The following is a 72,089-nucleotide window of genomic DNA, read 5'->3' on the forward strand; positions in this document are numbered from 1 at the left end:
AGATTTTCAAAAAGAGGTTCAACAAGAGTAACAGGAAATTCCTTATAGATTATTCGTTGCACTCTATTTATGTTGGTAGTTAAAACAGCCTCTTCTGGTAAAAAGAAGTCTACGAGGAGCTGTAAATATTTACGGCTTACCTCTATATTAAGCTTTTGCCACTTCACAAGCAATTCAGGATATTCCCGTCCTTGACTGGGCATATTAAAGACTCGTAACCCACGAGGAATAATTTTCTTATCCAGACAAAACTGGAAATGAATTCTCTGTGCCTGAAGATGTTTTAATTTTAAAAAGTCCTTCTCCATCTCCTCAAACAGCTTATGCAGCCTCTCCATGTCGTCAGTCGTATTAGTGACATCATCAATAGCAGACAAGCTCTCAAAATGTAGCGTGGCAAATTCAGAGTCCACGAGATATTGTTTAAACCTTTTCTGAAGCACGCTGTTCCCTTGGTCTTCACCTCTCGGGGTATAATCTAATTCTATGTCAGCCATAGCAAAAAGAAGTCTGTAATATAATGTAACTCGCTCCGGATAACAGTGGTAGAAAAAATTGAAATAACACAAGGAAAATACACCACCGTTGAATCTGGTAAATGCAACTGTCCCAATAAGTAATAAATAAAGCACTCAGAAATATGAGGGATGTTGCGAAGCTTAAACAGTCTCAGAAATGAACCTGTCACAAAATGCAAGCGATCCACAAATGTTAAGACTCCACAGATTTATTGTTCCAGAAACAAACTTTGGATAAGCGCTTTCACTACAAATAGCTTCATCAGATCCTTTTCATAGTAACTAAAGCAGGACGTTACACATATATAGTAAATAAACCAATTAAAACAATTAAACAATTAACATCATTATAATTAAAGAAAAGTATTGTATTTAAAGTGATATGTTTAAAAAAGCGCATAAATTTATCCTAGGCACTTTTAAAAATATTACATAGAATAATTTAACAAACTTGATGAAAACTATACTTATAAAATATATGTATAGTAACTATACAAAAATATATATGCTAAAACAATTGTACTCAGTAGGTACAATGTATAGATATGCATGTCTATGTATTGCATATATGCATATAGTCTTATATGTATTATGCATGCAAACTTAGATATTACTATATTATGTATAAGGCATGAAAGTCATTTCACATTCCTCCGCTGTCTTAATTTGGGTTTTATGGAGGCTATTTCATTGAGCCCAGACCCTTTATCAGCTCTTAACATAACTATCCATTCACTTTCCTTACTTTCTGTGAGGTTCCTGATATCTCCACCCCTATTACTGGGAGTCACAACCTCAAGAATTCTAAACAAAAAACTGTGTGATTCCCCAAATAATGTTATGTGCTTGGTCAATGCATTGTGGCTCGATCTTTTCCTGATGTGATATAAATGCTCACGTATCCTGTCTCTGAAGGTACGATTCGTCTTACCCACATAAAAAGACAGGCATACCTGGCATACTGCTAAATACACCACACTGATGCTCATACAATCAGCATCTGCATTGGTTCTAAATATAGTTTTTAAATCAGGGTGAAAAAAAGTTGTATTAGTGTCTATGAAGGAGCAGAAATTACAGTGGCCACAAGGCTTAGTACGTCCATATCCCCTAGCTCCAATTTCAGATTTAGTGGAACATAATATTCTCTTCAAGTTCTTCTTATTCCTGAATTGCTGATTGTATGAGCATCAATGTGGTGTATTTAGCAGTATGCCAGGTATGCCTGTCTTTTTATGTGGGTAAGACGAATTGTACCTTCAGAGACAGGATACGTGAGCATTTATATCACATCAGGAAAAGATCGAGCCACAATGCATTGGCCAAGCACATAACATTATTTGGGGAATCACACAGTTTTTTGTTTAGAATTCTTGAGGTTGTGACTCCCAGTAATAGGGGTGGAGATATCAGGAACCTCACAGAAAGTAAGGAAAGTGAATGGATAGTTATGTTAAGAGCTGATAAAGGGTCTGGGCTCAATGAAATAGCCTCCATAAAACCCAAATTAAGACAGAGGAGGAATGTGAAATGACTTTCATGCCTTATACATAATATAGTAATATCTAAGTTTGCATGCATAATACATAAAAGACTATATGCATATATGTAATACTTAGACATGCATATCTATACATTGTACCTACTGAGCACAATTGTTTTAGCATATATATTTTTGTATAGTTACTATACATATATTTTATAAGTATAGTTTTCATCAAGTTTGTTAAATTATTCTATGTAATATTTTTAAAAGTGCCTAGGATAAATTTATGCGCTTTTTTAAACATATCACTTTAAATCCAATACTTTTGTTTAATTATAATGATGTTAATTGTTTAATTGTTTTAATTGGTTTATTTGCTATATATGTGTAAGGTCCTGCTTTAGTTACTATGAAAAGGATCTGATGAAGCTATTTGTAGTGAAAGCGTTTATCCAAAGTTTGTTTCTGGAACAATAAATCTGTGGAGTCTTAACATTTGTGGATCGCTTGCATTTTGTGACAGGTTCATTTCTGAGACTGTTTAAGCTCGATTCGCAACATCCCTCATATTTCTGAGTGCTTTATTTATTACTTATTGGGACAGTTGCGTTTACCAGATTCAACGGTGGTGTATTTTCCTTGTGTTATTTCAATTTTTTCTACCACTGTTATCCGGAGCAAGTTACATTATATTACAGACTTCTTTTTGCTATGGCTGACATAGAATTAGATTATACCCCGAGAGGTGAAGACCAAGGGAACAGCGTGCTTCAGAAAAGGTTTAAACAATATCTCATGGACTCTGAATTTGCCACGCTACATTTTGAGAGCTTGTCTGCTATTGATGATGTCACTAATACGACTGACTACATGGAGAGGCTGCATAAGCTGTTTGAGGAGATGGAGAAGGACTTTTTAAAATTAAAACGTCTTCAGGCACAGAGAATTCATTTCCAGTTTTGTCTGGATAAGAAAATTATTCCTCGTGGGTTACGAGTCTTTAATATGCCCAGTCAAGGACGGGAATATCCTGAATTGCTTGTGAAGTGGCAAAAGCTTAATATAGAGGTAAGCCGTAAATATTTACAGCTCCTCGTAGACTTCTTTTTACCAGAAGAGGCTGTTTTATCTACCAACATAAATAGAGTGCAACGAATAATCTATAAGGAATTTCCTGTTACTCTTGTTGAACCTCTTTTTGAAAATCTTCTGGATGGCATTTCTGCCTTTGAGCGTAAACTTTTACAACAAAAGAGACACAAAGCTGTCAGAGACATTAACGATTTTAAATTAGGTCACGTTTTCATGTGGCCTAGAAATGGACAAAATATGTTGAATATTGACACTAAGAATGTTAATGAAACTGTTGTTGAAAGGCTACCTGTTCCACGACAGGTTGATAGAAATACTAGATTTGAAGAGGTTTCAACTACCTCTAGTGATGATATAATCAATGATAGTATGCATAACAGTGTTGTTACTCTAGCATCGAATCCTGAGCAATTACATTTGAATCAGGCTAGACAGAGTCCAGTACCTGATAAGTCTATAGGGAATGAGCTCAGTAAGAGCAATTCTGCTCAGTCAGCTTGTTTAAATACAGATTCTACTGGCGTTATACATTTGATGCATCCCTGTATGGAATCCAATAGTAATTTATATCCTGAGATACAGATAATTAAAAGCAAACCTGACATAACTAAACAAGGCTCTGAGACAGTAGTCAGACCAAAAACAATGAAAGGTCACCCAGATAAATTGAATAACACTGATATTTCTTTTCCCCTCCCAATTCGATTAGAGAAGGGACCACGGAGAATGCGGTCCATGAGCAGGGGGAGGCAGAAGAGGAAATACTCAGTGGAACCACAACCCCATCACACTCTAAAGAAAATGTGGAACAGCAATAATTAGTTTATAATCTATCTAGTGTTACGCTGACTTCAGATGATATTAATTTATTGAGTAAAGGACTTAACTTTATACCTAGGAGCAGGAGTAGACTGGCTGACACTGTTATAGATTTAAAAATATTCTGTAGGAATGTAATGTTGAAGTATTTGCATAAAGGAGAGAATAATGGGACAGATAACACAAGAGAGTTTCCTTTTAAAAACCTAAGTGATTTTGTACCCATACAACACCCACTCATAGAGGCATTCTCGAAATTAAAAGAGGATGAGATACATAAATATCATGGTAATGGTAACACCAAAAATGGGGCTAGAATGAAGGACAATCTGACATACAAGGAAAGAATTAGTCTCATGAAACTACAGAATGATACAACCATCACCATCAGACCAGCCGACAAGGGTGGTCGAGTAGTTGTGATGGACACTGAGAGTTATAAGACGTCTATGGAGTGCATGCTTAATGACATCTATTATGAACCCATTTCTACAGAGGCAGTACAGGATATAATTAGATACATCAAGGATACTTTACTTGATATCCATAAGAGCAGACTAATAGATAAAGATCTATATGATTATCTAGTCATTAAAATACCTGTGATTCCCATTATAAATGGTCTACCTAAAATACACAAGGATGCTCATAACCCACCCATGAGACCAATAGTTTCAGGCCGTGGGTGGGTTACTGAGCATTTATCTGTTTATACGGAGAAATATCTAAGAAGGGTATTGAACAACAATAAATTTGTATTAAAAGACTCAAAACAGTTTCTAGTTGAGTTATATGAGAACATCAAGCAATTTGACAGCACTGATACATTTTTGTTTGCCACCTTTGATGTACAATCATTATTTACGGTTATTCCCAACAACCTAGGACTTGCTTATATAACTGATTATTTAAAAGAACACAGTGATTATACCACAGTATCCATAGACCTTATAGTTCATTTCTTAGAACTTGTTTTGGAGAATAATTTATTTATGTTCAAGGATGTCACATATAGACAACTAGATGGCATAGCAATGGGCACGCCTTGTGCCAATAGCTACGCCAATATGGTTTAGCCCATTGGGAAAAACATGTTCTCTTTTCTGAAACCCTCTTTAGAAAGCATGTTGTTTTTTATCGATGTTTTGTTGATGATTTGTTTATTCTTTGGAATGGGAGTATAGATGAACTAGAATCAATGTTCCTTGTAATGAATAACTTGACAAATTGCTTCAAATTCACAATGCAATTTTCTACTCATAAAATAGAATTTTTGGATATATTTGTGGAGAGACTAGCTAATGGTTTTATAAATACTGGTGTATACTGCAAAGCTTGTTACAGTAATTCTTTACTCCTGAGATCGAGTATGCACCCACCTTTTGTTTTCAAGAATGTTATGAAAGGTCAAGCGATCAGAGCTTCCAGGTTAAATCCCACTGATGAAGGTTTTATGTCAGAAATGGATGACCTGAAGGGAAGGTTGATAGATAGAGGATACCATACAAATGAAATAATGGTACATTTGGCAGAAGCCAATGAATTACGTTCATCTATAGCTACACCTTATTTTGGACCCCATAGTATTAATGGGATAACTAAAGAGAATAACTTTGATAGATATGTCAAATTTACAACACCCTTCTGTTCAGATTATCTTGAAATAAGGGGGATTATCACAAAACATTGGGATATCCTGCAGGTTGATAGTGACCTGAAAGAGATAGTGGGTGATAGGCCATGTTTTTTATTCAGGAATAAGAAGAACTTGAAGAGAATATTATGTTCCACTAAATCTGAAATTGGAGCTAGGGGATATGGACGTACAAAGCCTTGTGGCCATTGTAATTTCTGCTCCTTCATAGACACTAATACAACTTTTTTTCACCCTGATTTAAAAACTATATTTAGAACCAATGCAGATGCTGATTGTATGAGCATCAATGTGGTGTATTTAGCAGTATGCCAGGTATGCCTGTCTTTTTATGTGGGTAAGACGAATCGTACCTTCAGAGACAGGATACGTGAGCATTTATATCACATCAGGAAAAGATCGAGCCACTATGCATTGGCCAAGCACATAACATTATTTGGGGAATCACACAGTTTTTTGTTTAGAATTCTTGAGGTTGTGACTCCCAGTAATAGGGGTGAAGATATCAGGAACCTCACAGAAAGTAAGGAAAGTGAATTAGAAGTTATGTCCTCACCATAACGTTCCATCTGAGTAGGTGACTTAATTCGGATGCAACCTGTGGGTATCGGATCCGATCTCGGATCCGAGCCGGCAATTCAAAAGCTTAGGCTCCGAGCTCCTAGCTCCTCCCTCTTACCCATAACCCCTTGCCAAGCCCTGACTGACCTCAGATTGAGTTTGCCTCAAAATACTGACCACAGTATACTAAAACAGCATAAATACTCGCTCTATAAAGGTCAGGGGATGGAGGAGTTAGATCCGAATGAAGTCACCTACTCAGATGGAACGTTATGGTGAGTACATAACTTCTAAATCTGAAGTAGGCAGACTTCATTGTCTGCAACCTGTGGGACAGAGTCCCTAGCTACCTGAATCTTGGGCGTCATGGAAGGATGTTCGAGCACCGCTGAGCCAAAGGATGCTCTTCCTCTAGAAACAACATCCACCTTGTAATGAGAAATAAAAGTATGAGGTGAGGCCCAAGTAGCTGCCGCAGATATCATCCAACGAAACACGGGACTTAAAGGCGCTGACGAGAAACTGCCCTAGTAGAATGAGCCGTAACCCTCTGAGGAGCAGGTCTGCCTGAAGTGTCATATGCCTGCAGAATGCAATTAGCAATCCATTTAGATAGAGTGACTTTAGACACTGCTTTACCCAGAGCAAATTTAGCAAAGGAGACGAACAGCTGATCTGATTTCCTGTGGCCAGCTGTCCTGTTAATATAAAACGTAATTGTCTATGAACATCCAATGAATGCAATTTGTATTCTCCTTTGTTTGAATACTTGGGAAAAAGACAGGCAGATTGATTGACTGGTTAATATTGGATTCAGAAGAGACCTTGGAAGAAAAGATGGATTGGTCCTGAGGCACACCCTATCAGGGAAGAAAGAAAGATAAGGCGGTTTGACACATAGAGCCTGAAGCTCAGACACCCTTCTGGCTGAAGTGATAGCTACCAGAAAGGCAGTCTTCCAGGAAAGGTATTTTAAATCAGCAGAAGCTGCAGGCTCGAAGGGAGGAGCAGTAAGGGCCTGCAGGACTAAAGACAAGTCCAAGGCGGTACAACCTCCTTGACTGGAGGCCTTAACAAAAACTCCTTTGAGAAAAGTTTTGCATAATTTCGCTGTCATAAGGGAGCTGTGTCATGACCAATGTGATAATGCGAGATAGCCAATTGTACCTTAATCGTGGAAGAACTAGCCCCTTGATGAAGTAGGTTCGTTAGAAAATCCAGCACCGCAGAGATAGGTGCAGAAAAGGATCCACAGTTCTCTGTCCTGCCCATATAGAGAACCTCTTCCATTTACTCCGATAAACCTGTCTGGTGGAAGGTTTATGAGCAGCCACCAAAATGGCCTTGACCGGTGAAGAGATACCGAGTCCTAATTAAGGTTGGAATTGGAGCAGCCAAGCTGTCAACTTTAGGGTCCAGATTGGGAACTGGCATTCCCAGAGGGTGAGAGATGAGATCCGAAATTGGATCCAGAATCCATGGTGGATTGATTTTGTGAGACCATACAAAGGGGAACCAAGGTTGTCGAGGCCAGAATGGGGCAATGAGAATCATTCTGCTCCCCAAACTGTTGGCTTTCTGCAGAAGCCTCTGCATCAGAGGAAGTGGAGGGTAGGCATAAAGGAGACCGAGGCCAAGCATGCACCAGAGCATCCTCGAACTCCCTGGTGGGGAAGCAGAGCGAAGAAATTGTCGCATTTGGCGTTTGAGGGAGAAGCAAAAGATCGCAACAGGGTTGCCCCCAACGGCAAAAATCTTCTTCGCTACTTGAAGATTGAGGGACCACTGGAGAAAGGATGGTGCGACTGAGCTTGTCCGCAAGGATGTTGGACTTTCGGAATGTGCTACCAGAAAGCGTTTGGTGGAAATTGCCCATTCCCAGACTCTCATGGCCTCTCGACAAAGGGGTAAGACCTGGTTCCTCCCTGCTTGTTGATATACCAGACTACGGACATGTTGTCTGTCTGAATCGCAATAGTCCCTGAAGGAAGAACGTGGTGAAGTGCTTGCAACGCTAGGAGCACCGCCTCATTTCCAGGACATTTATATGCAATGACGTCTCTGTGGGATTCCACGTGCCTTGGACAATTTTTCCCGCAGAATGCCCCCACCCGAGGCAAGAAGCGTCCGTGGTCACTGTGGCTCGGGAAATGCAGCAAAAGGTCTCCTGCCAGGAGCTCCGGAGAAAGAAGCCACCACAGAAGGGAGTCCCTGCACGCCTGCTGACCGCAATAGGGCGTTTAGAGACGAACAAAGAGGAGACCACTGAACTTGAAGGGTCCATTGAAGAACCCGCATGCGAAACGGGCATGAATTAGAAGCGGGATAGCTGCCGCCATAGAACCTAGGGCCCTCAGGACCGAAGCTGCAGTTGGAGATGGTTGCAGGATTGCTGTCACATGACACCTCAGGCTGACGATATGGTCTGGGGTGAGGAAGGCTCGCATTGATCTGGTGTCTAGTCTTCCTCCTATGAAATCTATAATTTGAGTTGGATTCAGAAAAGATTTCTCCCAGTTGATCGTGATGCCCAGCCTTGGTGCTAGTTGAAGGAAGTAATCCCTGGCTGAGCACAGAAGATGCCTTGATGATGCCGTCAGGAGCCAGTCGTCCAGGTACGGAAAGACCTGTAATCCCTGGAGCCTCAGGTGGGCCGCTACCACCGCTAACACCTTGGTAAACACCCTCGGGGCTGAGGTGAGACCAAAGGGGAGGACCCTGAACTGATAATGACTGGCTCCCAGCCGGAAGCGAAGAAACCTCCTGGATCGTCTGTCCATCCGAATGTGGTAGTACGCATCCTTGAGGTCTATGGAACACATCCAGTCATTCTCCATCAAAAGGGGGAGTATAGATTGCAGGGTGACCATCCGGAACTTTTGCTTGGTTACAGACAGGTTCAACAGGGAAAGGTCTAAAATTGGTCTTAAGTCCCCCGTCTTCTTTGGCACCAAAAAGAACCTGGAGTAAAACCCTAATCCGCTTGATCTGGGGACGACGCGCTGGATGGCTCTTTTTCTAGCAGCTGCTCGATTGATAGCTGCCGCCTCCTTTGGTCGGGTGGAACATCTGGGAGGCTGCGAGATTTGGGAATCTTGATTAGGGTATTGAATATCCTCTGGATATAAGTCAAGCACCCAACTGTCTGTTGTTATGGACTCCCAAGAAGTCAGGTGCATCGAAACCGCCCCGACTGCCTCCAGAGACGGACAGCCGGGCAACCCTTCAGGGCTGCTGCGTGGGTCTCTCAGAGAAGGGTTCTCTGGACCCAAAATTGCCAGGAGCCCCTGCCTCTGGCACGACGACCTCCCGTCCTCCTCTGCCACGGAAGGACTGGTTATCCGAGCAGGTTGGGACTGCTGCGACTTCGGAACCACATCTTCTTCTGTCCCTTTTGGTTCTTAGAGAAGGACCTCTGGGGAGCTGAGAAGCGGACTCGACGGCAGACAGCGTCTTCCGTCCTTTTCGCTCTGGACTAATGTCTCGCGAACAGTCTTGCCAAACAAGGCAGAACCATCGAAAGGGGCATTCAAGGTCGCCTTGAAGGGCTCAGCAAAATCACAATGGCGGAGCCAGGCCTGTCGCCTCATGACAAGGCCTGCTCCGGCTCTAGCTCCCTCAGTAGCATGAGACAGCAGCCATAGATGTATTGGATACAGATCTGAGAGTGGCCATTCGGTGGAGTAAACCTGCTTATCCTCACTGAGATGGACTCGGGGAGATGCAGCGTATTCTTTAATCAGATCTCGCTGCATCCTAATGACGCCATGTAGTTCAGCTCTCAAGGAGAAGGTCGCTGAACTAAAACTTGCTTCCCAATGCGATCCATCGAACGGGACTCCTTGCCCGGAGGATGGACGGAGGGACTCTCCTGGGCCAATTCCTCTTCGTGGCTGCAGCCATCATCATGGCATCTACTGGGGACCCTTACTCCAGTGGGTGCGGTCTGATGGAGGAGAAAGAATGCGGTCCGGCGCTTAGGATAGGCTCAATGGTGTCCGGATCCTTCCACGCCTGATAGATATAAGATCTACCAGGGGTCAGCAGGAGGGACACCCAAGAGGTAGAAGGCCCTCGAATGCCTCCAAGAACACAGACTCGTCCAAGAAGCCTTGGGGCAGACCACCCCCTGATCCTTAACATCTCCATGATGTCTCCAAATGAGACGTCCTCAGGGGTGACCTAGGGAGCCTTCCCCTTCATCCAAGTCCGTGTCTTCAGTGACGGACTCAGGGAGTCCATGTGCCTCCTCTTGCACTTGCCCCGAGGTACTTCATCGGGGCTGTCCGAGGAGTACTCTTCAGCAGATGGATGTTCCAAGGGAACCACTTGGGACATCGAGGCGGGCTGTCCCTGGGACCGGCTGGTGGGGCCTGGCCCAACTGCAATGGAGTGCGGATGGAGCCGTGGCAGGGACCGGGGTCCGGATGTCCTCGACAGTGCCCTTTCCATAACGTTGAAAGCCGAGGGGAGCCAGCTTCTAAGCCCGAGCCGACCCACCGGATCCGGCGACGGATCGGAGTCGGAGCGAAACCGTCGGATCCGAGACCAGTGTGCTCCGACCTGGACGGAGCCGAAGACACACCAGCTCCTCGGATCTGAGGCTCGCCTCGGCTCCGAGGTCGGGTCCGGCATCCAAGCACTCAAGGGATGGACGGATCCGAGGTGCGCCGACCTATCGGATCCGACCCACCCCGGATCCAAATCTGCACGCGCCGATAGCTCGAACCCGTGGTATGGGTCGGAGAAGGAGCTAAGGGGAAAAAGGGGTTAGCCCCTCCGGTTGGGGGGCTAGGAGCACTCCCATTTGCATTTGGGCCTGGATGAATTTCCTCATCATCCGGTCCATATCAGCTTCATAGAAAGGTCGATCTAGAGGAGGCCACCAAGCGGACCTAGAGAGCCATCTCGGTGACCTCCTGGAAGGGCTAGCCTCCTCCTCGGGTCCAGGAGAGAACCGAGGGGAGTGGAGCCGAGGAGGAGGAAGCTAGAAGGCACAGGGAAGCAGATGGAGGAGCCGAACTGGAAGCTGCCTCCTCTTGTGGTGCTTCTCCTGTGCCTCTCCTTCTGTCTCCTAGAAGAATCCTTCCCTCCGGCAACTTTAAGGGAGGTTGAGTCCCAGCCGGAGGGAGAACTCACAGCAACAGGTTGCTGACTGGAGGGCAGAGGCGAAGCAGTATCTGGGGTAAAAGACCCGCCAGCACCAACCGACCTCCGCCCTTAAAGCCGGGGTTGAACCCTGCACAAATGGTACAACCAGAAGACAGGTGTTCAACCCCAAGATGACACAGTGTGGCCATCTGCTGGGGACAGCTTATGGCCACACTCGGTATTCAAAACAGCCTTAGGGCTTCAGACATTACACCTAAGGCCTAAACACACACACACACAAACAAACTACGAAAACCCGAGAAAAATTAACTAAAGAGGGAGGAAAGCCTTAACCACACACAACTCTAACTATATTAATAACCAAAATAGAGAATTTCAAAAATTTTCCTGTCAGAAAAACTACACTTATCTCAAACCACGCCAGGAGCTCTAGAATTCCATTGCTTCTTGAAAAGCGGCAAACGAAATCTGGGTTAAGAGGGAGGAGCTAGGAGCTCGGAGCCTAAGCTTTTGAATTGCCGGCTCGGATCCGAGATCGGATCCGATACCCACAGGTTGCAGACGAATGAAGTCTGCCTACTTCAGATTGGATAGTTATGTTAAGAGCTGATAAAGGGTCTGGGCTCAATGAAATAGCCTCCATATAACCCAAATAAAGACAGCGGAGGAATGTGAAATGACTTTCATGCCTTATACATAATATAGTAACATCTAAGTTTGCATGCATAATACATATAAGACTATATGCATATATGTAATACTTAGACATGCATATCTATACATTGTACCTACTGAGTACAATTGTTTTAGCATATATATTTTTGTATAGTTACTATAGATATATTTTATAAGTATAGTTTTTATCAAGTTTGTTAAATTATTCTATGTAATATTTTTAAAAGTGCCTAGGATAAATTTATGCGCTTTTTTAAACATATCACTTTAAATACAATACATTTCTTTAATTATAATGATGTTAATTGTTTAATTGTTTTAATTGGTTTATTTGCTATATATGTATAAGATCCTGCTTTAGTTACTATGAAAAGGATCTGATGAAGCTATTTGTAGTGAAAGCGCTTATCCAAAGTTTGTTTCTGGAACAATAAATCTGTGGAGTCTTAACATTTGTGGATCACTTGCATTTTGTGACAGGTTCATTTCTGAGACTGTTTAAGCTCACTTCGCAACATCCCTCATATTTCTGAGTGCTTTATTTATTACTTATTGGGCAGTTGCGTTTACCAGATTCAACGGTGGTGTATTTTCCTTGTGTTATTTCAATAAAAACCTATGTTTTAGTACTAATTTTTGAAAAATAATAAAAGACCTATATTCACAAATCCTCTGATATACTTTTGGATTTGTATTTCCAAAAATTAGATTAAATTGCCTGTCAGAATAAAAATGTTATAAGCAGAGCTAATGTTCAGTGCTGCTTGCAGTCTGGTGTCTTGGCTACGCCCCGAATATGTTTTTTTTACAATGTTCTGTTATATATATTGCAACATGCTGATTATGGAGAATGTATGTGTGTTTTTAAATGTATACATAGAATGTATACCACAGAATAGAATGCAGGATTATTTACACAAAGCAATTGGCTGTATAGCAATATTTTATTTGTAGCTGATGTGGTATATAAGGGGGATGTCAAAGCAGCAAACAGGAGATTAATTCCTCACCAAGAGATTTGTTTAAAGGAAGACTTTGGAAGTGTGGAATGAGAATCATTTCAGGGCTAATCTGTGGATTGAACCTGTGAAAGGACCTGGATATAATGGAAGATACAGTATATTTTGGTTTGATTCTGCCAGGCCAAACAAGGTTATAAATTGCTTTAATTTATTAAAATAAACCTGTATTTGTATATAGCCCTGCCACCGGTGTCTCCATGGACTTAAACTGTTGGGATATGCGTAGCAGCTGGTCAGAGACTTGACGGTTCCTTGCAGTACCTTTGCCAAGTCAAATCAAATTTTGACCTACAAATTCCTTATAGCACCAGGACTGTTGCTTTCATGTCATAACTAAAGAGTGACAGCAACCAAGGAGGAATTATTAAGAAAAAACAGAATTACTGGCAGGGACAGTACACAAACAGGTGCAACTACAGAAACAGCTAGTTGTGATGGCCAACAAAGCTGACAATCCATTGGCAGTGCTACCTATGTAGAAACTAAGCAGTAGTGATGGTCTTGACTCCACTGTGTTACAGCCAAGGTAGTAAGCTGTACTGTATTTGTAGAAGAAAGAGAAGTTCAAGGCCTACTAGATTCAAGAGTCAGGGTTTGTCTTGTCAAGCATATCCTATTATGTTAGCATAAAATTAGTAAGAACCAAAAAGTGGATAAAATATGCATTATTGGTGACAGATGGGAGTGCCCTCTTACACACGTAGAAATTCAGACAATTCTTGAGAAACTGCTGCATTCTGTGGCTGCAACCCCTGATTCTACTCATGATGTAACATTAGGAAAACGTTATCAATTTTGCTATCAGAAGCATATCCCAATGACAGGGCAATAGAAAACTAAAACTGTAAGAGATGCTGGTAGAGGAACTGATAGGAAACATTGAAGTAAGAACCATTTCAAAACAGAAGTATACACAGAAACTTACAAGAGTTAGCACAGAAAAAGAGAGGGTAAAAGTAGAGAAAGAAAGGCGGTTGAGTGAGTTTCATCTGAAGAGAGTACAGAAAGTAACAAAAGTAGGAGAATGCTTAAAAGTAACAAACAGGCTAATACACTCAAGTGTACCAGCCTTTGATAGCAATTTAGTCGAAAACAAAGCATTTACTGCATTTTTTTCTGTCTGTTTGCAAAAAACAAAAAACAAAAAATATTTCTCCTTTCCTAAACTTTCCTAGCTAGTTGTTCCAGTGATCAGATTTTGCTGATCCCTGGGCTTTGTATTTGGTTTCTGTGTTCCTCCATTTTCTTGTGTGGCCAGAGGTAGTTTCTTTACTCACCAGTGGGAGTGGGGAGTACTGAGCTGCTTGTTTGTCCTCAGAGGAGTGGTTAGAAGCAGCAACTAGTAATTTGTCGGCCATTTTGGGTCATTTCCTGTTTTTCCAGCCCCTGCTATAAAGCACGTTAGCGCTTTAGCAATTTAGAGCGAGCTGCTACCGTTGCACACTAGGGCAGCACCGGTTAATCAGATTTAAACTATTAGGGCTACCTAAAGTCCACTCTTCAAATTTTCCCTTAAAACTACCTTCCTCAAAGTATACTACTGTTCTATTTAGTGTATCCTACAACTATAATTTATCTCTACTTGACTCCCAAGTAGACTATTCTCTATCTGTATAGCGAAGCACTTGCTCCTATTTAGTGTATCCTACAACTATAATTTATCTCTACTTGACTCCCAAGTAGACTATTCTCTATCTGTATGCACTTGCTCCTATTTAGTGTATCCTACAACTATAATTTATCTCTACTTGACTCCCAAGTAGACTATTCTCTATCTGTATAGCGAAGCACTTGCTCCTACAGTACTTATCACCTCGATACAGCACTCTTGTTATAGAAAGTACCCCAAAAAAGCAAACCCCATTTCTCGGTCACCCACATCCCCCAGAACCTTTTCTTAAGTTTTTCTGTCTATTCCTTCTAGCATGTCGAGGGATCAGTTGCTAATGTCCTCTCCTGCTCAGCTGGTGAACCTGGGAATATTGAGGCAATGTTACAATTGCCTCATGTACACAGACAACCCTCTCCTCCTCCCACAAAACACAAATACATGCGAGAGATGCAACTATACGGCCAAACTGGAGGCTGGGCTCTCTCAACATAGGACTGGCATGACCAGACAGGAGGAGAAGGTAACCACACACACTATAGACCCAGTCTCACATAATACCATCACAACCTCAAATCATACACATAAACACACAAAGACATACTCTGAGGCTCTGATCAAAAATCTACCAAAACAGCAGAGGCCACCAAAGCAGACACCCAAACAACTACCACCTCAGAACACAACACCTGCAACACATAGACCACACAGTCAGAGTGTCAAGCAGTCACAGCCCTTAAGGCCAAACACAATGCCAGACACACTAGTCATTGGTGACTCCATAGTCAGACACACTGGCGTCCCGCTCACCAGACTGAGTAAGGAGAAGGTCACAGTAAGCTGCCTGTCGGGTGCTAGAATCCGCCACATAACGCATGCACTCAGGTCTCTCAACAGCAGGTACAAGTACGACTCAATCATTGTCCACGCTGGTGTTAACGACCTGAGACGTACCTCCTTGGACTACATGAAAAGAGACATAGAGGAGCTCTCTGATTATGTAGCCCAAGCAGGTATGACCCTGACCTTGAGCAGTATCCTACCTTCACCAAGAATGATGCCACAATACAGAGATAAGATGATCAGCTTCAACAATTGGCTTAAACTCTGGTGTCATTCAAAGGGGATCCAATGTCTGTCTGCCTGGGATGACATGCTGGACAAGCCACGCTGCTTCGCAAGGGACGGCTTGCACTTGTCACCCCTAGGATTCCGGATTTTGGCAAAGGCTCTTGCCACCCCCATAGTGCCTTTTTTAGACAAGGCTCAAATTCTAAACCTACCACCTTAGAACAAAACAAAGAAAAAAAACTAAGGGTAATGCTGCTCAATGCCAGAAGTCTCAACCTCAAGATGCACGCACTCGAGGCCCTTCTCAGTATGGAGAACATCGATGTCTGTGCTGTGACAGAAACCTGGTTCAAGGCTCCTGAGAGCACCCCAGCACTATCAGGTTTTACCTCATATCATGCGTTCCGGCCCCAAAACCCAGACAATACCAAGAAAGGAGGAGGGGTATCCATATTCATCAAGGACACCCACACCTCAAGATTGGTGGCATCGCACGATGCATCAGAAACCATCCAGGTGCAATTAACCATAGGCAAGATTGCTCTGCAATTTGTAGCATGTTACAGGCCACCCTCGCAAACTCAGGAACTTCATATGGCCTTCCTGAAAACACTGGAGGGGATAAATGTATCTCCGAACACCATCATACTAGGTGACTTCAACTACCCTAATATAGACTGGGAACACTACTCAAGCCCAAACACTCTAGCACAAAAGTTCCTGGAATTCATAAACTCAAATGCCATGGAACAACTAGTCACCATCCCCACAAGAGGAGAAAACATACTTGATCTCATCATCACGAACATGGGAGCACAATGTTCAACGCCGAAGTATACCCCTCACTGGTGAGATCTGATCACAAACTAATCTCGCTGGAGGTCCTCATCCCCCCACCGAAATGAAAAAGACCACAGTAAAGAACTTCTCGAAAGCCGACTTCACACTTCTAAAGACTAGTGTGGTCTCCTTTAAGGCCCCTGAGCCAGCGGTTAACATTACTCAAACCGCTGAATCACTTACAAATGCCTTCTACCAGCACCTGCAGGGCTGCATGGATCAGGCAATCCCAAGCAAAACAAAGACTCTTTGTACCAAAGGCAAGCGTCCAGTCTGGTGGACCCCAGCCATAAACAAACTCTACAACAAAAGGAGAAAGCTACTACAAGATAGAGCAAAATCCTTAAAAGGTAAGACACCGCTGATCACTATAAGTAAAAGCTAAGAGCTCTCATAAAATCATCCAAAGCTAATTTTGAGAAAAAATAGCTAAGGACTCTAAAGACAACCATAAGGCATTCTTTAGCTATGTCAGAAACCTAGGAGGAAACTCCCAGATATGCTCAGAATTAGTTCAAAATGATGTGAAGATTACTGATCCTACAGACATTGCCAACATACTGGCTGACAGGTTCAGTGCAAACGTCTCCCCTAAAGGAGAGATATCTATACCAAATGATTGTAGCCCTCAAACATCTCTAACGCCCAGGTGAGAACTGCTCTCTCCAAGGCAAAGAACACAGCATCCATGGGACCTGATGGTGTCCCGGCTGTGTGCTCCATGAACTAAACGAGGAATTAAACCCACAGTTAGGACAGCTGTTTAATCTTAGTCTCACCTCCGGATACGCACTCCAGGAGTGGCGCAGCGACTGTGGTCCCACTCCACAAAGGCGGTGCCTCCACCGACCCTGGAAATTACCGTCCCATTAGCTTGACAAGCCTTATCTGCAAAGCCATGGAGAGGATCATAATGGATCTCATAAATAAAGACATAGGGAACTTGCAGACTTTGGATCCAACCCAGTTTGGCTTTGTCAAAGGCAGATCATGCCTTTTAAACTTGGTTGACTTATTTGAAACAGTCACCAAGGCCATTGACGAGGGAAAGGCAGTCCATACAGCCTACCTAGACCTGGCAAAGGCTTTTGATACAATACCTCACTTGGGTATCATTGAAAAACTCATCAACTTAAATGTAAACCCATACATTACAAGATGGGTTGCAAACTGGCTGAGTGACAGAACCCACAGGGTCAGAGTTGCTGGTGCCATGTCAGACTCAAAGCCTGTCACAAGTGGTGTCCCACAGGGCTCAGTCCTGGGCCCACTCTCGTTTGGCATCTACTTTTCTGAAGTACAAGCAAACACAGGAGGGTTATGGCTGACAAAGTTTGCAGATGACTGCAAACTGGGCCGTAGTTGAAAACACATCCAACACAGATATCCTTCAGAAGGGTCTCACAGAAACGGATAACTGGTGCCAGAGCCATGGCCTAAAGTTAAATGCCAAGAAATGCATAGTCATACCCTTCGGGAAAAATAAGGTTACCCCTAGCTACCATATAGGTGGCAATCCCCTGAACACAGAAGAAGTTATTAGGGACCTGGGAACCCAGGTTGACAGTAGCCTTTCATTCGACACTCATATTGCTAAAGTAGTTAGGAAGACCTTCTACATTGCCCACCTTATCATGAAGGGATTCACATCTAGATCAAGGGAAGTCATAGTCTCCCTATACTCATCACTCATCAGACCAATGATGCCCCATTCGGAATGTATCTGACCCGACACTTGCAGCAGCTGGAGAGGCCACAAAAGTTCCTCACCAAAAGGATAAAGGGTCTCAAAAATCTGTCTTATGCTGCCCGACTGAAAGAACTCCAGTTATATTCAGTTGCTTACCACTTGCTCAGAGGTGACCTATGCCTGACATACAAGGCCATGTCAAACCCAGATTTGATGAACATGCTTCATCTCAAAAATCTAGATCCTCAGAGCCACAAGGGGGAGACTTAAACCTCGACACGGTTATTAATAGGACGTGCTGGAGGGATAGATTCATCACCCAAAGACTCCCTATGCTGTGGAACAAAATCCCGGTTTATGTGAGGCAGAGCACCTCGCTGGCCTTGTTCAAGAGGAATCTTGACCAATGGATGGGAGATCGCAGATACACCCCAGGGGTTACCTCAGTGTCACTGCTCGACAGAGGCACAGCAAAATAATGGACATAGTTTCTCCAAACTAAAGGGGTGGCGTAAGCCACAAAACTATGGGCTAGGCTTATAAATGCCCTCGGGCAGATAGCCTAGTATGAACCTATGAACCTATGAACCATAGTTTTGAGTATAATTTTGTTACTGTAAAGCACAGCAAGTAAGAGAAGGCACAGTGTAAGCAAAAGTAAATCAGAAGCTGAGTTTTGTTTAGAAATACCTTGTACTGTGGACAATAAAAGAAACTGCTGTGTCACTGTCTTTTCTTGGAAGAAGCAACACCTTCTATACTGAGGCAGATTCCTGAGGGAATTAAATTTGAGTTAACAGACTTACAAGTATAAACTTTAAAAATACACAATGGGAAGATGACACTTTAAGTAGAGCAAGTGAGTACAGAGGTAATATTTTAGGAGAATAATGTGAGCAGGATGTTCCCGTTACTTCATACACCTGCTTTGAGTTAAAACGTGACTTGCTATATAGAATAAGTAAAAAAGAGAAAAAAATTCTACATCAGTTGCTAGTGTTAAAACCTTATAGGACTAATAATGAAACTAGCCCCTAATCACATGTTAAGAGTTTGCTTGGTAGAGGTCAAAACTATGGAAGTGCATTGGCCAGATTTTACTATCCCCGCATAATAAAAAAGAAGAATATATGTACTTCTTTCCAGGAATGTCAAAAAACTGAACCCCATCCTAGATTTAAAGGTCCCTTGATCCCAATACCTATCATAGAAGTATCATTTGAATGTAGTTCTAGAACATCATGGGGCCGTTAGTAAAATCCAGCAATGGATAGAAGCCCATACTAGTCATAATGGGCTATGTTACCAAATTTACACAGCCAGTGTCATTATGCCAGAGGAAAAAAAAACATTTCTACATCAGTTGGTAGTGCCAAAACATTATAGGATACTTGCCAGGGAACAAGTATATAGTTATTCTTCAGAATGGGTATCCCTAAACAAAATAGTTACTGACCAAGGCTCCCTTAATTTGAATGTTACTGCATCAGTTATGTCAGTGCTTTAATAATGTCAAGTATTTGAAAACATTTGTCTATCATCTGCAGACTGATGGGGTAGTAGGAAGATTATGAAATCACTGAAAGCCATGCTAATTAAAGTGTAATGCATGCAGATTTATCTGTTTGTAATAAGAAAAGTGCCATGAGCTTCTAATGGGTTTACCTCATTTACATTTTGGTACGGCAGGTATCCAAGAGGGCTGCTTAACACTGCTAAAGAAACTTGGGAAGAGGAAAAGAGAAGATATAAAATGTGACAGAACACTATGTTATGTTGCAAAATAGATCAAAGCTGGTAACGCCTATAGTAAGGGAACAGATGCAGAAAGATTGGAAATGCAGCAATGAGCTTATAAGAATGCCTAAGTATGAGCATTTAACCCAGAAGATTAAGTACTAGTGCCATTGTCCATCATAAAAAAAAATGTCTTCCCAGTGGGCCGGCACCATTGGAGGAGAAATAACTATGATAAACCTCAAGGAAAGAGAAAAAGAATAAAATTAGAACATCAGTGCACTGAAGGCATGGAAAGAGGTAAAGAATACTGTGAACAGCTTACAAGCTGAACATAATACAAGCAAGACGAGGGAGTTTATATCTGTTTGCAAATAGAGGAATCCTTGTCAAAAATACAAAAGCAAGAGGTGAAAGACTTTTATTAAGACATAAGGGAGTGTTCTCCAAAATGTCTGGGAGAACTAAACTAGTAGAGCATAATATAAAGACAACAGCCAGAGAAAAAAATTAGACTACAATCTTAGAGTACCAGAGTCACAGAAGTTGAAAGAATTTTATTAAGAAATAAAGGAATATTCTCAGAAATGACTGGGAGAACTAAACTAGTGGAGCATAATATAGAAACAAAACCCATAGAAAAAGATAGAATAAGATATTATAGAGTGCTAGAATGACAAAAATCAATTAGTAAAAGAGGATGAAAAAATACCCAAACTAAATCACAGTACTCACAAAGTTAGTAGAGCCACCCTGTGGTACTATTTCCTAAGCCTGATGGCAGTATCAAATTCTGCAGTGACTTTTAGATAACTGAATAACATTCCAGAGTTTGCTCACTATTGCATTCCCAGACATTATGGGTTTATTTTATTTATTTATTTATTATTTTACATTTGTTTAGGGGCGGTACTCTGATCATAACTGATCATTTGCAGGTACTGCCCAGGTGAAATAGTTCACAAAGAAGAAAAAATTAGAACAGAGAGGCAGTAAGGTGTAAATATCAAATAAACAGAACAGTAAGTAAGAATATATAACAAAAACTCTACAGTAATAATTAATAGATGTAGCAAAAAATTACAAGAAAAATGCAGTTTTTGATAGAGAATCTATAAAATGCTAGATGCTTGAGAACACTAGACATAACAAAGACAACAGTCTTTCACTAAATATTGAACAACTGTATTGTTGCAACACCATACAAAAAAAGTTCTAGCAAATTATTAACTGCTATACTGTAAAGTATAATATTCCCATCATGTCTTTTACCATTGTATAAAAAAATTTCACTGTATCTATGTTTTTATGTATTATTTATTATGTTGGAGCTTTTCTCCCTTGGTCTCCGCTGAAAATGGATTCTGCCCAGTTGGACTTTCCTGGTAAACAAATGTAAAATAAATAAATAACAAAGAAATACAGACAGAAAGCACCTCCACCTTCTGTTAGAGGCAAAGCAGCTCTTGTTACCCCTGATGGTCTATTTCAGTGCACAGAGTTAACATCTTCAGACTGGGCCCAGCCTCCTTTCATAGGCTGATTGATAAAGTATTGAAGCTTCTCTTATAATATGCTGCTGTATATCTGGATGAAGTAGTCCTTCAGTCAGAGGACTGGAAATCTCACCTAAGGTATAGGCTGTGTCAATAGGACAGGCAGCCTTGAGTGTAAATGCATAGGGAAGTAAACTGGGTATGGTAAAAGTCAAGCACTTATGGTGCCTTATAGGAAGAGTGGTATAGAAATAACAGAGGCCTAAAAACCTGGCCTGTACCCCCTGCTAAGGCACAGGCTGAAGGCTTCCTTGGGCAAGCTGTATACTAACTGTGTGACAATTGCCTGTCCATTGGTGGATATAGCAAAGGAAAAATGATCCTATCAAGGTGAGATGTATTTTGAAGTAGATAAAGCATTTGATGAATTAAAAAACAATCCTTTTCTCTGAACCTATGTTAGTAGCTGATGAGTTTAATAAAGAGTTTACCATATATAATGAAGCATCAGAGGTCTATTTGGGGGTGGTGCTATCTAAAGATACTATGAGTTATACCTTGTGAGCTTCAGCAACAAAAAGTTGAACAATGCAGACTAACATACTCAGCAACTGAGAAAGAGTGTATCTATCTATAAGGTGTATTTCCACGCATTGAAATACTGTCTGTTATACAGGAACTGCAATTTGATAACATATAATGTGTCTTTGCAATAGGTGAGTAGGTAAACTGATAGTAATACCAAGCTGTGCCCATGGGCACCATCTGTCCAACCCTTTTAGTATGCAGTGACTTATAGAACTAGCCTCACCTACAGAAATGCTGACAGGTTTTCCAGGGCCTGAAACCCATTATTATTATTATCCAAAGCCCTCTGGTTTTGTGCTGGGATGGGTTAGTGGTGACATGTTGGTTATGGAGAATGTGACAGTTAGTGGTAACATGTTGGTTATGGAGAATGTGAGGGTTAATGGTAACATGTTGGCTATGGAGAATGTGACGGTTAGTGGTAACATATTGGTTATGGAGAATGTGAGGGTTAGTGGCAATGTGTTGGTTATGGAGAATGTGAGAGTTAGTAGTAATATGTTGGTTATGGAGTATGTGAGGGTTAATGGTAATATGTTGGTTATGGAGAATGTGATGGTTAGTGGTAACATGTTGGTTATCGAGAATGTGAGGGTTAATGGTAACATGTTGGTTATGGAAAATGTGACGGTTAGTGGTAACATATTGGTTATGGAGAATGTGAGGGTTAGTGGCAATGTGTTGGTTATGGAGAATGTGAGAGTTAGTAGTAATATGTTGGTTATGGAGTATGTGAGGGTTAATGGTAACATGTTGGTTATGGAGAATGTGACGGTTATTGGTAACATGTTGTTTACGGAGAATGTGAGGGTTATTGGCAACATGTTGGTTATGGAGAATGTGAGAGATAGTGGTAACATGTTTGTTATGGAAAATGTGAGGGTTAGTGGTAACATGTTGGTTATGGAGAATGTGAGGGTTAGTGGTAAAATGTTGGTTATGGAGAATGTGATGTGTTTTTTAATGTGTGCTTGGAATGTATACTGCATGTGTAGAGTAGGTATGTTCTTATGGCAATAATCTAGGTAAACAAGAGTTTAATTAACAATTAAGCTGATACAGAAGGAGGTTTCCCAAAAGCAGTAAGGAGGAAGTTAGTTCCTCATCTAGAGTAAGATGTTACGGAAGACTCTGGAAGTATGGAATAATAGCCCATTTGGGACAAACCTGTGGATTGTACCTATAGAAGGCCTTGCTTATTGATCTGAAAATCGGGCTTGGGACAGGCCTGTATTCTTGAACTTCTTTTTGTAGATAGCCTGCATCCTGGAAGTGCTATATGGGCTATGAAATTTAAGTGAATATAATCTAAGGTACTATGCAGTTTTGCTTGACTCTTGAAAGCCAGATGGTTTTAGTGTGCTTTAATATGTGATAACAAGTCCATATTTTCCACCAAAGTCTCTCTAGGCTAGTGTGTCTATCTATCTATCTATCTATCTATCTATCTATCTATCTATCTATCTATCTATCTATCTATCTATCTATCTTTCTATCTATCTATCTATCTATCTATCTATCTATCTATCTATCTATCTTTCTATCTATCTATCTATCTATTGTTCTATCTATCTTTCTTTCCCTATTACTAGACAGATACAGATATAAACAGATTTATCAATAGCTAGATTAGATATAGATAGCTAGATGGATATACATATAGGTATGCATACAGACATAGATGGATAGGCATAGGCAAGGTTAGATAGATAGATAGACAGACAGATAAGTATAGGGGGGAAGTTAATAAAGCCTGCAAGTTTTTTTTGCGTAGGCATCACACTGTGATGTTTACACAGATGCAAACATTTTAAGGTTCAGTAAGTGCTGCTGAGCAGCACACACACGTGCAAACATGGAAAATTCCGTGGCATGGAAATCGCCTCACAAGCAGGTGAATCTCATGCAAATGAGGGAGGTAGAGCATTCCAACAAGCAGAAAGGCATCTGTTCAAACCCCATGTCAGTGTCCTTAGTTACATGGAAAAATTCCATGTACAGGAGTGTAGACAGACAAAAGGGGGTGTAAAACTGCAGATATGTGGACATAAATTCCCTGAAAATGTAATATCACATCACTCATAAAAAAAAACTATTATCATGTATGTCAGAAAGATTAAAGGGAATAACTTAAATAATTAACTTCTTTTTTTTTTTAATAATCTTGGCATGTTTTGGCTATGAGCCGCAGTGCGCAAACATACTTTATAGAAAAATAATAAAAAAGCAATTGGAAAAAAAATGTAATACTATGTGACAGAAACGTATTACAGGACCTTGCTTGGGGTCTCTACAATGGTGTATTGCTGCTGTTGCTAATGTGATAGGGCTATGAAGCATGTAGTTTCCAGGCTGTGAGCATGGATATGTATGCAAAGGTGGAGTTACTGAATAGTAGAAAGGAGTAATCGTGCAAGTATATCACCTTCGTGTAGGCTCTTAGACCCATGTTGATGTTTACACAGGATGTAGCTGACATGGGGGGTGTCCATTGACTTCTAAGCTCTTTTACGCTCCGGTGCATGTGTGATTGCACAGTGTGCTACCTTGCTGAGCATGTCTGAAAACTGGATGTATTCAATTAGAAGTTGTGGCTTTGTTTAAGCTATGTTGTGCCCCACATCACTTTGAGCAGTGTCGCACTGAATAGGGCCATTAAATTATGTTAATTGTATTGTAGGCATGTGGAATGGATCTTAGTTGGCCAATCACACATTCTGCACTGACAGCAGAGTTGTATAAAGTATGCATACACCCTACATTCTGATTTTCCTAATACTCTGCACCATTGGAGTACAGAATTGGGAATTTTAACTGAGATAATGTTAGTGGGTGCTGCAGGTCTGCTACATCTGTATGTGCTAGATGCTGAAGTCAGTGCTGCTGGTGCTGCTGACAATAGGCCTAGGCAGAGAAGGAGAAGAGTGTTCAGGCCCAGGGTAACCTTCCAGGAGCTACATGAGCTGGAGATTGTAGAGTGCTACAGGGTGGACAGGGACATACTACAAGAACTCACTGAGCTCTGCTGCCCTCAACCCATGCCCAGAGCCAACAGAGGGGAACGCATCCCAGTGGAAACAAATATATGTGTAGCCCTTAGGATACTAGCTACAGGTACTGTCCAAAGACCATCTGGGGACATGATGGGGGTCTCACTGGCATCTGCATCCAGGGTACTACACAAAGTTTCTGGATGCCATGCTACCGCATGCCAGTGAGCACATATGATTTCGCTTCACCCCTGAGGCGAGTGCAAGCAATTTGCAACACTTCTACCATGTAGCAAACTACCCTGAGGTATTGGGTGCCATAAATTGCACTCATGTACATATCAAGGCACCACCTGGTGAGGAGGGCAGAATCAACGTCAACTGCAAGGGGTACCACTCCAACTGCCAGGTCATGTGCAATGCCCAGGGGATTATCCTGAATGTGTGTCCTGACATCCCTGGCAGTTATCACGACTCCCATATCTGGCATGCATCACAGCTGTACCAGATGTTTGCTAGGGGGGACATCCCACATGGCCATTTACTGGGGGATATTGACTACACCCTGGAACCGTGGGTGATGACACCCATCAGAAATGCACACACACCCAGAGAAGAATACCATAATGAGGCACACACACAAATTAGGAACATAATAGAGCATTTGTTTGGGCTTCTGAAGTCACGGTTCTGGTGTCTCAATATATCTGGTGGAGTCCTGAGGTACTCTCCAGCCACATGTGCACTTATGTTCACAGTATGTGCTATGCTACACAATATGATCCTACAGAAACAGCTGCAGTAGTCTCAGCACAGGGAAGGGATACACAACCCCCCCACCAGTGCCTAGGTCACACAACCACAGTCACAGGAGGACTCGGAGGAGGAATCCCTTGCTGATGTCACTGTAGGAAGACGTGGGCATGCTCAGTACACTAGGGCTTTGGCTAAGAGACAACTCATAGCACATTCACTGACAACCTAGGGACCTGGAGACTGACACCTTACTCCTACTTACATATGTATATTAAAATTGATGCCAGGCAACCCACATAATCTGTACCTATCCGTGTATTGGCTGTGTACTGCTTGCATTAGACAGAGTCAGTCCTGTACTATAGTTCTGTCAACTGCTGCATTTGTAAGGTAAGTCTGTAACCTACGCGGTACTTGTAAGGTATTGCATGTATGGATTTGCTGCATTTATGCAAGTAAATATAGTGGGCTATTTGGACAGAAGTAACATCCAAATGAGACTACAGATAACCAGTCCACTATTATGTGTTCCTTAATATTTACTAGGCCTCATGGTTGGAATATTCACTACATCAGTCAAGGGAGATGTAAAACAGTGGGACCACATGATATTTGGACTACTGTGTATCCCAGCAGAACATGTGGTGTTCTCCCACCCCCAACACAGCAGTGTTCCCATATAACTGCTGTAACAGTAACTCATCAATGGTATATCAGCAGTCTAGGCATCTCTGGGCAGAAACAAAGAAATTGATCATGCATTGAATGTCTCACTTAATTCAGGAATAACAACGTACATATCTATGCTGTTGATTGTGTGATGAATGACTCCTCTGTCTGGCAGATCGTGTGGCTCAGTGGACTAGGGGAATTAGCATGGGTGATGGTGTTGATGGTTCTAAACTGGAAGTATCCACATCTTTTGGATGTGAGGTATTATTATTTGGTCTTTTTACAGACTGTGAGTCTGTGTGTGGTGTAGCATTATTAACCTCTGTCACATATTAATTACATCAGATAGCTGGAGAATGCTGTGGACATTTTGTGTGAAGTGCAGTACTGCAGACACAGGGACAGAGTCATTGTCTGTAGCACACAAAATCCTGGACTGGAATGCAGGTATGTGTGGACTGGAGTCTGTTTATAACTACTGACAATCACAATTGGCGTGCTCATACATTGAGCACAATTCTGTTGCCCCTTGATCAAAATAACCTGTTATGTATAGATCTGTATATACATATATACATACATGTATACATATCTGTCTATCACTATCTCTCTCTCATATAGATAGTATATCTAACTCTATGTAATTACAAATAGATATAATACCTATAAATATATATATATATATATATATATATATATATATATATATATATATATATATATATATATATATATATATATATATATATATACTTTATATAAAAACATATCAGTCTCTCCCCATATATCTATATAACACACACACATACAAACACACAGATATATATATATATATATATATATATATATATATATATATATATATATATATATATATTATACATACAGCTACATTTAAATATGCATCCCTGTTATATACATAATATGTGTGTGGGTGTCTGTGTTGTCCTGCATACCCTAATAATGGTGAGTAAATCTGTACTATCACACATCTATAATGCTGCTCAAAGGATCCAAAGTAAGGGCTCACCAGTACATAATGCACTTACCTACAGACCCCTGTGCCTGCTGGATGTCACCACACATACAGCAACAGGTGAGCAGGTGTCGTAATGTATAATGTTGTCTACAAATGCATGGACAGGGCACACAGTCTTGCCCATTGAAATGCAAACAGACACATATGGCCATACTGGTAACTGTAGATACATAGGTGGGTTAAATAACAGTTATCTGACTGCTAGAATAGTAGATGCTGATAACAGTATGAAGCAATTTCACTCTGCAGGCCACAGATGCTGTTGAATACAAGTCTAGTTTGTGAAATCCACAAGTACTTTGCCTGCAATCATATATAAAGCAGACATCAGCCGTGGTGTGTGTGATAACTACTTATAGGTTCATAGGTTCATAGGATGATATTAGGCTATTGGCCCAGAGGCCCTTATAAGCCTAGCCAAGAAATTTACCCATGTTCCCCTCAAAGTCAGCACCTGTTTCCCCTGTCCAACAGGGACACAGGTGAGATCCCAGGGGTGTATTTTCTGTTTCCTATCAGTCCAGTTTTCTCTTAAAGAAGGCTAGAGAGGTACTCTGCTTGACATGGAGAGGGGGTCTATTCCACAGATGGAGGAGTCTTTGGGACACAAATCTATCCCACCAGCAAGTTCTATTAATGTTACAGACCAGGTTAAGACCTTGCATGCAGGTTGCATGGAGTTTGACTTACGGATATGTAGCAACTCCACCAAGGCTGGGCCTGAGACAGCCTTGTGTGCCAGACACAGGTCACCTCTGAGAATTCTGTATGAGAGTGAGTAGAGGGACAGGGCTTTTAGCCTATTTTTATAGGATAGGTGTTTGACACCCTGGATTTTCCTGGTCAGGAAACTCTGTGGTTTCTGTAGCTGCTGCATATGCTTGGCAAGGTACATGCCGAAGGGGGCATTGCACTTGATAATGGGTCTGATAAGGAAAGAGTACAGGAATGTTATGACCTCCTTGTTCCTGGATGAAATACCCTTATTTATGAGGTGGTCCATGTAGAAAGCCTTCTGTACAACAGAGGCAACTTGGTGGTCAAAAGTTAGGTTGCTATCAACCTAAGTGTCCAAGGCCCTCACGACTGATTGTGTGCTTAGTACATTGTTATTAATGTGATTATTAGTGGGGATGCCATTTTCCCTAAAGGGGATAATGATGTATTTCTTGCCATTGAGTTTGAGGTCATGCTTCTAGCACCAGTCATTAGTTTGGGTAAGGCCCTCTTGGAGGATGTTCACATCACTAGGGGAATTTAAGACAGTGCCCAGCTTGCAGTCATTTGCAAACTTGGTCAGCCACAGACCACTGGTTTTGGCTTACACCTCAGAAAAGTATATCCCAAATAGTAGAGGCTCCAAGACTGATTCTTGGGGTACACCTCTCATTACGGGTCTACTACTAGAGGTGGCTTCCCCTATTTTGACTGAGTGAGTTCTATCACTGAGCCAGTTAGCTATCCATCTGGTAACATATGGGTTGATGCCTAGCTTGCAGAGTTTGTCTATTATGCCTGAGTGGGGAATAGTGTCAAAGGCTTTGACTAGGTCAAGGTAGAGTGGTGTGAACCGTCTTCCCCTCGTCCATGACTTTGGTAACTGTTTTGAAGAAGTCAACCAAGTTTAACAGGCATGATCTCCCTTTGACAAAACCAAACTGTGTGGGGTCAAACATTTGGAGGTTGCAATATCCTTGTTTATAAGGTCCATGATAATGTGTTTCATGGCCTTGCAGATCAGGCTAGTTAGGCTGATGGGCCTATAATTGCCTGGGTCAATGGATGCTCCATCTTTGTGTAGAGGGATGACAGTAGCTGTCCTCCATTCAACTGGGATGAAGCTGGTGCTCAGGCTTTGGTTGAATAGGGTGCCTAATGGAGCTGAGAGCTCATGCCTGAGTTCATGTAGGATACAGCCAGGGATGTTATCGGGTCCCATGGAGACTGTATTTTTTGCCTTTCAGAGGGCATTAAAGACCTGCTGCCTAGTGATGAGGGGAGGGGTCAGGTGCCTGGGATGTTCTGGTTTATTGATGGGTGGACATGGGGGATAAGTTTCCACTGAACCTGTGATTTATAATGTGTAAAGCTAGATAGGTAGGGATTCTAATCTCACCACAGGCCCATGTGTGTGTGTGTGTGTGTGTGTGTGTGTGTGTGTGTGTGTGTGTGTGTGTGTGTGTGTGTGTGTGTGTGTGTGTGTGTGTGTGTGTTCTGACCACCAGTTCAGAGCAGATTTGGGTGTTACCTTTGAGATTGCAGACATGTGTGAAGAAGACCTTGTTATTGTCCATACTAGATGTGGCCAATTTGGATTCCAAGTTAGCCTTACAGAATTTTACTAGTGACCTTATTTGCTTGTTCAAATAAAGGAGAGATTGCTTTCAACTTGGCACCTACTCCTTCATGGTCCTGGACAGCAATTGTTTTCCTTTTATTATAGAGTTTGTTTATTGCTGCTGTAGATGATTTGGTCCTGTCAGGTACTGCTGATTCCATGCAGCTATGTAGGTACTCATATAGTTTTTTGGTGTAGGCTTGGACATTAGTGGCAGTGCTAGTTCCAACCTAAGGGACGGTGGATGTGAAGCAGCTTATACTTGCTCTGAGGAGATTGTAGCCATCTTTGGAAAAGTTTTTTTTGTTTGACCCTGACATGGGGAGGGGTCAGGGGAGATGGTGACTTAAAATTGATCGCTTTATGGTCGGATCTTACCAAGGTGGATAACACTGTAGGGGTGCTATAGTGGTTACGCAAGTTGGTTAGAACTAGGTCCAAGATATTTTCACCTCTCGTAGGGGTGTCAACCAGCTGATCCAATGCATTGGCATTGATGAAGTCGAGGAATCTCTGGGCATTCATTTTTGGGCTAGACTAGGTCTTCCACTCTATGTTTGGGTAGTTAAAGTCACCCAGGATTAGGGTAAAGGGTTGAATCTTGATGGATTCAAGTAAGTCCAGATAGGTGATCTATAGTGTGTAAGACTAGATAGGTAGGGGTTCTAATCTAACTCCAGGCCACTTGATGTGTCTGTGCATATGTATCTTTGTGCAAAACAACTGAGAATCCCTCATTCACTATCAAACTGCAATGGCTATGCACTTTTTGGCCCTGTACATTGCAGCCAGATTCCAAACTGCCCTCTTCTTCAAGGCCTGATGATGTCATCTACCTTAACACTACCAGCTGCCATTGTAATGTCAGGCTTAAGCCATGGTGCATGTGATAAGTACTTTATTCTACAGTGTGCAAGACTAAATAAATAGGTGTTCTAGTCTCACTCCGGCCACTTGGTGTATGTGTGTGTGTGTGTGTGTGTGTGTGTGTGTGTGTGTGTGTGTGTGTGTGTGTGTGTGTGTGTGTGTGTCTGTGTGTGCATGTATCCCAATGTAAAACAACTGAAAATCCTCATTGACTATCAAACTGCAATGATTATGCACTTTTTGGCCTTGTACATTGCTGCTGACTTCCAAACTACCATCTTTTACAAGGCCTGATAATGTCATCTACCTTAACAGTACCAGCTGCCACTGTAATGTCAGACTTAAGCCATGGCACGTAAGATAAACACTGTAATTTATAATGTGTATAGCTAGATAGGGAGGGATTATAATCTCAGCACAGGCCCATGTGTGTGTCTGTGTGTGTGTGTGTGTGTGTGTGTGTGTGTGTGTGTGTGTGTGTGTGTGTGTGTGTGTGTGGGTGGGTGTACCTCCATACTGCATAAATATGATCACCTCAGTAGCTTAGAAAGAGGTGGGGGTTTGCAGTATTTTTGTTGTAGCAGGTGATGTAGGCCTCCAAATGCCTGACCACAACTAGGTCTGCTAATGTCATCAAGCATAATATGTCCTAAACTGATGGTATTAGCAGACATGAGGTGTGGTGCATGAATCACATACTGTGGTCTTTAGTGTGTATCATTAAATAATTAAGTGTTCTAATCTGCATACAGCCATCTTGCACTGTGTGTTTGCCACACTGTGTCCTGTGAACAGTAATTGGAAGTGGTGCTATCCGTAATATAGCCAGGTCTGTGTGTGTGGCTGTTACAGCTTTTTAAATCAGCTTATAGGACCATAGGACATGTGAACTCCACTAGCATAATGGTCATACAGCCCTCACAGTCCTAGGCAACTTTATACCCTTATTTACATGATCAACACATATTGCCCCAGTCCAAGAGGGACACAGGCAGAAGCCCTGGGGTGAAATGATGGTCACTCAGCCAATCATACAGATGACATCTGATGAGGTGCACAGAGGTGCATTGTTTCCCATTAGCCAGGGTTCTGCATCAAAGTTGTGTTAAAATCTGCTAAACAGATCTCTCCCGCCAGCATGTATTACTAATGTCACATACTAGGTTAATGTCCTTAGAGTGGGTAATCCATGTACCATGCAACCTACAGATATGCAGCATTTCCATTCAAGCAGGGTCACACATTGCCCCGTATGTAAGACAGAGATCACCTCTGAGTAGTCTGTATGCAGCTACAGTGACAATGATTTCAGACAATCCCTTTTGAACAGATACTGAGGACATGAACTTCTCTTATGAGGGACCATACTGTTGTGTGCAATTTCCAGTAGTGCTTGGAAAGGTACATTACCAAATGGCCATTGCACTCAAATATTGGCACGCTGAGGGAAGAGTACATGGAGTATGTCAGTTACAGGTGACTGTACCCTCAGTTATGACATATGATTCCCGTCATACCACTGGAGAGACACGGTGAACTTAGGTACATTAGGAGTAAACCTGTGTGGCCAGGCCTGCATGCCCAGATCTATCACCCCTGAGTATGTACATCATATGCTGCAACTGATGTGCTACTTACCAGGTACACAGGTGTTACTGATGGAAATGATACGACATATATATTTGCATGGAGTTTATGGCCATTAGTGTGTCAACAGGCATTTGTTCATCAATACCCTCTTGTAGGATATTGACATAACTCACAGACTCCATGAGTGCTCACAGTTTGCAGGCTTCAACCAACATTGTCAGCCACAGATGTTCAGTATTCACTTGTATCATGGTTAAATGGATTCCAAGCAGTAGAGAACAAGAACTCAGCCCTGTTGTACACTGCTGTATACAGATCTGCTATTGGAGGTGATTTCCCTACGTTGAGTATGTGTGCCATTAGTAAGCCACTTAGTGACCTGTACAATGATATTACCATGAATGCCTTAGTGGGTGCTTTTGTCAATGATGCCTGAGTGGGGGATAGAGTCACATGGCTTGGCTAAGTTCAACGGGTTGTATGCCCTGATATCCCTTCACCCAGGTTCTTGGTGACTGCCTCAGACATGTCCACCTTGTTTAACAGTCATGATCTCCCTGTCAGAAATCCAAACTGTGTACAGTCAACTGTGTGTAGATCACATATATGTTTGCTGATCAGCTCCATGATGATTTGCCCCATGGGTATACAGATATGGCTACTCAGGCAATAGGTCTATAGTTCTGGTGGTCAGTGGATGCACCATCTCTGTGGAAGGGTATAAGGGTTGCAGTTGTCCAGCCAGCTGGGGTGCAGTCAATGGCTACAGTATGATTGTAAGGCATTCCCAATGGTGTTAGTAATCCTTGTCAGATCCCATGTAGGACACAGCCTGGGGTGCACGTTATCATATACAATAGATGCTGTGCATCCCTCATACAGTCACCAATTACAGCCTGCTGTGTAGATATGGAAGGTGTGGTACAGGTTGTAGGACTGTCATGTGGCACATGTAGTGGAGACAGAGGAATGAAGATGACGCAGAACTTGTGGGACAACAGGTTAGCTATGAGTACAGACCCATTATATGTGGTGTCATGACATACAAATTCAACGACAATCTGGGCCTGTCCTTTGAGGTGACACATGTAACTACACTGTGCATTGTGGTTCTGCTTTGTGTGGGTGGTTAATTTTCTCACATACTGTTTCTATACAATGTCACAACAACACTATGTGCTTTTATTTTAGCTGAGGGGGTTGTGCTTCCATTTTAGGGGGCGCACTCACCCAACTGTCACACAGCAATGTCCAACTCTTATTGTATAGCCTGCTAATAACAGTTGCCCACCAGGTAGGCTTTCTGTGCTATGAGGAGCCCATGTTCCCCCTGTCAAGTACAGCCAAGTCCTTGCAGTTGTACTGCTGCTTGCATGATGCATGGGTGTAAAGCTCTGCATACTTGCCTGTTCCATCTGAGGGGAGGTGCAGTCAAGCTATGTAAACCATCCCATAGGAGGTAATAAATTGCATTGTTGAAATATATGTCTATATTTTCTGCAGGGGGGTAGTTCTGATATTTTTAATAAGACTGATCTGTGGTCAGCTCTCACCAGGGAGGACCTCACAGTGGGGGGCTGCAGTGATCACCCAGATTGGTAAACACATGATGCAATACATTGGCTCCCCTTTTGAGGATGCCACAGTACTGCTCCAGTGCATTGTACTTAAGGGTGTGGACTAACCTTTGGGCAAGTGAGCTTCAGCACGACTAAGCAACCCAGTTAGTGGTTACTTAATGCCACCCCAAACCATGGTGTACTGATATATCTTGATAGACATAAGAACAGTCAAATAAGCACAATGGGTGTCTGAATTCATGGAGCTGTTTCTGTAGCTGGCAATGGCTTAATTAGGTGCCCTTCCAGTAGTGAATAGCACCTGCAGTGTCTCCGGGAAATCACAGTGTAACACTAAATCTGGATGTGTATCCATCCTTAGTGAATATGTATACACCACCTGCATTACATTGCATGCTGTCAGTTTGAGGTAGGAACATGTGGAAGGACATGTAGTCTGATATGGCTGTGGTGCTGTCCACAGCCTTGAACCAGTTGTCCTTGACTATACAAATGTCTGCATATTCCAAGGTGGGGACACCTTCCATAGAGCGGGGCTCAGTGTTGCCATTCCCAGCTTGTAGCAGAATAACCATGATGTTGTATGAAGATGGTGTTCTCATTGCAAGATGTTCCCTCCTGACAGTGCCTATGAGATGCACTGTGGGGGTGTCAGCAGCCTTGGCCAGTACTCAAAATCTTAGAGGTGAGAGATGAAGAGCATCTTTGCCGAAGCATGTATGTGTGTTGTGCAAGGCATCCCAGGCAGACATGTAGTAGATCCCCTTACAATGACACCACACACACTAAGGTAATTATTGACTTCCATTATTTTCTGTATGTATGGAGCCATCATCCTATGTGAAAGCTATGTGCATACACGTGAGAGATACAGACTGTCTAAACTCAGTCATGAGTCTGCATACAGGCCGGTGACGTTTGTCCCTAGTCATACACACCTGCAGGAACTTTGATGTCAACATAATACTAACTGATATTCCTTGAGCTGTGGCAATGTGTGGTATGGCATATTGTGTCAACCCACAGACATCTAACTGTGATATTTCCCATATGCAGCCTGTTCACACAGACATCAATGTGTTTCATGATGTAATCGCCTATGAATAATAGATGTGATTTTGTGTTTTGCCTCAGGTGATTGACCTGTGAGTCAGTGGTGCATGCACTATTATTGTACTGTGCTCTCAAGAGACAGACTTTTCTGAGGTGTATGTTGTTTGGGAATGACTGGTCAGGAGCAGCACACATGCAGGTGTGTCTGATGTGGGTGTGGGTGGTGCAGAAGGTGAGCTGTGCATGTTGGAAAAATGCTCATTGCCATATGTAATGACTGCTGTTTGAGACACCACGGAAGGCAGGTTTGAAATGCAGTTACATGTGTCACACATCGTGTTTGTGTGTCATAGAAGTAGAGGTGTGGGGACACTTTTCACATCTCATCAGCAGTCATTGATAGTGCCATTAGCAATACAGTCATGCGTGTGAGTACGTCACAGCATGCCATCATTAGGCAGTGTCATTACAGATGTGGAAATGCAATATTTCACCTTTATGTAGGTCCCCTAATGTTACACAGCACCTGACAGTGTACCATACAATGCTTTGCCAGTCATGTGGACCTTGAATTGTTCATAATCCTGTTGTTAGGCTTGGTCCCAATACCATACCTACAAATGTGACACTGTGCAAGTGCTGCAAAGTTAGGATCATGCTGCCACACACTTGGGGTTGACAGCCTGACATACAGTGTTTGTAGGCACTCCTTGCAGGAAGATGTGGATGCCCATGCATGTGTAGAGAACTTGTTCAACTTTGCTGACATTACGTTGGCCTTGCACACGTACATTGCCTGTCAAGCAACCAGACACCACACTGGCTGTTGTGTAACATGATGTGGGAACACAGACGTGTTTTGGGTACATAACTACACAGTATGACATACCTAGGACATGTGGCAGGTGGACATACCTTGGCCAAAGCTGGCCAGTCCACTGCAGTAGGCTTCACAGCCGTGTCATGCAGATATCCACCATTAATCTGTTGAAGGGCAGGAAGCATGACTTGCTGTGAAATTGTCACCTACAATGGATCGCAGCCACTGTGCTGCTTGTTTCAGCAAGCCTGGACATCTATGTCACTGGACATTGCACAATATATTGTGACACTGCAACTGTGCTCCTAATCACCATCCCATCACAGTTTCCCTAGTAACATACCACCAACCCTGGAACAAAAGACATAATACATGCAAAAGCCAACTGATTGCCCAGGTTGCTAATCAAGGCATCTACCTGGAGAAGGGTATGTAAAGCCTACAGAGCTTTCATGATATGGGACAACTATGTGGATGAGCAAACAGGCTGTGTTCTGATTCTCATCATGAGCTTCATAGTAATGTTTTGCATGTGATGACAGAAAAAGTATCGGAGCACGGTATACCATGTGAGAGTGGTTGCGATGAGACCAACATTAGTAGTTGCTGGGCACCAGCAATTCTGTGGACTCACCTGTTTCCACAGTCTTCACAAGGTAATTGTTTCCTTCCAGTGCACACCACTTGAGTAGTGTCCAGCTGCAGAATACCTGTGTAAAACTCCCACCTCACTTTCTCAGGGTATACATATTACACTTCCCTAAGTTGTCTGTCTGTGCTTTGTACAGACACCTTGGATGACTCTTTTTTTGGAATATGATGGAAGTAACTGCAATACTTATTTGCACAAAGGACAACTAGCATGCAGTGCCAAGCAGCATCCCCAGATCTGTCAGTCATGTGATATGAAATGCCATGAAAGTAGTTAGCATGGATACTATCAGTAACAATGTCGTACACCTACTGACACTGGACCAAACACAGTTTGTTTTACTCAAGGGCAGATCATCCTACCTACCCTAACCAGTGGACAACACTGAGTGTTACACCATGCAATGGATGACGAGAATATGAGTAACTCCACCTACCATGGCCTGACAAGGTGTTTGACAATATTAGGCCGGCAGGCCTTGCTGAAACTGTGTAGGTTATTTACAGAATGGTATGTCAGCTGGTGGATAGCCAAGTGTCTGATAGTCATAATCTGGGAAGATGTCATTGGGTAGACTTATGCTACAATGACTCCAGACACTAGTGGATTTCCCTCAGACATCATTAATGGAGTACCCCTTCTAGCCATACTGAATTTGGCACTCATCACATCTATCATTGAGTGCAATGACACCTTTGCTATATCACTACACAGGCATATCTTACAACTGTAGGATCCACACAGTTTCCATGGTAAACCAATACACGTTGTAGATAACATGTCCTATGCAGTCCGTGTCAAGACTGTACATGTGTAGTCTGTTTCCCTACATGCTTTGGAGGAGATGTGTATGGCTACCTTACAAGGAGGTGTCAGATCCCACTGTCTACCTCCCACTTATCCAAGACAGGACTAACACATGTATTACCTGTTTTACACACCTACACCATCATTGTGGTATAAATAGTACATGCTGGAGAGACAGGTATGTAACACAGACACTACATCCTGTATGTAACAGGCTACCCCATTCATGTGAAGCACACATCTGCTGTAACACACATCATGTGCAAATTACACAGTGGGTTGCAGAACAAGACAATCACAACTGGTGTAGGGCAAATGTGTGTAATGGACACAGGAAATCTGTAGATGGGTCATCTCCATCACCACAACTTGTAAATGTGTTAGCTCCCAAAACCCTGGTAACACTTATCAAAGGTATCAGAACTTTTTGTAGATTAAGGGTGAATGAGTAGGCTGAATGCTGCCATTGTCCTTCTTAGCTTGTGATACACATATGAACCTATGGAGCCATGCAGCTATAGTGCTGTACCTTGCTGAAGACATATTTCTTCTGTACTGACATTCCATCCTGTGCTGTGACATCTATGGGTTTATTGTATCCATAGGTGTCCCCTACAGACTCCTGAAACTGAACCATAAACAGGTTCATGACACGCCTTTCATTGTGTAAGTATACAGCCATTACAGCATCATATAACATAAGGTGCACAAAATTATGTGGCTTACTTATTACAAATGTCAGCATACAGGATTTGTCAGTGACCAGTACAAGTGGCACGGCAAAACGACACTGCATTACACAAGTACCTATTAATTTATATAGTTACCCTGTGCATCAGACACATGTCTTTGTTTCCCTTTATCAATGATGAGGGTGACAGGGATGTGGCATGGATATCATCCCTTGCACAGGGCATTGTATGGGGATGCAGGAGGCATAGGCTGACCTAATAGGTTGAAAGCATGTGTGCCAGTCAGGAAGGGAAGCAGGCAAGATGGACCATGGAATTGTGCTGTGTGTGTCTGTAGGTGACCTGAATTTGACAGTGGTGTGTGAGTGTGTGCATGAACACAGCCACGATCAGTGCTAGCTCTACATGTGTGTATGATGGACAGCTTTGAACGGTCCATGGTAGAGCTTACAGTTCACCATCTCCATCTCCAAACATGGGAACTGGCTCTGCCAAGAGTTGCACTGGCACCTCCATGGCCAAGGTCAGAAGAGGTGCTACTACCTGACGGTGACTGTTGTCTGCTGGGACTGTGTCCTCCATGGGAACACTCAGGACTAGGAGCCCATGGCCTGCCACATCTTGGTGTGGACATCACACTCCCCTCTGGAGCACTGGATGTACTGTCGCTATGGCAGCGTGATTGTGCACAGCCACATGTACCCTCAGCAGATGGGGTTTCTGACCTACATCCATGAGTCTGATGCTCAACTCCAACCAGATGTTCCATCACAGACAATGTGAATTCCAAGACAGATATTCTGCAATCTGTCACAGACCACCTAATTTCCACTGCATCAGTGAACTGATCCAGGGTGTCACCAATGTAGTGGAGGCAGTCACAGATGTCAGACTGTGCTGCATCCATAACTTTGAGCTTTCATCTGCAGTTCCTGTCAGAACACGCCTGTGCCTCCATGACAGCTTGAAACATACGCTGAGTGATCCAAGATGCAACACTTACAATAGGTGGTGGAAGGACAGCAGGCCTCCTACAAACACCCCTATCAATCTGCCTGTGTGGAACCTCACCAACTCTCTGGCTATGGCCAGTGTCTACAGTCACTGGAACCATAGTTGCCACACTTTCCTGTTCAATGTCCCCACCCTCTGACTGTCCAATATCTGTGGCCTGCAGGGACTGGGTGTGTGGAGGCATACTGACTGTGTGCAGTGACAATCAGGGCAGAAGAGGGATGTCAACCTCTGGGACAGATTCAGCCTCTGAAAGCCCGATATGTGTCTCACTTTGGCCCCCATCATCAACAGTCTGAAGAGGCACTGACATCAGGTTGTGTAGGGGACATAGACCAACCCCTCCCAGTCACCTGTGATAAGAAAGGGAAAAGCACTACATTAATACCTGCTCTGCAGTACTATGTTGTAATATATGTAAAGCTCTATACATTGTTGTCACTATTACAGACCTTTTTTAAAACCCAACCCCATATAGTAGGACATGAGAAGATTACTTTTCCCACAAACAGCTGTAGTTACTTGTAAATAAAAGTTCTTTACACAGCAATCTCTTCAGTAACAATGAGGTACACTGTTGACATTTGTGAAGAGTCTGCACAGTTGACACATATAACAATCTGTAATATCCTGATAATACTGTCAGATCTATCAGTGTGGTCTCACCTACAAGGCATAGGTATGACTCTAAAGTGTGTATGGTCAGAAAATATCTGTTCAGTTCACAATCATGCCAACAGTGCAGCAATCCAGCCAGCAGGCCTAGGATGACACTTTAGGGAATAGATTGTTGTAAATCTAAATTTGCAACAAAACAGTGTCATGCTTACTAAGAGCAGGACTGCAGCCTTGTCCAATTCTTGACAGATCTGTGAAAAGTTAAGGGAACGGTAATGCAAGAACCACCACATGTTGCAGTATAACAATGTAATACATCCATATATTTTACATTTACAGCAGCTACTGTGTTAATTGCTATGTTGGTCAACATCTGAGCATGAGATTCAAACTGCGGTTAAACTCCTCCCCCCAAAGAACAAAGACCTGTCACCCACATAAAGATATGTACACCCTGACACACTGAATGCTACAGTATTCCAATGCTGATCAGACTAAGCCTACCTGCATGCTCCTTTGGAGTGGAAACTGTGGCACCCACATCCACGATATGCAGTGTGATGGATGCCTGGGAGCTGTTGTGTGTTCCTAGGTTTAGTGGGAATTCCTCAGTGGCTGAGAGTGGTTGTTCTTCTGCAAGCCCTCCACCGGTGACACCACAATCCCTGGCTACATCTGCTGCTCTTCTGCATACAGCATTAATCATGTCTGTTGCATGATGTTGAACTTACTCATATGCCTGGTTTGATGAACTATGGCATTCATGTCACGGACAAGGTCATCCCACAATGCTGCCCACTGCTCATTGTTTTTGCCTCCCCCTGGACAGTAGAAGTTCAGGTTGTTGGTGGAGGCCTTCCAGGATTATATCATTCTCTACATCCATAAAAAGGGCATGGTGTCTGGCATACATGTTTCTGAAAGACAACAAAATCGGAACCCATGTAAGGATGACATACATAGAGGTACACTATGTAGACATATAGCAAGAACAGAATGGCTGCCAGTATCCAGTGCTTGATCACACATGTCATATTCCACAGTGTGCAAATATACTAAGCATGTGGATACAACTAAGATACTAGCGATAGTCAGCTATTCCTGTGTGTGCCATAAGAGATACTGCTGTATGATCATACACTCAACACTAGAATCCATTGTAGTGTGTACCCTAGGGGCAACCCTCCTGATAACACATCAAAACAACAGTGCCACACAAATAGCAGTCAGCTATTAAAATTACTATAAAGAGACAGTCCCATGAGGCCAGTGTGCCACATTGACAAAACACATTCCACCTTTGATGTATTGTACGTCCTGAGTAAGTGTAACAAATCTGGAGATCAATGGAGTGTCATAATCACTGTTCTAAGAAAGCCTTACTGCTATAATCCCCATTCCCCCTAAGTGTATTCACACTGGTCCCCTTGAGATGATCGAAGTTTTAAAACTTTGACTTTCATATGGCCGACACCATATGATCAAAGTTTTAAAACTTGGAACATTCTTAATGGAGATCTCCATACAGCCCGGAATGGGCCCTTTTCCTCACTGTAGTGCAATCTCAGAGTTGGTATATTTTAATAACAGGGGATGTGGGGGGTGCAGGGTGGCTTGACCCCTGCAAAAATGTTCAAGATACTTTTTTTGTTTTGTTTTCCTTTTCCTTTTGAAACTTCAATCATATGGTCTCGCCATATGAAAGTCGATGTTTTAAAAGTTTGATCATCTGTAGTAGACCCATTCACACACACATGCATCATGTTGTAAGCAAAAAGGTTACATACCTGATGGAGTACATTACTCCTCTGTTGATATGTGCAGATATATAATGTTTTTGGCAACGAGTTTACTCTGTGAAGAAATTCTCATACAGTCTGATTCCTTATAGCCAGCTATTTGTCTTTTTAACATGATTCTCATTACCAGGTGATTGCCTCTTAACCAATCTGTGGTTGGGAAATGCTAGTTGCAGCCAACACAGCTGATTTTCAATATCATCAGCCAATGACATGCAACCATTGAACAGGATATAAGGCTTTCATGTAGATTAGAAGCTTTCTGATATCTTGTGCTGGACATTACTGGGGTCAAGAGACTACATCATCATAGGGGGTAGGTCTGCAGCAGCTGTCAGGCCATGTGCAACAGTCTGATGCTCATTTGGAAAGTGCATGCTGGCAATCCTTGTTACTAGCAAGGGCTTCATATGTGTATGTTAGTTGTGCAGCTGTGCTAATCTGTAATATCATTATGAAAAGATTGTGTGCTGCACTCTGATATTAGTGGGCCTCATTTGAATTACCTAAGTTAAAATCCTCTGTGAATGCATATTAATGCATGACCTGACACTTTATGCACTTATAGTGTTGCTAATGGGATATGTGAAGTGTATTCCTGTCTGCAGGCCTATGCCTTTCATCAGTGAAAAGCAGACATTTCATTTGGAATGCCTTGTGTGGATAAAGAGTGCATGACTCAGTCATTAATTGCTGGCTTCATAATAATGTAATTTAAATGCTACACACCACTGGATTTGAACTCAGGACTGTGTGTGGCAAAACTTACTGTTTGCAAAGCATTTAATAGACTGCGATACTGAGTCACTGTTACAGCAGGTGTATTTGTCAAAATACAAGTGCACACATACAGGTTGTGACACACTTTTTTACATCCATCATTATGTACATGGCTTTATATGGATGTATTTCTCCACCAGAGTCACAGCTGAACGTGTATGTTGCCACTAATGTTTTATTAAGTGTATTTCTAAATGTTGCTGATAAAAGTGCAAATTTACCTGCTATTAGAGACCTCACTTACATCCATTATTGCGTGTCTGGCTTTCTAGTGGTGTACTCTTGCACCAGACTCCAAGTTACACTCTCATTTTTTCATTACACTTTTAGCAAGTTTGTGTGATGCAGCACAATGCACAGCTCTGCTTAAACATGCTTAATGACTGTAACTCACCCTCCATAGCCTGTCTCTTCCTATCCTAGTGCAGCACATTTGCCTGCCTCTCTCCAGTGCTTAAATTCTATCTGCTACCTACATAGCCACCTTATCTATGTATTCTTCACTTTTCAGTCAATCTAACCATACTCTTACTCTCATATCACTTCTATTTACCAGTTCTTACTGTGTCTTCCTTAACTAACATATCTCTAAATGCTGAATCTACAAAACTGATGCTAATCAATCAAAACTCTGTAGCTTTGTTGTTACCTGTTTCTTACTGACAATTTCAATTTTAATAGTTTATATATAATATAAATGCTATTTGTACATAACATCATATATAGTCTCATGCTATTTGCACATTATAATCTCATAAGTATTCAGTGCATTTTTTGTATTTTAATTACTCTCTTTACTTGTACATTTAACTTGTTGAACTTTTTTCCAAAATTTTTTTGTACTTTAATTACTCTCTGTACTTGTATTATTAACTGAAGAGCTTTTCTCCCTGGGCCTCCACTGAAAATGGGCTATCAGCTTAGACAGACTAACATGGTCAACATATGTAAAATAAATCAATCAATAAATAAATAAACTTGCAGTTACTATGTTTTGCTTAAACCACCTGTTTTAATTAATAGCTGAGTGGTGTGGCAGGTTATTGCAGTGGTCTGCAGGTGCGATGGTCTTTGGTTCGAAATAGGGGACAGGTGTTTATTTTGTGCATGTTTATTACTATTTAAAACACATATATCAAAATAGCACCACTTAGCTGAGCTGAGCAACACTGTGCATCATGCCGTGTTGTGCAGCATTGCTCAAAGAATCTTTAAAGAAAAGAAAATGGGGAGATAGGAAAGTGGTAAAATGAGGTGCAAGCAGGGGGAAAAACATAATGAAAGGCAGGTAGGTATGTGCAGGAAGGATGTAGGAAAGAACCATAGCTATCCATTGCTTGTACAGCAACAACTGTGCACTTTGACAGAATTTGTAGATGAATTTGGACTCTCACCCCCAGATAGAGGGGTACGGACAACATAACTGCATTGTCAAGCCAATTGCACCAACTTATGTGTGTCCAGTGGACATGTGTGTGAAATGGAGAGCTATGTATGTGATGATATTTTTTTGGGGGGATAGGTGCCCATTTATTTTTATTTTTTTTAAGGTGAGAGTGGAATGTTGGGGAAGGGAAATAGGTACATGTGAGGGAGGTAAGTTGGAAAGGTGACGAGGCTTTTCAGACAGACACAACAGACAAGACAGCAGACAGGGATGGTGTGTGACACAAGAGGGTGGGTGAACACCTTGGATGGGGAGGGTGTTGTGGAATCACAGTCTCATGTACCTTCACAAGGTAGCAGTGTGACACAAGTCCCCACCCATGGGACTGTTGGCACTGCTCTGTGACTGGTCTGGGGATGGCAGTAGTGGAGGCTGGGCTCTGGGCCAAGGCTGCCCCACCAGGGTGGCCAATGTGCTCTCCATCTGGTGCAGGCAGTATCCAAAACCATGTTGTGCAGTCCTGCACACCAAAACTTGGCAGTTCATCACAGGTGACAACTCCCCCTCCACCACTGCTCCCAGAGGGGGCCCCAGCCCTGGGCTGTGGGGCAGAACTACCCAACACCACAAGTAGTGCAGGGGCAGCAGAGGGGCCCCTCCAGACTGGGTCCCAGACATGCTGGGCCCAGTGTCATGGCCAGAGGAGGCAAGGTAGGTGGATCACCTGGAACTGGCCTCCCTTGTCTTGCTGCAGTAAATTAGTTATATCAATACGGTAATATTAGTAATAACCAGACCAATGTTAGTAGTAACATAATGGAACATAATATTGATTAATCCAAATACATATTAAGGTATATTATGTGGAACACAACAATAAATAACATAACAGTCAGCATGTTAACAGCAAGCCAGAATGAAGTAACCCATAAGGCCAACATAATAGTTAGTTTAACAGAATATATTAATATTAAATAATAATAATAAATAATAATAAATTAAAGAAGATAATGGGTGGGGTGCAAGAGAGAATAACATACCATTAGTGGCATTGCAGATGATATTCAGAAACAGACTGCTAATACAAACCTCTACAGGTGTGCAGTGTCAGTTGTGAGTACAGTGACTACAATTCTTCTGTAGATGATGTAGTACTTACATACCTCTGAAGCTGCTGGCATGGGACAGTATGGGCCAAACACTAACAAATGCAGGTACACAACTACATGTAACTGTTTTACATAATGTGCACATACATGGCTACCAAGGTGTTCTGTATTTGGATTTGAAAATGCATGGCATTCCAGGTAATCATTTATCTGCTAATCATAGACCAGACAGATTGGGCAGTTGTAATTACATTACAAAAAATCATGACAGTAGACAGGTATGTTTGTGTATATTAAGTAGACTAGACAGCCATCATATCTTAGTTGGCAGGCATGGGAGTAGAACCCAAAAGTTGTGACTGCAGTGGGATTTCTGCAAATAATGTAACAGCTGACTGCAGTGACATTAGAACAGACATGCAATTAACACAGCCTTACTGCAAGTATTTTGACACATTAGTTATGAAACCACAATCCTGCTTTACACTTATTGGTATTGTTGCTTAGAATCTGTTAAGTATACACCCATAAAGTGGGTTACCTCACCAATATACTTTGTTCCTGGAGTGGAAAGGATACAGAGCATTATTTGACTGAAAGTGGCCTGAAGACAGCTTTGAACTGTATTGTGGGTTGTACAATACATTTAACAAGTAAGTACTTTTGAATTCTTTAATTTATTTCAGTGTTACAGTAGACTGCAGTGAAAGTAGAGCACACGTGCACTGAATACAGCCCTACAGAAGTTATTTGCACACATTAGTTATCAAACCATAATCCTGCTTTACACCTTATTGCTTATTTGGTATTGGTATTGTTTATTGTCTATTGCACTACAGTTTTTATTGTTTATTGCACTACAGTTATCATAAAATATCTATACTTACTACGCTCATGATGCATCCTGGCCAGGCACCGGGCATGAGATTGCACATTGCAAGCCCATTCAGCTGCAGCTGTTGTAAGAGAAGCACACCATTATGCATACCAGTTTTGCACAAATTCAACTTGTATTTTAGCAAAGTAGTAGCAGAGATACCTATGTATGTGTGGGGCATGCCCAGTCCTAGCCTCTTGGACCCAACAGCCCAAGGTTCCCCTCTTCCTTTGCTTTAGGTCATCATAGTGGTGGTGACACTGCTCACTAGTGTGGGGAACATTGGTAGCACTGGTAAGATCCCTAGCCAACCAATCCTAAGCCTCAGCCTTACATTCTGAGCCCTGGTAATTGTCCTGCAACAGCCAAGGTTTGTAATTCTGGACCAGGAGCCCAACAAACACTCTGGACTCCTGCACACCCCATCTCTGTGCCTGAAAGAGCACATCCTCACCAACACCACCTGGCACATCTACAGATAGTAAGATTCCAACAAATGGTACAGAATTCCTACCTATTGGTCTTAATATAGGCTGTTTTCCCACCCTTACATGTCATACTGAAACATTCAAAAAAGTGTTGTGTTGCTTAGCATTGTGCAAACCAGCTTAGTGGAGCTGAGCATAGTGGAAACTCATGCAACCATGTAGCTATTAACCATGTTTAAGCAGTGCTTAGCACCGTGCAGCTTTTTCTAATGTAACAATTTTGTTTTTAAATTATACAAAATATTACATTAAATTAAATAAAAGGTATGACTGCTGAGGACTCAAATGCAGGACCTACTAAGCTTTAGGCCAAGAGTCTACCCATTTAGCTACTTGGATATTATGAAAACTAGTATACCTTCACATATACTACTGAGCTACCTGTTAATGTTGCTACTCACCATGCCTACCTACCCATGCAAATGTACTTAAACATAACCAGAAATAAATAATTAATTACATCCGACTTCTATTTTAAGATGTCTAGCAGGTGTCAGCTCTGTATGTGTAAGCGCATCTTGGCTATGCTGCGCTGTGTGCCGTAATGAGCAAATGGACAGTTAAAAACACATAAACAGATATAATAATTAATTATATCTGGTTTATATTTTTAGATGTCTAGCAGGTGTCAGCTGTATAGATGCAAGTGCAGCTTGGCACAGCTGCGCTCCTCACTGCACAAATAGATGTAACAAAATAAAAAAAAATTTAGACAATTTAAACACAAAATGTTAATTCACACACATTTCAACACTAGCAGGGTACATTACAGGGATTCCTACCCTGTACATAACATCTGCCCAGGAATTCTCTGGGCAATTCACAACCACAGGATAGCCTTTACACTACTGCCTACACAGATTCAATATCCCTGTTAGTATACTCTCCCTTGGTAGCGTGCCATGATTCATATGCATTGGGCGCTGCCAAGGGGGAACCATGGCCGTGTACATGGGTACATTCCATGTAGGTTCTACATGGAGCCTACATGGATTTTATTGAATCCTGGGGATAGTAGCATGTATGAACTAGTTAAGCTGTTTTTCATTTATCTGGGACTCATAAATCACAGATGATTGAATATGGTTTCATGAACCATGCAGCAGTGGAAGACCAGGACCTGGCCCACTTCAACAAATTTTATAAGCACATTCTACTTATTTGACAGATTGTTAATTGTCATTATGACTTGACAAATGATAAATTAAGTCTTGTTCAAACAGACAAATGCAGATACACCCATCTGGGGACACTGCAGTTTGATCCTGCCATGACCTGCAGGATGTTTCTAGCATTTATATCAGGACAGTGATGGTGGCACAGGTAATCCTATGAATGGAGGAGAACATGGAAGTAAATTGTGCCACCACAGACCTCATTATGTCAATCATTATTTTGTCCTTGGACTCCATTACCTATCACAGCAGCTGCCGTTCTTGGCTTGATAAATGCATTGAAGCCATGGGCCAGGGTCTGCCACATCTGGTCCCATAAAGGATTCACACCACCTCATTCCTCCACCATATACTGTTCACAGGTTCTGAGTGCCTGTAGCAAAATTTCATTTTCAGCAGGGCTGAAATTGTATAGTTTCTGCCATCCATTTTAACTTCCAGATATGCAGACACTTGTAAACAGAAGACATGGCAATAGACTGTCGACCGCTGGGCCTGGTAGGATGACAGCTGCAGACATGGGGTACCTAGATGTACATTACTATAGGCAAAGTGGCAGCTATGGTATATGTTATACTGTAGTCAGATGGACCAATGAGAACACATGTGGCTGGTGTACCCACCACATATTGACACACATAGATGATGTGATGAGCATATTCTATTTGTTAGAACCTGCGAGTATATATATCAAAGGCAGTGCCAACAATGGGGGATATATGGATGGTGCAGTGGTGCAGTGGTTAGTATTGCCTCCTCACAGCAAGAGGTTTTCTGGTTCAATTCTTGGCTGGGATACCTTCTGTGCAGAGTCTGCATGTCCTCCCTGCATTTGCATGGGTTTCCTCCAGGTACTCCGGTTTCCTCCCACATTTCAAAAGACATGCATCTGGAGTATTTCTCCCCAGGCCTACACTGAAAATGGGCTGTGACCCAGTCGGACTTTCCCAGTAAACGAATTAAACAAATGTTAAATAAATAAATAAACCTAGGTAATACATCTATATAGTACTATGAATCAAGGAATACACAGGTGCAGGCATAACAGTCCTATAGTCAACACTGCAGGTCAGCATAAAGTGCAGACGTGGTATACCATCTCCATAAGAAGTGACTGGCACATGCAGGCTCAGGCTGTCCTGATATCATGGTCCTACTTGTCAGCAGTACAGTATATTTATACATGACATATGCAGTCATATATTTTGCTGTTACAAGGCTTATCTAAACTGAATACATGTACAGATGTGTATGTCCTTAGAAAGGTAAACATAGACAGTTTACCATATATGTGTAGAGCACTGTAGGCCCCTTAGAGAAGCCCGTAAGTGCTGAAAGTGTACTATCCCTTCAAGCACTGCTACATACTTCTCCAAAATACCTTTTCAAATCTATGAAATTAGTTTAGAAAATCATGACATATTCCCTAACTAAATAGCTTTACATGCTTGTGCAGCACATAGGTGAATGAAGCCAGGTGTCATAAATGTCTATGAATTACTTTATTTTGCTTCTGTGTATATATGGAATGAAATGCTGCTTGGTATCTGGGCTCACGTTGGACATCTCATGGCTGTGTACTTGGCTGGGATATCTGAGCAAGTATGCCTATTACCTGCTACTCAAAAATCACACTGTATGCATGTTTTTCGACTGTCATTTTACTTTTTGGGAATGTGCCACTATTTTCTCAGGATATTCAGGCAGCAATGATTATCTCTGCAAGATCCAAGAGGACAGCTGCATATGGCATGAAAGAGAGAAGGATCATGCTCTATCTCTTTCATGGCCATTTGAGAGAGCAGCTGCTTTGCATCTATGCTGAGCCATCCCACAAAGCTGATGCTTTATGACCTAGCTGAGATGTTGACTTCCATGAGTGACATAACCATGGCAGGGAAACAGTGCAGGTATTGGTATGATTGCCTGTAATACAACTATCCTAATGAACTGTGTGTGTGTGTAGAAGAGGTTAGGCAACAATATCTTGAATGGTACAGTTAGTGGGCCTCATTGCCATTCCTTTTGTTTTTTATTTATTTGCTAAGTGCCGGTTACTTTTCTTGTGACTGGCAGGTCTTTGTCTCTTTTTCTGCATAGTACAAGTGTGTGAACTGCTGTCTGGTCCTTCTATTTAAAGTGGAGGAGGTAGTGACACATAATGTAAAATGCCAACTATATTTTATTTGGTTTCTGCAGTGACCTGCTATGTGATGAGGTTATGCTGACTCATGTCAAGGTGCCTGTACAATACCTGATGTAGTGCACAAGGACCATAATTCTGTGTAAGTATTTTAATGTATGCACAGGATCAGATACCTGTGTGTGCCAAGAATGCAGCTATTGGAGCATGCATATTGAATGCAGGCTGTCACTGCAGTGCTGGCATCTTATTTTGTACCTGTCACAGTTTGATGACCTGACCCTTTCTATTTCAGAATAAACAGAATGAGACATGAACCATTTCACCTACCACATGAAACAGGTAAGACTGATGGACAGACAGAGTTAGCTCTACAGACAAAACTTGACCAGTGCTTTACATATATTCAGCCCATTGACAGGAGAGATTCACTTATGGAAAACTTCCCACTGTGTCAGGATGATTGATATGTTAAGTAGACAGCTCATCGATGGTCCACCTCTGCTGGGGTTGCAGCTGAGGGGAGTGAAGGTGATGAGGCTAGACATGCCTTGCAAGAATAGGAGGTACCATCCCTTTTACTAGCACATACCTTGGCACCACTGCCATTGCCAACGTGGAACAGCTACAGCAGGAGAAGTTGGTGGTGGCTGTGGTACTGTATATGGGAAGGTGTATGGCTCAGATGCACATCCCCCTGGATCAGATTGTAGATTAGCATTCTTGGCTGGACTTGACCATTGGTCCACCATGGAAACGAGTGGCCTATACCACTGACCACACTAATGCATTTCTTATTGGTGGATCATATTAATATTTCTCTGGGGGAGATGTTTGATGGCACACTGCTGCTTATATTCCACCCTATCTCCAGTCTTCTAGGACCCAGTCAACATGTGTCATGTCCCATAACCTGTGTGCATTCCATCACCAGTTTCATTTGTCTGCTGCTTGCTTCTGCCCAACCCAAGTCTCCTTATTCATCTGTGTGTACATTTACTGATTTTTTCCTGTGCTGTTGTATGTGCATCGATCTTCCCCTGAAAACTGACCTATGTCCTTTCCTTCCTATTTCCTACCCTTACTTTCCTTTGATTCTTCACTCCCATTCTGTTTTTGATATAAAGAAAAAAATGATGCTGTATCTCAACAAAAAAGCATTTTCCTTCCTTCTCCCCATCCTGCAAACTCCTATATTTTGTGCTTCTCTTTGTCAAAATACATACTACTTTCTTATCATTCCTTTCCTCATGTTTCTTGCATCTGAAAGATGTTTACATATGTAGACAGTATAGTACTGCAGTTTCTAATACTGTATTACTATATGGTATTATAGATGGCCTTGTGCCATCCTGCTGGGGGACATGGCAGCTCATGCTCTGTAGCCTCTCTACATACTGCTTTTTTAGATGCAGCTATCTTTAAATTTACATTTTCCATTCTTACAATGATAAATTAAGGAGAAGAGCAGCTGCTCTGTGGAGTCTGCCTTGCACTTTTGACCACATGTTTCACTATATATGTATATATGTGTGTGTGTATGTATATAGGGTCTATATTAGTTTTCCAAAGTCACTTTTCAATGAACACACATTCATTGATCCGTATTCAGTGAAAATCACTTCTGTAAGTCACTGAATACTCCCAGAGCAAAGAAATACTTGCCCTGCAGCACAATGGACCCAAATATAGCTAAATCTAACCCACCCAAGTGGGGGGGCTTTACCCCCCATCATGGGCAACAGAACCATCGAGTGAGAGGAGAGGGGTGCCCCCACTTTTGCAGATCATCCATACCTCCCAACTGTCCCATATTACGTCTTTATTTTTGAAAAATTGTCATTTTCTGCGCTATAGCTGACGTCATCGCATGCACAATGATGTCAGCTCATCCAGCCTGTAGGAGATGAGCTTGTGGCATGTATTTCTGGGTTTCTGGCTGGAACAGATGGTTATATTTAGCGATGAAGGATTTATTTTCAGAAGCTGCCTGCTGCCTGGGTGAAAGCTGCTGCTACTCGGAGGATGGAGTCTGGACTGTTATTTTCAGAGTGAGTAAGCAGACGTGTGTGGGCATGTGTGCATGGGTGTGTGTGTGGGGGTGGGGGTGTATGGGGTAGGAATTATATTTATGTATTTGTTGGAAAAGTAGAGAATTTCCCAAATGTGGATATAATAAAGGGTACATGAACTCTAGCAATGCTTTGGATACTGCTTCTTTCTTGTATTTCTTGTGACTATAGCAGACTGATACTGTTTACTGGGGCATGATGTCATCTTGTGCCCAAATTCTTTTATCAGTGCTCTTTCCATAAATCCCAGCTGGTGTTTTGAAGTTATATGCAGTATATGTTGTTTGAATCTGTTGGCTAGTGTTGTAATTAGTAACGTAATATCTCAGATAATTCTAGATGTTGATCCATAGTTGTAAATTATTCTGGGGTTTCTTCCTGGCTTTGAAGCAAATATAATTGACCTGTTCAGCTATAGGCTACTGATACTGTATTCAGGAATATAGTGAAGAGCATTGCTAAGATTTTGTCCTGTTTTATCTTTGGGTATTTTATAAAATATTGTTTTGCATTCATCTGGACCTAGAGTTTTTCCTAAGTTCAACAGGTGAATCACTTCTTGGACTTCTTAAAGAGGTATGTCATGGTATCCTTTCTATTTGGCTTCTGCGGGTGGTATCTCGCCTTTAAAACTGATTAGATAGTACACAGTAGTCATTTTTCATTGTTTCAGACATCTTTTATTCCTCTTTAGACTTTTCTAAGAGAAAATTATGGTTAGCATAGTTAACTGCTTCTTTTTCTGTCCCAAATTAAGTTTTTAGGTTTATCTACTTTCAGAATATTGGCAAGTAATCTTGATTTTATCTGTCACTATTCTGTCGAAAAAGTTATATGTGAAATGGTAGATCTTGTGCTAATTTCTTTGACCCATTTTATTTCTATCATCATTTTTCTGTAGTTTTTCAAGGATTTCCACCTTGATTTCTAACTTCTTAATTGCATTATTTTGCATCTTGATACGATAAGAAGCTATATTAATTACCCTTCATCTTTTTACTGCTTTTAGGCTGCCCATCTTATATCTAGTTTAATGGTTTGCTCAATTGGGATAATGTGAACCCAATCTAGGCATTCATTAATCTATTTTTTAACTTGTTCATCATCCCTTAGGGACTCATTTGTTTGCCATCGATCATGCTTGGGAATCTTATTTTTTCTTATTTATTTTTCAGTTTTATGATTAGCTCTATAATTGCATGGTCAGATATAGTTATATGGTCTACCAGGATCTCTCAATTTCATAGGTTAGTTTGTTAGTGATAAGAAAATAGTCTGTTCTGGACATTTTATGAGATGCCAAGAAATAAGACTATTTATTCTCTGTGGAATGCAGTTTTCTATATGGTTCTGACAAATTGTGTAATCTAAAGTAGTCCCTCATGATTTCTGTGTTAACTTCAGCCTGTTTAAGTCTAGCATTCAATCTAACTACAATTGGGTCAAAGGTTGTATTCTATTCTCCAGCTAGTATGTCCATATATTCTATGTTTGTCTAAAATCTGACCTAGTGTTTGTAATCGGCTAAGCTTAAAATGTCCTCCAAGTGAACCTATGTTGTGGTAGCAAATAGTTATAAAAAAATTACCCTTTTTAGTTCACTAAGTGCCCCTGTCACCCTCCACCCCCCCAGTCTTTAACAGCTTCCAGCGCCTATGACCCCCACACCACCCTAACTATATATACTAACTCTGAGATCGCAGTACAGTGAAGAAAAGGGTAAAGTTGTGCTGCAGGGCAAGTATTTCCTTGCCCTGGGAGTATTCAGTGAATTGCAGAAGTGATTTTCTCTGAATACAGGTCGATGAATGTGTCTTCGCCCAGCACAGGTCTGAAAAATACACCAGATAAATTAGCACTTACGTTCTTTTACTATGAATCCAAGAACTTCATTAGAGAAATCTGGTGTACAACACATGACCATTTAAATACTATCAGTTAGTCTGAAGTAATGAACTACATCCTGATAGAAACACTTAAAACATTTCGAACTGAGGCCGTCTGGGTTTAAAGAAACAAGTACCTATAGCAGGTCTTATATAGTATTCACATCACCATGTGACAATTCTATTAAATATTAAAAAATAATTTTTTGTTAAAAAAAATATATATATATATCAATAAACTAACAATAAAACTAAATAAATTTGTTTCTAAGAGCACATTTTATGTTAACCAATTCATTCAATCCAGGAAACTGACTGGCTTTAAGTAAAATTTGCCATTTAAGTTCACAAGCTTACAGTACATTGTTACAACTACTAGTGAAAGGGGTAGTGTCAACTTTCTTTAATACAAAAAAAATGAAACAAGCCCCACACAGCTGACACTGTGTTTGGTTAAAGCATTAGATAAATCTTAACTTTAATAGCAACTAAATGTTCAGAGATCCTTTGTTTCAGTTTTCAAATGCTCATTCTGACATAAAACTGTTGCCAGGTACCACAAGTAGCCAGATATACTCTGTGCTGGCTAGAGCAGTTATATCTACCTTTAGATCAAAATTCCTTCCTAAATGTTGGAAATATACACTAATAGTACAATTAATATATCAACACTGTTTACGTGAGAAACAAGGGGACATCACTACCGATAACATGTTTGAGCTTAAAATTCCTCTCTAAAATTTGTTTCGAATTACCATTTTTTTTTAAATAAATTTGAGGAATTCACCTAGAATGCTAGCCAGTTTTGGGTCACCCGATATGATTTTCCAGCTGGATTGTAGGATGTTCTTAATACCTGAGCTGTCAACACTTACTGGTAAGGGAAACGCACCACTTTGGTTTGTAATTCTAGTATCAACTTATTTTGCCTTGGGACTATACACTTTAATTAGTGCAGGAAAAAAACTTGGATGAACAATTTTGTATGACTTTATTACTAATAGTTTGTAGCTTGTCTTCTGGGTAACCCCTTTCTTTAAACATCTTAGTAAGGCTTGCCACTTCATCAAGAAACACAGAATCACCAATTGTAAGTCTACTATTTCGAATAACTTGTCCAAAAAAATATTGAACTTCATATATGAGGAGTGGTGGCTACTGAAGTATAAGTAGTTAATAGTAAAAGTTTCCTTTCAAAAAAAAACCTTGCTGTTAAAGGTTTTATTTAACAGATCCATTTGGATAGTAAGATCTAAAAAATGTACTACTGTACTTTTTCCAGTAACTGTAAAATAATAACATGAAATGTTGTTAATATCCATAATAAACTGATCACACAACTCGAGGCTACCACCCCAAATAAAAAAAAAAAATCATCCATGTATTTTTTATACATTTTAATGTTTAAAAAGTAGTAAATCTGTTAAAATTGCATACTTCCATCAGCACATAACCAGGTTTGAAAAAGCTGGAGCTAGCTTAGCACCTATGGCCACTCCCGAAATCTGCTGGTAAACTGAATCCTCAAAAACAAAAAAAAAATTATTTAACACTATATCCATTCTTCTTTTAGCTTTTCCCGGTTAGGGGTCGCCACAGCAGATAACCTGTCTGCTCATGATTGGCAGTGGAGTTTTACAGTGTTGAGTTGCCAGCCTGGTGCCCAACCTTCCACAGAAGGCACACACATGCACAAACTCAAACCTAGGGCCAATTTAGTGTGTCCAATCCACCTACTGCATGTCTTTGGGAGGAAACCGGAGCACCTGGAGGAAACCCATACAACCACAGGGAGGACATGCAGACTCTGCACAGAAGGCACCCCAGCCAAGAATCGAACCGGAGAACCTCTTGCGGTGAGGTGGCAACGCTAACCGCTGCACCACCTTGGCCGCCCTATTTAACACTATTTCCACTAATGGTTAAATATTGTTAGCACTAATAGTGTCTAATTGAGCATATTCACTTAGATATAGTGACAAAAATGTGACCCCTTCCTCCTGGTGAATGGCGGTATATAGCAGAACCACATCTATTGTGCCCATTGCCATCTATTTACCCGTAAATGTGTAATTTTTAAGGAAGTCAAGGAAACCCCAAGAATCCTTTAAGTAAAACTCACTGGCCTGTACTAAGGGATTCAAGACTGTGTCTAAATAATGTGAAATAGTAACTGTTTTATGACAAGGTGAAGAAACTATTGGTTGAAATGGTGGACTGGTGCTGTTTTTGTGTATTTTGGTATCCTGAAAATCTTTGCAAGTTGTGATTGCTCTACCAACAAAAAATCATGCAACTTGTAACTAATGTACCTTTGACTAACTAGCTCAAACAGCAAAGAATCAACTTTACAAAAACACTTCACAACTTAATCCTTATTAACTTGGACATAAAAAGTATTATCAGACAATAGATTTAACAAAGCTCTCCTATAATTTAGGTAGTCCATCACTACTAATCCATTACCTTTGTCAGCTTTCATATATCTAAGATTGTGATATCAGCGAAGTCTGTTTAAAGCTTTTTGTTCACAAAAATCAAGATTACAAACTTTATTTTTTGGTTTAATTTTAACCGTCTGATCGAATTCAAATTATCAAGATTTGGAAAATAATTGTACTCTGCAGAGGAGGATTAAATACACTAGTTTTTTTTTAAATCATCACCATCTGAAACTTTACTGACATCATGTAAAATGTATTTTAGGTTTAACTTTCACACTTACAGTTTAAAGTCAACAATCAAGTCAGTAAAGTTAGTTCTTTTAGTTGGAATAAACGTAAAGTCCTTTGCCATAACTTTGAGTTCAGCTTTGTCAAAAACATGTTGGCTCAAGTTAAAAATGGGCCAGGAGGCCATCATTGATCCCTCCCCTTCCCCTGTTTTCTTCCCTGGTTGGACCTCACATTCCTAAATGGATTCTGGTTGGTACCAACCATACCAGTGGGGGAAAAAATGAGAAGAACTTGGTGAAGTAGATGGTACTGCTGGCCTGCTTCCATGGGCCTGTTGATCAGTCAAATCATTGCTGTTTTCCCTAGTAGTAACAGGTAGGGTGTCCCCACTGTTATCAATCGTAGTTGTAAAAGCATCCAGTTGGTTCAACAGCCTAGTGGAAAACCAATTAACTACATGTGAATTAGCAACCAATGTTTTACCATCAACTTTCAAACTTTTGATGGGATATGCTTTGTTTTGATTGCAATTCAAAGTATCCCTGTTTAATTTCTTCATTTTCCTGGAAATCAAAGTGGCTACCTGTCTTTCATATTTAGCCATAACACTGTCATACAGAGTAGAAAATGATTTAAACAGCTCATGGTTAATAATAACCTAAGTCAACTTATGTACTTCATCATGAACAGCTTGAATGGCATTAGAATTATGTTGAATCAAATGTTTTAAAGCTTACAGCCCAGTGTTATTAAACAATGTCACTAAATTCTGATAGCGTCAGTATATGTAATGCCATTAGGAAATTTATACAAATGTAGTCCTAATGGGACTTGTTCAAGTTCAAAACACCTTTTTAAATAAAGATTATCATACACAAGGGACTGAAGTTAAATTAATTTTCTATCAGGATCAAAAATATAGGCTTATAGTTAATACTGGAGTTGGTAGTGACCTCTTGTGTAGTTGTCTGGTCCACATGCCTTCCATTTGCAAAAGGATTAAATTCAGGCCCATGAATCAGCCTGGTAAATGAGCTCAGATTTCTTTGGTTGTGCTCACCCATCAATGTAATGTCTCCAGAATCTCCAGAATCCAAAAAAAAACAATGGAAAGAAGAGACAAGAACCCATGAGTCCAGAATTGCTCACTGGACTGGCGGCTGCTACTTTTGATATTCTTAATCTGGTCCAGCACTGTTTGTGCTTGCCCAATGACAGAAATCAAAGTCTGGGTAAAGGACCAAAGTCGGTCTGGAACTTTGTAAGTAATTAAATCCAATATAATATCCTCCTCAGTGCTGGACTCAGGACAAACTTGTGGTGACTTCCTATGTATATTACCACTGAAATCAGAGGTATGTGCTGGAGCTGTCTTAACCCATAAGAATTCAAAAACCACAAACCAACAACGGAATCATCACAGAAGTGAGGTAAAACAAAAAATCCACAAAAAACCTTACTCAAAGGACTGCTACCCACACAATTCTGAAAAGTACAACAGATAAATTAGCACTTTCGTTCTTTAATTGTGACTTCAAGAACTTTGTCAGAAAAATCTGGTGTACAATACATGATCATTTAAATACTACCAGTTAGTCTGAGGTAATGAATAACAGCCGAATAGAAATGCTCAGGACATTTTGAACTTGAGATCATCTGGGTTTAAAGAAACAAACACCTATAGAAGGTCTTATATAGTATTCAAAGCACCATGTGACAAAAATTCTATTAACTGTTAAAAAATACATTTTTGCTTATATATATATATATATATATATATACCAACAATAAAATTAAGCAATTAAACAAAGCTATTTTTAAGAATGCATTTGATGTTAATCACTTCATTCAATCCAGGAAACTGATCTGCTTTAAGTAAAATTTGCCACTTAAGGTCATGAACTAGTGGGCAATGGCTGCAAGCTGGGTAATCAGCTCCCCTAGTGATGTGGACATTCTCCAAAAGGGTCTCACCCAAACAAATGACTGGTGCCAGAAACATGGCCTCAAACTGAATACCAAAAAATACATCATCATCCCTTTTGGGGAGAATGACGTTCCCACAAATGATCACATTGATAATAAGGCAGTAAGCATGCAATCAGCTGTAAGGGACTTAGAAACCCAGGTTGAAAGCAAACTGACTTTTGACCACCATATTGCCTCCATTGTACGGAAAGCTTTCTACAGGGCCCACCTCATTAGTAAGGGTATCTCATCCAGAGACAAGGTGGTTATAGCATCCCTGTATTCTTCCCTTATAAGACCAATTATTGAATACAATGCCCCTTTCAGCATGTACCTCACAAAGCACATGCAGCAGCTGGAGAGACCATAGAGATTCCTTACCCAGAGAATCCAGGGCCTCAAACATATACCCTACACAGATAGGCTAAAAGCCCTGTCCCTCTCCTCAGTCTCCTACAGACTCCTCAGAGGTGACCTCTATCTGGCATACAAAGAAATCTCAGACCCCGGCCTGATGGGAACTGCTGCATATCTGCAAATCAAGCTCTACTCGAGTAACCCGCACGCGAGACCTCAATCTGGTCTGTGACATAAATAGGACTTGTTGGCGAGACAGATTTGTGTTCCAGAGACTCCACCTTTTGTGGAACAGACTCCCTCTCTACGTAAAGCAGAGTACCTCATTAAACCTTTTTAAGCACAAACTGGATAACTGGATGGGGAAAAGAAAATACATGCCTGGGATTCCACCTATGTCCCTGCTGGAAAGTGGCATAGGGTGCTGACTTGTTGGAACATGGGCTAAATTCTTGGCTAGCCTTGTAACGGCATCAGGGCCAATAGTCTAGTAACTTCCTATGATCCTCTGTAGGTGTGTGTGTGTGTGTGTGTGTGTGTGTGTGTGTGTGTGTGTGTGTGTGTGTGTGTGTGTGTGTGTGTGTGTGTGTGTGTGTGTGTGTGTCTATATATATATATATATATATATATATATATATATATATATATATATATATATATATATATATATAATTTATTTATTTATTTTTATTTTGCATTTGTTGACTGGGATAGTCCAACTGGATACCTGTCCATTCTCTGCCGTGGTCCGGGGAGAAAAACTCCATACATAAATACAGAAAAACTGTTACAAATACAATACATAGGACAAAAGTTATTCATTCTGTCATATATAAATCTGATTTGTTACAGAGTAACAATTAGGAAGCAATGTAGGGGTAGCCAAAAGACCTCTTTAGCACATGTTTATATTGCCAATGTTAGTCAGGATTAGAGCAAGGGCATAGCCATTGCCTTTTAAAGTACTGTTTTAGATTTTTTTGAATTGGGTTAGAACGGTTTCTGAAGTAAGCTCAGCAGGAAGTGAGTTCCATATTTTTCCAACAGAGTTGGCATATAAAGAGTCTGCAGATGAGTTGTTGCTTTTGAGGGTTTGGACTAGTAATTTGTTGGATGAGCGAAGTGCCTTGAGGTTGCTGTAAGGAGTGATAATTTTTGTAAGTACGGATGTGTTTTCAGGTTGGTAGAGAATTTTATGTGCTACTATTAGTTAATTGTACTGAAGTTGGATAGGCAATTCTAGCCACCCTAGATGATGTAGGTTCAGACAGTGGTATTTTCTGTATGCTGCTCCAGTGGCAAATCTACCAATATGATTAAAGCAGCTGGAGAGTTTATTAAGGTCAGACTTACTCAAGTTTGTGAAGAGAGGGGATGCATAAAGGAGGGTGGAAAGTAGATGTGTACGGGCAATTACCATCCTAGCTAGTGGAGTGAGGAAAGATTTGATCTTGTACAGTGAGCCAAGTTTTTTATTGACTTTTTTAATAGTTTGATTAATATGCATATCGAACTTGAGGTTATTATCAACTGTTACACCTAAGAGTTTGGTACAGGGATCTGGGACAATGACATTGCCATTGTTAGATTTTATAGTAAAGGTTGACGTGGAGGCTTTATGAGTGGGAGAGAAAAGCAGTAGTTTCGTTTTGTTAGGATTTAATAGGAGACGTCGATTATAGAGCCAATTTTCGACAGTATTAAAAACATTTTGGGAAAGAGTCTGCAGACTTAAAGGGGAGGTGGCAGAGCAAATCAAAATGGAGTCATCTGCATATTGAATGCAGGTGGCTGTTGGGATGACTGTGTACAGGTCATTAATAAAGATAGAAAATAATACAGGTCCTAATATAGAGCCCTGAGGGACCCCAAGGGTGATAGGCAGAAGGGAAGATAGTTTGTTCTTCCATAGTACAGCCTGTTGTCTAGCACTCAGATAAGATTTGAATCATTGGACAGCCTGGACATCTAGGGGAATAGTTTTAAGTGTGTGTATGAGTAGTTGGTGGTTGACCATGTTGAAGGCTTTGGAGAGATCAAGAAAGAGGGCAGAATAAAGCTTATTGTTGTTTTGGTTTGGATTAATAACATTGGAGAAGGAGAGGAGGGCCGTGGTTGTACTGTGGAATGGTCTGAAACCATTCTGGGAGTTAGCCAGGAGGGGTCAATATTAAATAAGCGAATGCTTAAAAAAGGAAATGCTTATTCATCGTCCCCCCACACCCCTTCTACTTAAATATACCAACTCCGAGATTGCACCACAGTGGAGGAAACGGCAAACTCCCGAAACCGGCCCAGCAATTTTTTTTCCCTGAGAAAAAATTTGCTGCTCCAGGTGTTTGGGATTTTCAGCTTTCGCTGAAATAGGGTCGATGAATTAGCATTCGCTTTTTTAAGCATTCGCTGATTCAGTATAGACTCAGCCAGGAGATTGTGCTGAATGAGATGGCTCAGGAGTTGTTTATGGATGCACATCTCCATAATTTTAGCCAGGGGTGACAAAATAGCTATAGTCTGTAATTTGACATGTGTGTGTGTGTGTGTGTGTGTGTGTGTGTGTGTGTGTATGTATATATATATATATATATATATATATATATATATATATATATATATATATATATATATATATATATAGATAGATATGTATATATATATAGAGATAAAGAGAGAGAGAGAGAAAGAGAGAGAGAGAGAGAGAGAGATCCACATATGCATTTACTATGCAGTTTACTTATGAACCCTGGATCACAGTTAACCTGCACAGCCTGTTTCAGTTTAGATATGTAATTAGTATCTACACCACCACATGGTGTCATCAATTAAAACAAGCATTTTACAGAAGTGCAGCATATGTCTTTGAATCACAGCCATAACATCAGACAACATTCTAAATATTTTGTTAACATATAAACTGTAAATTTTGTGCTTAGGAGAGTAGACAATTCTTTTTGAACGTCTGTTTCACATATGCTCTCAAACACATTTGTAATAGTCTGCATTACAGGGTTATATTGATTGGGTCTTTGAAAGTCTTTCCTAGAATTCATTCCCACTGGCTGCAAAAAATTGTAAATTTAATTGTCATGTATATAAGTGCAACAATGTCAGTATAGCCACCATGTGTGCCCTGCAGCACAGCATAAAATTAAGACCTTTACTTGGAACTGTGGTCTCGGCGTATGATATCAAAGTAATTGATAAAATGATTACCTTAAAGATTCCTTTATAATTTGCCTTCATGTGTGTTGCGTTTTCTGGATTTTCTACAATCACTTCATATTCCTGATTATGCAACCTTCTTGCTGATAATTTGTTGCTTGGCCAGCATCAGCCATAGATGCTAGAATACATTTCTTTTGTTGCCTTGTGATTGAATGGAAAAATGTTAGCAGACCTGATTGAGGTCTAAAGTTACTCTTGGCCACCAGTCACAGTGAGCATCTTAGTTATCTCTGCTAACCAGTGTGGGAGATTCAGTTTGAAAAAAGTCCCCTTCTGTGATACCATTGGGTGAAAGCAAAATTGCCACCATTAGGGTGACTGGTCAACATTAGTTACTTCGCGGAGTTAAATTCATATGCTGTACCAGATTCACAACTTTCTTTTTCCTATTAATCTTTTATTCTTCTCCTCTTTATTGACATCCTTATGTTTACAGTCATGCAAAAAGAGCTTTTCAAAATATGTCTTTATATCAGCAGCATAAGATAAACTTTAATTTGTAGTTGCCTGCTCTGTCTTTATTGCCTTATTGTAAACAGACAACATTTTGATATATCCAAGGACAGGTTTATTGAACAAATCTAATTGATCCTTATGTAAACCACTATTTGGCTCAGTGTTTGAAATTCTCAAGCCATGAAGAATTTATCTGTACCATCTTTCAGTAGCTCCATTAGATGCTGAGGATGTGATTTTGCTGTATGAGGTCACAATCCTCAATAAATTGATGGAACTTTGTGGACACAAAATACGATTATCTGTGATTAAGTAAACTGCTATGTTATATGCGGTATATCTTGAGAGTAATAGTTCACCACTACAACATAGCTGTTTCCTTCAAACTCATATAGGCATGCGGGTATTCTCTGTCATGGACTTTACAGTAATGGAGTTGGTAACAATGTTTTTTTCCTGACTGGAATGATTTACCTGTTATACAAAATTGGCATGATGACACCAGCTTTGTAATGTCCATGTAGATTTTGGACCCACTTATTACTCTTTTTTTGGGGGGTGCTTGTTTTGTAATAGTCATGTCTGAATGTCCATCATGTAATTGTTTAAGCATTTTGGCAGATTGTGAAGAAAGTGCAACAATTCTACTTCAGTACAGTAGTAAACCACTGTGTGCAGGCATTGTGTTGTTACATTATTACATTTTTAAATCAGCTGCTTTGTTTGTGTATAACAGTTAAGCTATCCAAAGCTACTGTAGCACTGCCATGTCTAGTAACTTGTTTTAATCTGTCAAGCTTTTAGTAGTCACAGTTTGATTTGCCATGACGCTTTGCATATATGCAGAACTGTCTACTTCAGAATCCGATAGAATTTGGTCAAGTACTGGGATTCTTGATAGCATGTCATCAAAAATCAATTGTTTTCCAGGTACATGGATCACCAAGCCTCAGTAGCAACCCCTGGCATCTTGGTGGTCCTTTTATAAAAAGCATATGAGTTAATCAGCAAAAACAGTGATTTATGGTCATTCTGGATTTGTAAGCTGTCTAGCTCCAATAGGTACCTTAAATGCCTTTTACATGCCAATATAGCTGCAAGGCACTCTTTTTCTATTTGTGAATATCTTTCTTCTGCATCAGTTAAAATAGTGGAGCACAGGCAAAATGGTTTAAGACTTGTTTTTCCTCTGTAGTAAAGCAGCACCTACCCTATAACTGCTGGCACCCGCAGTCAAAACTGCTGGTAGACGAGCACTGGAGCTCACATCTATATTTCTTTAATTTTGCCAAAGGCTTAGATTTGAGCATTCCAATGCAGTCAATGTACATCTTTCTTTAGTGAATATGTTAGTGGAGGTAACACTTTGGACAGATGCGGTACAATCTTGATCATGAAATGTACATGCCTAAAGGTTGATGTAGCTCAGTTGAACTTTTTAGCGCTCCTACTGTTTTAATCTTAGCTTGAATCTGGTCTGATTCCACTTGTTGTTATGCCATGACCAATTTTTTTTTTTATTTTAGCTTGCAAAAATTGCATTTGTCCCTATTTAGTGTTGGCTTGCCAAACCTACATTTGCCTCTGTTTAGCTTCAAACCTGAATTGCAATGGTTTGCAGCACTCTCTGCGGTCTTTTGTTATACATCTCTTTATGAAGACCAGACACTAGCACATCATCCATTACAGTAACAAAACCTTCATACTGATTCAACATATTGCTCATTTCATGATGAAATATTTCTGGCTCATTAACTTTTGTTTCTCATGCATATGCTTGCTTTGATCATAATGAAGTTTATTTATTGGATATGCCTTTTTTACTTTTTATCACGTATACTTTTCTGTAGTTATGTTAGCACTCAGTTTCTCTAACAATTTGAATTGCCTTTACCACAGTTAATTTCATATCCAACTATAATTTTTGTGACACTTAGTTTCAGCCAACTCAATCAATATCCTGTCCCTAATTTCTTATCTTTGGTCAGGTTAAACCCACAGTGTTCAGACAGCTTACTAAAGCACCTCTAAAATGCATCCGCTGATTCTCCCTTCACTTGAGACATCTGTGAAAGTAAGCCCTTCACAAAATGTTGACAAAACATATTACTGATTTGGTATAATATTCTGGCCCTCAGGAAATGAAAATGAACTATAAATAGCTTCCACTTTGTCCATGGCTTAAAGTGTTTGCCTGTATTTCTTCACTTTTCTGTCAAGCTTTGTTGCTGTTTGAAAGCATGCAAACTTCTGCCTGAATAATAGCAAGGCAAATGGTTTCATTAAAATAAAATGGTTCTGGGGATTGAATATTTTCAGTTTTGATTAATTTGTGGTTATCTTTTTTGGTAAAAATCAGTAAAATGTATTTAGTCTGAGGCAAAACATCAGCTTTTTAGTAACAATAGCTTACTGTAAGCTCTATGGCATCGCATTGGCTGTCTGGCATCGATTCTAACTCTGAAAGACAACATATTGAGGACACAGTTATCACAGCTTCTTCTATCAGAGTGAGCAGCTGACAGCTCTAAGCATATATGCATTTTGGGTAGTAAGCATTCTTAAAGGTACAAACACATTTGCACACACACACACACACACGCACACACGGACACACACACACACACACACACACACACACACACACACACACACACACACGCACACACACTGAGAAGCACAAAGGTTGTTCTATAAATGAAAAATCTCTGAAAGAGGAGGGGGGGTACACATTTCTAAGTTGTTCATATAATGCTCAAAAAGTCTCAATACATGATTTGCTTTACTTAGTAAAACGTACATCTGTGTGTAGTGGGATACCACTTTGCTCCTCAGATGGACCTGATTGAGTGGCCTTGGCTACTTGTGGCACTTGGGAATGCAGGGCAGCAGCATGGCGTGCCATCAGGATTTTCTTCAGGGAATGTCTGTGAGGCTATTCTGGTGCATTGTATAAAGCTGATCCCTGGCACAAGCTGGCTGGAAAGGTGAATGACAGCACTGATAGCATCCATTCTGAACCATTATAGGCATAGTGATCTGAAGTGATGCCACCATAATCTGCTTAGGCAGGCAGAGTTTCTGGTGAAAGAGCCAGAAATGTGCATGTATATATATATATATATATATATATATATATATATATATATATATATATATATATATATATATCTATATGCAGGCAGAGTTTCTGGTGAAAGAGCCAGAAATGTACATGTATATATATATATATATATATATATATATATATATCTGGTGAAAGAGCCAGAAATGTACATGTAGATATATATATATATATATATATATATATATATATATATATACAATTGCATAGTTTGTCTTCCAGCAATGGGGAGTCGCAGCTGACCATGGGTGGGTGCCTCAGAAAGTAGACACATCTCTTACAGAAATATGGTGTGTATGACAGCTGTGCCAGTCATAATCAGCCAATCAGTTGAATGATACCTGGGCTTGTAGCCTCCTGGACCAGCCTAGTACCCAGCCCTGACAGATTCCAACCCTATCCACATCTTGGTGTCCCCCTTTATGTGTTATTCTCCTGTCTTATTATGTTGTTACACCAGACTGTAACCATTTGTTCACTCTCTCCATATGTATGTGATCATCTAAGGCCCTATAACCTTTTGTGCTCTGTACTTTTCTGTCTTTGCTACATGTCTTCATTCCTGCTATCCCACTCCAAATCATCTCTCACTACTTCCCCTCTTACTTCTTCTGTATAACTTTTTCCTAACAAAAGTATTACCCTTTCTCCCACCATCTTTTGTACCTTACGACCACCTGTTTGTGTTTTCCTCTGCTTGATGTTTGCCCATTTTCTGTTTTCCTCTCTCCCCATTTCCTGCCCATGTATATGATGAACAAAGTTTTCACATCATAGTGCCAAACTATGTCAATGTACTGACAGACTTCATTCTGCCTAGCTTGGGCTGGATAGGCACTACATGCAGTAATGCTGTGGTACAGTGCATGTGTGACTAAGTATTACTTGGCCATGCCTTTATTCCTTGTCCATGACATCTGTCACACCACTTATGTAATGATGCTCCTGCTGTAATGTAGCCTAGTATTGATTTTCCTGTTATCACCTCACCTGTCTTTACTTGCACCTTCCTTTGCTCAGATGACCAATTTGATTCAATGCTTAATGCATGTCTGATTAGCTGTGTGACTCTTCATGTAGCAACATGCTTGATAATTAGCACAGAGTGTCTGCAGAATGCTCATCTATGAGTCCATGTCCAAGTGCAGCAGTTAGGGAAATCATAATTCTATGAATCAGAATGTACTCACTTTTGTCAAAAAAAGTCACTGAAAGGGAAACTGGGCACGTGATCCCTATACTAAATTAAGTTAAATTCTTTGAGGAAGACCAATCAAAAGCCTTTCAGATTACATTTTTTATAGTGAAACCTACTCCAGGTAACATCACATAGTATGGTTCATAGAATGGAAAGCAATAATGCATTTATTTCAGTTCCAGTTATAGAATGTATCAAACCCAAATATATTACATAAAAGCACATTTCTTCTTTTTCATTTCTCCCACCCTCAACCACTATACCGCTCATATTAAACATGTTTATTGTAGACATGGGAACTAAAGATTTCATTTTCTTTATTTACTTGATTGTATTTCTTTCTCTCTCTCTCTCTCTCTCTCTCTCTCTCTCTCTCTCTCTCTCCCCTCTCTCACTAGGTCAAAAATAGCAGATGACAGGAGATAATGTGTGATATCTCCTCTCATCAGATTATAACTTGTTAATGTAGTATCATCTCATCCTGGTAAAAATACCAGCTGCTAACAGCAGTGGCTTCACATTTCCATTTAGTTTTAAACCTAACTTTCAAGTGAAATTTGAAAGTAATCAGATTTGCTGACACTGATCTTTGGTATTTCCCTGAACAGTAATAGAAAATACAGAAAAACAAGTGTAAGGAACAGAATAATCAAGATCTTCATGAAGGACTGGATATGACTACCTTCACTTAGGAGGACACAATATCCCAGTACAGTATATGTGAGGTGGACATAAGATTTTTTTTAATAATTATAAATTTAGTTTAGAGCTATGTGACAATATAAGGATTTAACCTGTGCTGATGTCTTTCTGTGCACCTTTGTGTGTCATAATGCAGCCTGTAGGGAAACAAACATTTGTGTGATTTTTCACATCTTATTTTCCAGAGATGTATCAAAGAATGCTCTATGAAGAAGTAAGATCAATGCTATGATTAGGTACCCTCTTACAAAGCATAAGAGCTGAGTTTGGACATGTCTTGTCTGGCTATAAGTACACATTGTGCACCACTAACAAAGTTATGTAACTTTCTTGTGTGCCTGATCTGGCTTCAAACCACAAATATTTATTTATGCAAATGAGCCATTCCTGGATACTTAGAATAAAAAATAGCTACATAAAGTAATTTCATTTAATTTCCTACGTTTTGGACAAATAAATATGAATGTATGTAGAAATACTGATGAAATGGGTAATGGCACAGCCTCAGTGTGAATGTGTGTATATATGTGTGTATGAACACATGCTGGTATGCATAGGTAGAGGTTTCACAAGGTGAATCATTCTTTAACTGAATGATATAATGCATGCAGTGTGTATTTCAGAACTGTGTGTGTGTGGGTGTATGCACCCATGCACATATGTATACACAGGTGGATGTTTCACAAGGTGAGTCATTATTAAACTAAATGATATAATGCATGGAGTATGATTTATAAAACTAGGATGTATGCCTTCCAAAACTATCTCTCTCTCTCTCTCTCTTTCTATATACAGAAATATATATACATATGGGTCTACTTAAGTAGACTGAGAGTTCACTTACACAACTTTCAGTTACCTGAGATGAAAAGGCCGACAACTGCAGAAAACCGACTTCCCATGTCAGGTAAGTAACCATTGGGCCACCCTATTCAACATTGCCCCTTATCCCTGTGGTAGTGCAATCTCAGAGTTGGTATATTTAGTTGGGGGGGGGTTGGGGTGGGGGGTGAAGCCCCCCACATGGGTGGGTTTACTTTCCTTCGGTTTTACTATTTTTTCAGGATGGCCAAGAGGTTGCTTACCTGGAGTGAGAAATCGGTGTTCTGGGATATCGGTGTTCTGCGGTTGTTGGCCTTTTTATCAAGGCTAACTGAAAGTCGGGTAAGTGAACTTTTGGTCTACTGAAGTAGATATATACATATATATATATGTGTGTGTGTATATATATATATATATATATGTATATATATATCTATATATACATATATATATATATATATATATATATATATATATATATATATATATATATATATATATATATATATATATATATATATATATTTTATTTTTTTTTATTTATTTATTTGCAGTTGATTTACCAGGATAGTCCATTGGGCCAAAAATGAGATGATTAGATAGTTCGAGCCAATTTAGTTTTTGGAGAGAGAAACAGTGGTGGGTGGAGGATCTGTGGCTATTTGCGAATTTGGCAATTTTGTTATAGCAGGAGGAAAGCTGTTTTTTTAGTGAGATCTGAAGATTAGTCAATAATGGAGCCCCATAGAGAAGAGAGGGGATAAGAAAGGAGGAGGCGAGAGTGATTTTGGAGGAGCTAGTAAGATACTGATTCTGACGGTAAAGCATACCTAGTTTTTGATGAGTTTTTTTAATATTAAGTTGTAGATGAGAGTTGAAATTAAGCCGGTTGTCGATTTGAACACCTAGTAGCTTAGCTTCAGATACCAGTTCCAAGGGTGAGTTGTCTTGGCTGGTAATAGAGAAAGAGTTTATGTCGAAGGAAGTGGATTTGGAGGGGGTAAATACCATTAGTTTTGTTTTGGAGGCATTGAGTGCTAAGTGATTTGTTTTCATCCAATCTTCAGTAATTGAGAAAGCTTCCTGGGTGAGTTTTGGAGTGAAGAGGAAGAGGTGGCAGAGCAGATAATGGTAGAATCATCTGCGTATTGGATGATATTAGCAAATGGAATAGATTTGTGGAAATCATTGATGAATATATTAAAGAGGAGGGGACCAAGAATAGATCCTTGGGGAACTCCAGTGGGGGTACTAAGGAAAGAGGAAGTGGCCTTCTTCCATATTACAGCTTGGTATCTGTTAGATAAATAACTGGAAAACCAATTTATGGAGGAGGGAGAGAGGTTAAGTTGTGACAGTTTGGTTAAGAGTAGGCTGTGTGAGATAGTGTCGAAGGCTTTGGAGAGGTCAAGTAATAGGGTAGAGACAATGTGGCTGCGATCGTGAGCTCTGTTTACAATCTCAAGAAAGGACAGGAGGGCTGTCATGGTACTATGATTTGGCCTGAATCCGTGTTGTGTAGGGGTTAAAAGGTTATTATCTAACAGATGTGGTAGGAGTTGAAGCTGGATGCACTTTTCTAGAATTTTAGATATGGGGGACAGGATAGCAATAGGGCGGAAGTTGTTGATGTTGCAATTGTTACCTCCTTTATGGAGGGGGATGATAAAAGCTTGCTTCCACAATAGGGGCACCGTGCATTCATGGATGGAGCGGTTAATTAGAATGCTAATGGGATAGGCAATTGCTTCTGCGGCTATACTTAGGAAGTAAGAGGGGATATTGTCCGGAGCATTGGTGCATGGCTTCAGTTTCTGAAGAAGTTTTTTTATGGTGGAAGTGGGTATAGGTTTAAATGAGAATAGAGAAGAGTGGGGAGAGAGAGGATTTGAGGAAGATATGGGCGAAGAGGGGGTTTGAGTAGTGGATGAGGTGGAAGATAGACAGTGAGATGATGAGAATGAGGAGACAGAGGAAGTAAGGGGAGGGTTGTTTGTGGGAGAGGGTGGGGATGAATTAGATGTTGAGGAGGGGCATGTGAAGGAGGATGTGAGTTTGCTAATAGAGTCAATGAAAAAGGAGTTGAACTGTGTAGCTAGATCTAAGTCTGGGCTATTTGGGTCTGGGGTTGGGGTGTGTGGCTTACTGGGGTTAAGGAGGGTAGAGATCCCTTCCAGAATCTTTGAGGGTTAGTTTTGTTGTTGTTTTGGAGTGTGAAGAAATATTTTTGTCTATCAGAGATTATAAGCTTTTTTACTTTATTACGAAGGGTTTTGTACGCATTATGTTGTTCTGGGGTTTTATTTCTAAGATAGAGTCCCCAAGCTTTATCTCTAAGGCGCATACTAGATAGTGTGGTCTTGGTTAGCCAGGGGGCTGAATTTGTTTTTATTCTTTTTGTTCTTAGTGGGGCTTGGGAATTGAGTATTTCTAAGAAAGTAGAGTTGAAGTGAGTAACTGCATATATATATATATATATATATATATATATATATGGGTATATATATATGGGTCTACTTCTAAAGACCGAACCGACGATTCCCCGACATGCGGAAAACGAAGACCAAACGACCGACAGGTAAGTTTACCGACAGGGTGATTTGCCGACAGCGGAAAGACCGACAAGGGTAATGTGCGATCGCGACTCGGTAAGTGTGCGACAGTGACGGCGTTAGGAGCGGTGAGGTAAGTGTGCGATATTGTGGGATTTCGGGTTAGGCTGTGGGAAAGGTGAGTGTGTGTAAGTGTCGGAGTTAGGGTTCGTGTAAGGTAAGTGTGTGATAGTGAGGGACTGTAGTTTAGGGACGGGTTACGTGAGTTAGGGTGCAGGTAGGTGAAGTGTGCGATAGTGTCGGACCTTGGGCTAGGGGTGGGTTAAGTGAGTTAGGGTGCAGGTAGGTGAAGTGTGCGATAGTGTCGAACCTTGGGGTTAGGGGTGGGTTAAGTGAGTTAGGGTTAGGGTGCAGGTAGGGTGAGTGTGCAATAGTGTCGGACCTTAGGGTTAGGGTTTGGGTTAGGGCTAGTGGGTATGTTATGTAGTGTGGTGTGTTGTTTACGTTCGGTGTGTCGGTGTTATGGTGTTCAGTGTTTTGCATTGTCGGTTTTGTGCGTTGTCGGTTATCTGGCGTCGGTGATTTTTGTGTCGGCGAAGTAGCGTTTCGGGCTTTTAAAGTAGACCCATATATATATATATATATATATATATATATATATATATATATATATATATATATATATATATATATATATACACATATGTGTGTGTGTGTAGCTATAGATACAGAAGATATATGTATATAAAAAAACTCCAGCACCTCATAGTTTATTCCAATAATATATGTGTGTGTGTGTGTGTGTGTGTGTGTGTGTGTGTGTGTGTGTGTGTGTGTGTGTGTGTCTGTGTGTGTGTGTGTGTGTGTTTGTGTGTGTGTGTGTGTGTGTGTGTGTGCATATATATCTATCTAGATAGATAGACATATTGTATGGTTTTATTTGCACAAATCTGTGAATATTATCTGTAGTATAAATGCACCCAGTCATTACACCAGTGCTTGTGTTTGCCTTCATATATATCTCTTTATATATATATATATATATATATATATATATATATATATATATATATATATATGTGTGTACATATATATATATGGATTCCCTTCACAAGCTTTAAAACTTCAAACTGCAAATGGTCAAGGCCATAAGATCGAAGTTTTGAAGCTTTGAACATTTTCAGTGGAGACTGCCGTGTTTCGTGGAATGAGAAATTTACAGTTTTCCTCACTGTAGTGTGATCTCAGAATTAGTATATTTATTTATGGGGGTAGTGTGATCTCAGAATTAGTATATTAATTTACAGGGGATGTGGAGGGCAAAAACGTAAAAAAAATGTTTTTGTTTTTATTTGTTTTTTATTAGAATTTTGAAGTTTCAAAACTTCGATCTCATGATCTCGACCATGTGCAGGTTGAAGTTTTGAAACTTTGAGCTTGTAAAGTAGATCTCTCTCTCTCTCTGTCTCTGTATGTATATATATATATATATATATATATATATATATATATATATATATATACACACACACACACACACACACACACACATACATATGGTGTATATCAAGTCATTGACATACACTTGACTGAAACCCACATGGCTGAAAAAAACAGGACTTTGAAATTTCACTTGAATTAATTCCCATTTGACTGAATACTCATTTCAGTGAATCACAAACCACAGAGAACATGCCACATAATACAATATACCACAAAACTGTTGCCGTACACCTTTAATTATATAGACTAACTCCAGATTGCACAACAATGAAGAAAAGAAAAAGCACAATGCACAGTGAAACAGTGTTGGCAAACAAACACAAACATCTATAC

Source organism: Protopterus annectens, chromosome 1.part1 (assembly GCF_019279795.1).
Source record: "Protopterus annectens isolate FY-2018-M chromosome 1.part1, PAN1.0, whole genome shotgun sequence".
Taxonomy (NCBI): domain Eukaryota; kingdom Metazoa; phylum Chordata; order Ceratodontiformes; family Protopteridae; genus Protopterus; species Protopterus annectens.